The sequence below is a fragment of the Solea senegalensis genome, linkage group LG5 (genome assembly GCF_019176455.1).
Source record: "Solea senegalensis isolate Sse05_10M linkage group LG5, IFAPA_SoseM_1, whole genome shotgun sequence".
In the NCBI taxonomy this organism is placed as follows: domain Eukaryota; kingdom Metazoa; phylum Chordata; class Actinopteri; order Pleuronectiformes; family Soleidae; genus Solea; species Solea senegalensis.
The window spans coordinates 15,298,317-15,370,405 of record NC_058025.1 but is presented as its reverse complement, the minus strand read 5'-3'; the positions used below and the strand labels follow the sequence as shown (position 1 = coordinate 15,370,405).

At 38.6% G+C, this 72,089-nt stretch overlaps 1 protein-coding gene across 2 annotated transcripts; it reads right to left on the bottom strand.

Annotated features, from left to right (window-relative positions):
- Positions 1-21,076: 21,076 nt before the first annotated feature.
- smarca2 (SWI/SNF related, matrix associated, actin dependent regulator of chromatin, subfamily a, member 2) lies at positions 21,077-64,279 on the bottom strand. Of its 2 annotated transcripts, XM_044025923.1 has the most exons (34): positions 64,160-64,279; positions 59,779-60,042; positions 59,090-59,219; positions 58,071-58,463; positions 57,102-57,203; positions 55,910-56,162; positions 54,223-54,349; positions 53,116-53,289; positions 52,690-52,863; positions 52,205-52,375; positions 51,542-51,592; positions 49,413-49,543; positions 48,478-48,535; positions 48,115-48,212; positions 47,118-47,265; positions 45,100-45,263; positions 44,080-44,146; positions 43,773-43,883; positions 41,783-42,025; positions 40,704-40,817; positions 40,284-40,388; positions 39,013-39,099; positions 38,599-38,645; positions 37,866-38,032; positions 35,839-36,002; positions 34,334-34,561; positions 33,951-34,028; positions 32,888-33,106; positions 30,682-30,905; positions 28,791-28,896; positions 28,450-28,551; positions 26,523-26,649; positions 25,171-25,304; positions 21,077-23,390 (listed from the first exon to the last, which is right to left on the bottom strand). In XM_044025923.1, exons 2-34 carry the CDS (start codon positions 60,010-60,012, stop codon positions 23,361-23,363), a joined length of 4,761 nt encoding a protein of 1,586 aa, XP_043881858.1. In that variant the 5' UTR covers positions 60,013-60,042; positions 64,160-64,279; the 3' UTR covers positions 21,077-23,360. The 2 variants fall into 2 exon arrangements, with proteins under 2 accessions (XP_043881858.1, XP_043881859.1); XM_044025924.1 differs by lacking the exon at positions 57,102-57,203.
- Positions 64,280-72,089: the final 7,810 nt, after the last annotated feature.

Here is a 72,089-nt window from a genome sequence, read left to right as displayed (position 1 = left end):
TTAATGATACTGAATTATCTGTTAGATGAATCCCTAAGGAAGGACTGGTTAGGCCGTTACGGAGGTCTATTTAATGTGTCATTGATTATATTTGAATGTCACAAAGGACAATCAAGTCATATCTTATCATAATCTCAAATGTACACAAAGGTCAGTGTGCACATTTTCCCCAAACTTCTCCTGCGAGTGCACTTTGGTGAAGTTTCCAAATAATGTCAGACAGAGTGTGAGAACAGCGCAGGTGAACCTAGAGATAATTAACAGCTTGAGAGTGTGCAGATTGCATAGTGTTAGAGCGTGAAAGTGGCCAAGTGAGTAATAAGCAAAGTCTATTTTTAATATTTAGAGCAGGAAAAATGTACAAGATAAAATGCATAATAATGCAAAAAAAAAAAAAACATATTTCATGAATAAAAATCTGCAAGTATTTTGGAATACAGTCTCTATTTTCTACGATTAAATGAATGAAATTAGACAAATTAAGTCTTATTTATTATTTGAAGAAAACTATACTTGGAAACATAAAATCCCTATTTCAAAGTGCAGCTGTACAGTGTGGAACAATGTAGAGTGGAGACCTTCATCTGTGTCATTTGTTATTTTCATTGATTTGCCTTTTTAAAAAAAAAAAACACCCATTCAGAATTGAACATTTAATTCTTAGTCTATGCTCTAATTCAGTTCCACTTGTGTTCATATTTATCTCAATCAGACGATCATCAGATTAGATGAGACTTTATTGATTCACACACCGGGGGAAATTCATTCTCAGTCACAGCAGCAAAAATGTCAGCGCTAGACAAAAAAAAAGAAGCAATTTTCATGTTTAAATTACTTTTCAGCGTTAAACGCATTTTTCTTGTCGCTGTTACACAACAGCACATCCTGTATACTAATCCCTGTTTGGAGCTGCTTCCTGCTGACAATCCATTTGGTGACATAATATTTATCTCTCGTCTCATAAGGAGGCAGATATTCTCAGGGAGGTGTGTTGTTGATGAGGTTTGTCTACTCAGACAGAATTGAAAAGGCTGTGTATGGTGCTCATTTAGCTGTGGAACACACACACACACACAGCCATCCTGTTAAGGACTCTCAGCGATGTGCATTCATTTGGAGAGCAACAACAATAACCTTAACTGCACCTAAACTTAACCAGTTCCTCTGCCTCATTAGCATGAGATAATACTGTGCTGCCTTTGCATCAAGAAGACCAGTTGGAACAAGGGCACATGCATGGACTTTGCATGTTCTCCCTGTGTGTGTGTGTGTGTGTGTGTGTGTGTGTGTGTGTGTGTGTGTGGGGATTAGTTAAATTGGACACTATAAATTGACCATGGGTGTGAGTGTTATGGAGCTCCAGACACGACAGGGATAAAAAAATACGAAATACTAATATGTTCCCATGAAACTGGTACAATGTCCATCCATATGTTTTACCTATTTTGTGGGGACCAATTAGTATTTCGTGGCGACGTTTGACCTATTTTGAGGGAATGACTTAGTATTTTGTGGCCAAAAATTAGTAATTTGTGTGCATGTTTTACTTATTTTGTGGGAACTAATTAGTATTTCATGACACGTTTTACATATTTTGAGGGAATTAATTAGTATTTCGTGGCCAAAAATTGGTATTTTGTGTACACATTTTACCTATTTTGTGGGAACTAATTAGTATTTTGTGTGCACATTTTACCTATTTTGTAGGAACTAATTAGTTTTTCGGAGCCATGTTTTACCTATTTTGAGGGAATTAATTAGTACTTTGTGGCCAAAAATTTGTATTTTGTGTGCACGTTTTACCTATTTTGTAGGAACTAATTAGTATTTCGTAGCCACGTTTTACCTATTTTGAGGGAATTAATTAGTATTTTGTGGCCAAAAATTAGTATTTTGTGTGCACGTTTTACCTATTTTGTGGGAACAAATTAAGTATATTAGTATTAGTTTCCACGAAATAGGTAAAACGTGCATATAAAATATTAATTAATTCAAACTACTCAACTATTCATAATAATTGAATTTGTTGTGACAAAACCCATGCAGTGATCTGTAGGTGCAGTGGTTCAGATTGGTATAATGTTAGTGTGTAACTAATATTTCCTGTCTTTTCTCTTCACAGGCTACTTTGTTGTTTTGACTGATTAACAGTCTTTAAATTTGGGCAATTTGACGTTATTATCAAAAGCTCCTATTTTGAGATCTTTTCTTTGCTGCAGTTTGCTTATTATACTTCATTATCGGATACGGGCACCATGCCGTAAGCCGTGCAGATCTTTGATTTGTGAGTAATAGGTCTCATTAAACATTTTCTTCCTGCTAGCTGTGATGTTGAGATGTCATTCTCTAGATAATTTGTCTTATTAAAACAAACCACTCCTTCAGTGACTGTTTTTTTTTTCCATTTATCTAACTAACTCAAATAGAAGACTGGATGTGACTTTGCACTAAACGCATTGTAAAACCCATATAGTGTGAATAATATAAATATAAATGGTTCCTATTGGCACTGAGGGAAGAGGAGACTCACAAATACATTGTACTGACTTTGTTTGTTCTATAAAAGCTCAACTCAAAACAATCGCCAATGTAAATGTTGAAGATTCATAAATCCAAGAAGATTCATTTCATTCTCAAATATTTGGTGGAGATAACAAGTGAGATGAAATAATTCATAAATAATATCCAAAGTAAAACTGATACCAAGAGTCTCACCTCATTCTCACCTGAGTTAAGACTTTATTTTGGTAAATGATAAATGGTCTGTATTTATATTGTGCTTTTCTCGTCTTTCACGTCCATTCACTCACAGGACACATCAGCAGGTAGACTAGCGGAGTAAGTAAAGTAAGAGGTTAAACCTCAGCATGCTTTATGGCTTGGGTATGGGTGTTATTGCATTTGTGTTGTCCATTAAATGTCCATTAAATGTGTTTGTTGTGAGAGCTGAGGGGATATAGAATAGTAGCTGATTTTACCTTAGAGATAAAAGGGATTTGTGAGGGGGAATGTTTACAGTAATTCACTGTGATGATAGCATTTACAAACCTTAACTGTGGAGTGGGATGTTTTTTTGATTTTTTTTGTTCTTCCCTTAGGAACAGGTAATCGCTTTGTAGCTACTTCAGTGTGTGTGTGTGTGTGTGTGTATCTGTGTCTGTATTGTCTAGCGAGAGAACGGAGATTGTTGTTGTGCAGACCGTCATGATGTGTGGAAGCATATTTTTCTATTGTGATCATATGGATGCTCTTGCTTGTATGTTAGCGGCTACTTTTGTCACGTTTACTCACAGCTTTGACCGAAATCAGTGTAAAAGTCGTTGCATTGTATGAGTAGGGCCACACAGTTGGTGTAGTGGTTAGCACTCTTGCCTTTGCAGCAAGAAGACTCAGGTTCGCGACCCCATGTGTGTGTAGGTTTTCTCCAGTTTCCTCCCACAGTCCAAAAACATGCGGTAAATTGGACACTCTAAATTGAGTGTAGGTGTGAGTGGATATTTTTTGTCTCTGTGTCCTTGTGATGGACTGGCTGACTGTCCAGTCCAGCTGAGATTGGCATCCCTCATGTGGAGGATAAAGCAGTAGAAGACGGATGGATGGATGGATGGAGTGGTCTCAGAAGACAATCCTTCACTTACTCCACATTTTATTGTGTTAGGTTCAATTCTCACTCACTCACTCACTCATCTTGTACCACTTTATAGTCCACATGAGGGTTACAGGGGGGGCAAAAGGCAGGGACAGGTCACCAGTCTATCACAGGGACACATAGAGACAAACAATCATCCCCTCTCACACTCACACCTACAGATAATCTATAGCGTCCAATTTGCCTAATCTCCAAAACTGCATGTTTTGGACTATGGGAGGAAACTGGAGAAAACCCCCTCCACACACGGGGAGAAGATTACATTTTAAATGGATGAACTAGCGCATGAACAGCTTCCTTTTGTTAGAAGTGAAACTGAAATTCATGCTCTATACGCCTTTCAAAGCAGCCAGAATTACAGTCTGTTGTATAATATGTATTTACATGTAGAATTTCAGGGAGAGAGCTCTCACGTGCCCCACTTCTCTTTCACTCCTCTACTGTGACAGCAGCTTAACTGCGAGGTTATCAGATTCACCTTGACCAAAGGCAAATAATGACAGGTTTCTGCCAAACGTTGCATATGAAAATGTATGAGTCCAGAGAATTTATTCTCGACCGCTCATCCTCCCCTCTGAAAATACTTTGGAAACTGATTGAAGGAGCACTGAACTAAAAGTTCAAGAGTGTCATTCCCTTTGCAGCGTGTCAGTACTTCATGGTGGGACACCTTGTGTATAATAAAATGTTTAGTGCATCGATGCTTTTAAATTTGATCGGGGCGTCTGGATCAGACTGAGCGCATTTCTCTTACAATCCTAGTTTATCGACTCTCTTGAGAGTTCTTTTGTCGTAAGAACATAAAATATTTGTTAAGTTTAAAAAGTTTTAATTTGCAAATTAAACTCAAACTGCATATTTTATGTTTGAAGCGCACACTGTCGTCATAAAGGTGTCACAAAGTTAAAGCCAAAAGAAAAGTGAACCGATAAATGCAATATTTAGATATCTCAAGAGTTACAATAATGTTGACTACCTTCTTAGTATAAAAAATATGTTGTCTTTTAACTATTATTATTATTATTATTATAACAACATATTCATTCATCAGTTATCTGATAATGCAGAAATAATATCGACATGGTATAATATACAGACTTATACAACTGGACAAAATGCTCTTTTATAGAATTAGAACATTTTACGTTCATAATTATATTTATATTTAAAAATATTATTTGCGCCATACTTAGAGAGGGTTGTGCATCACTGAAAATTTACATTTTCAAGATAATTACTGTATATGCCATGTGTGTGTATGTGCCCACAAACATCAGAAATAAGCATTTTACTTTGTAATCCACTAAAAAAAAACTGTGCCAACAAAACCACATAAAACACAGGTGTCAAACTCACGGCCTGTGGGCCAAAACTGGCCCGCCATGCAATTATATTCGGCCCGTGAGATAATATGCTGCGTCATTCCAGGTTTTTCTCCACTGACTCACTGATTGGTACCAAGTTACATTGCCAGTAAAGTAAATACTTTGAAAACACAGAGCCTGAACCAGAGGGGGGGTTATTTGTTTTTGGCTTCCTCTCTTTTAGCTTCATACATCTAATAAATATTGAGTGCAGCAAATGGGATGGTTATTTGACCTCATCTGGCCCTCGACTTGGACACAGTTATTGAGTTTGACACCTCTGACATCAAACATCAACTGTGTATAAACGCCCCGGTATCAGACGTCTGAAACATAAGAGCCCGTGACAGTCTGAATATACAGACGTTTACTTATGTTTTCCTTTGCTGAAGACACTGCTGACGCGCGGCAACTTCCCGTCAAGACAAATATGCTTGACAAGGCAACTGTAACACAACACGGCAGGGAATTATTCATGAAGTTAAAGAAAAAAAATGGCGTAAATGGAGAAGCATTACACCATGTACAGTAGCAACGCCACATATGGTTTAATAACAAGCACAGCAATTTAAAGTGAAGTGAGAAATGTGCGACCACAAAGCTTTACTCTTAAGAGAGTCTGACAGTTTTTAGAAAAATCTCTCTGTTACTCTGTGGAGGACTTATTTGCAGCTGCAGATATAAACTGACGTGAAGCCTCTGGGCTTAAACTTTGGAGTTCCAAAAAAAAAAAAAACCTCTGTGACATGAAAAGACACTGAAAAGCTATTAGAGCGGTGATTTATGTTTACCCTGCATGAGTCTGAGACTGGCTGTCATCCTTCAATTAATCTCTCTGCTCAAAAAAAAAGAAGACAATTTCACTTATTATGTACATATATATATATATATATATATATATATATATATATATAAAAATTTCACTGCTGCATGCCAGGCGTTCGTTCTCCATATTGGACTTATTCATAGCCAGGGTGTTTTTTTCAAAATAAACTTTTTCTGTCCTTCTAATGAAGCAGTTTCTTTGAGAAAGTGTTCTTTCACAGAGTTCATGTGATGAAACTCTTGTTTCTGCAGAGCCTCGAGCACATCAGGAATGCAGATAGATGGTTTGCCTACATGCCTGGTGAATATTTGGTCAGCAGGGTTAGTGTGGGCAGACTGCAAAATGAACTTCTGTCTCCTGTTCAGGCACAGTTCATCCCCTGTGTGCCAGAGTCAATTTAAACAGCGTCTTTGATTACTCTATTTTCAATATTGTGCGAAATATGAGGGAAAATACATCATCACAAGCGGAGGTGGGTTGTGCATACAGTCATGGTGAATCATTGCAAACATTTGCATTCAAAAAATCACAATGACAGCACCGACGTTTCCACTTTTTTCAACAAAAACTCTTCACCACCTGCAGTAAACAAGTACAAATGATTCAAGCATGTCCTCCAGCCTGGAAAGCCAGCCTCCAGCCTGGAATGCCAGCCTCCAGCCTGGAATGCTGACCACATAAATCTCAATGATAAACACGTTGCAGTCCAAACCATAGCATCACAAAACCCCCTTTACTCGTGTCATTTACCAAATCCAAGTCATTGTGGTTTGAATACAAAATATGTCATTTATGTGTCACTTCAGTATTTCCCTCTTGGTTTAGATCAGTGATATGAAAAGTGCAGCCAACAGGCCCTCATCCACATCCTGAACGGCCTCCTCTGAGCTTGAAATGAAATACACGCATCAAGTTTTCATCACCGCATGAATTCAGATTCTTACAAAATCGTTTATCAGACAGGACCAGAGGTGGAGAGTAATCAATTACATTTACTCGCGTTCCTGTAAGTGAGACAGTTTTTTTGTGTGTGTACTTTTACTTGAACTTAAGTATGTTTATTTTGGAAGTACTGTACTTCACTATGTTTGAAATCATATCTGTGATTTGGCTGAATAAAAAAAATGTTAGCCTGAATAAATGAATTAAAAAAATAAATTTCACGCACCAGAAACTTTAGTGAATGATGGTGAATGAATGATGAGGACAGGTGAATGAATGTAGAGGACAGGTGAATGAAGGATGAGGACAGGTGAATGAATGTAGAGGACATGAATGGTGAGGACAGGTGAATGAATGAGGACAGGTGAATGAATGTAGAGGACAGGTGAATGAATGATGAGGACAGGTGAATGAATGTAGAGGACAGGTGAATGAATGATGAGAAAAGGTGAATGAATGATGAGGACAGGTGAATGAAGAATGAGGACAGGTGGATGATGAGGACAGGTGAATGAATGTAGAGGACAGATGAATGAATGATGAGGACAGGTGAATGAATGATGAGAAAAGGTGAATGAATGATGAGGACATGTGAATGGATGATAAGAAAAGAAGAATGAATGAGGACATGTGAATGGATGATAAGAAAAGGTGAATGAATAATAAGGACAGGTGAATGAATGATGAGGACAGGTGAATGAATGAGAGGACAGGTGAATGAATGTAGAGGACAGGTGAGGACAGGTGAATGAATGATGAGGACAGGTGAATGAAGGATGAGGACAGGTGAATGGATGATGAGGGTGAATGAATGTAGAGGACAGATGAATGAATGATGAGGACAGGTGAATGAATGTTGAGAAAAGGTGAATGAATGATGAGGACATGTGAATGGATGATAAGAAAAGAAGAATGAATGATGAGGACATGTGAATGAATGATGAGGACATGTGAATGGATGATAAGAAAAGGTGAATGAATGATGATGGTGAGGACAGGTGAAAGAGTGATGAGCACAGGTGAATAAATGTTGAGGACAGGTGAATGAATGATGAGGACAGGTGAATGATGAGGACTGGTGAATGAATGATCGGACAGGTGAATGAATGATGGGGACAGTTGAATGGATGATGAGGACAGGTGAATGAATGATGGGGACAGGTGAATGAATGATGGGGACAGTTTAATGGATGATGAGGATAGATGAATGATGGGGACAGTTGAATGGATGATGAGGACAGGTGAATGGATGTAGAGGACAGGTGGAATGATGAAGACAGGTGAATAAATGATGAAGACAGGTGAATGAATGTAGAGGACAGGTAAATGAATGTAGAGGACAGGTGAATGAATGTAGAGGACAGGTGAATGAATGATGAGGACAGGTGAATGAATGATGAGGACAGGTGAATTGACTCTCTCCCTGAGTGAGTGAGAAAGTTAAAGCATGTGTGACCTTTGACTCATTACATTATGTGTTTACATATTTATATTTTGTCGGCACTTTAACTTGTAAAGATTTGTCTTTAATTTAAAACATTTAATGTGAGATAATTATGTGTCCCCATGTTCTTTTAGCACTACAGAAGAAATAACTTTTAAACAAGTTAACTTGAGTACATTTTTAGATCAGTACTTTTACTTGAACTTCAGTAAACTTTTATGGAAATTGACTTGAGTAGGATATTTCAGTACACTTTCCACCTCTGGACAGGACAGATGGTAGAGTAGTGGTGAAGCAAAGGACAGTAGCCTATGTGACGCCATCTTCATGTCACTCTCAGTCCTTTCTGTGACCTTTCTCAACCTCAAACAATGCTTATTTGTGTGTGTGGGGGGGGTGTATTTCAATTAATCTCAATCAATTACTGGCTCTGTAAAGAACCTCTGATCTGGACTGTCGTGGACCACTATATTCTAATTTGTCCAGCCTCTGTTTTCTAATGAACCCCTAACATGCGAACAGCTGGACCTCATACATCCGTGTCAGCAGCAGCTGAGTGACATGAAATGCAGTTCTTTCTCTCATTCACTCTCAAGTCTGTGAACCAGTGTTGTGGCTTCTGTTTTGCCTGAGAGCAAAACGCATGCACGTGCATTATCTGCTTCAGCCAGAGACTGAATTAATTCTGTGGCAGTCAATGTAATCAGTCAGCTCTGAGTAAATGTATGTAGTTTTTTTTATTTATTTTTTTTATCACTTTTCCCAGCAGCAGCAGCAGACTGAACTCTTGGTGCAGATAATTTGTCAGCCCCTGCTCTCCTGAACTATGGCGAACTCTAAATGTCCTGAAAGTGCCCACTAAGTAACTCATTAAAACACATAGGAGATAATTCTTCACATTTTGCCCACAGACCTAAGAAAGGTACTGGGTTTATTTTTAATTATTCTGTCAAATAAGTAACTGACTGTAACACTGGGATTTACCTTCACATTGTTTAAATTAAACTTAAACGATGGATTAAAATGAACCAGGTTCATTTTCATTTAACTTGAATCATGAATAACCAACCTATAGTATCTTCAAGCTGCTTCTTGATAAGACATAATCATAGAAAATTAGCTCAACTGCTAACTCTGGTACATTTACATTTTAGGGTTAAATTGAAATGTTGATCAATGCACACTATCCCTCTTAAATAAATAAACTAAAAATAAAAAAAATATTTAGACATGACTTACTACTGGCCTAACCCGAACCTTAACTCTAACCCTTTCTAACTCTAACCTGATCCTAACCACAAAACACAATGATATAAATACAAGACACAACACACACACACACACAGACAGTAACTGTTATTATATACTATCATTTCACATCCAACAAATGTAATGTTTTCAAGTTGATATGGGGAAAAAAAAATCTGTTTACAGATCTTGTGGAGTTAATTTGAGGTTATTAACAGCTTTTGAGGCTCTAAATCAGCGGTTCTCAAACCACCTGAGAAAATACTGAGCTCTTAAGTCGAAGTGCCATCATTAAAATATAATGGTGGAAACAGGTCGAGCAAAGTCAGCAAGGATTTTTCACAGGAGGCAGAGTTTTTTTCCCAGTAAGATCATTTCCTCTCTCGTCATCCTCTTCTTCCTCTCATATACTTCACACACTGGTGTACTGATTGAGATGGAGCAAGAGACACGGTGACTTTAATTATTATCCTTTTAATTTTCTTCAGCTCCACCCCTACCACATTACCCTGGTATATACACTGGAACAGTATTTCCGATTTTCCTCCAAGTACCACCAGAGGAATGTCATGTACCACAGTTTGAGAACCATGGTGGGAAGTAAGCATTGCTTAGTGCCTAATATGAGACTAAAATAAGTCTGGTGTGTAGTGGCTGATAGCTGAAATCCTTTGCAAGAGCTACATTTTCCAGAAGGGTCCATCTAACCCATGATGTTTTAGTGAAACTGACCAGGTAGATTTCAAAGATTCAAGGATTTGTATTTGTCCTGAGAGTAAAACAGAACAGAATATGTATATAGGAAGGAAAATCCATCCATCTATCCTCTACCGCTGTTTCCACCACATGAGGGTCCCGGGGGGGCTGTGCTAATCTCAGCTGACATAGGGCGATAGGCGGGGTACACCCTGGACAGATCGCCAGTCCACTGTGTGGCCACATAGAGACAAACAACAATCCACTCTCACATTCACATCAGTTTAGAGTGTCACATTTACCTAATCCCCATATCTGCATGTTTTTGGACTGTGGGAGGCGCCAGAGAACCTGGAGAAAACCCACGCACACACGGGGAGAACATGCAAACTCCATGCAGAAAGGCCCTTGTTCTGAGTGGAGGCAAGAGTGCTAACCACTACACTGTGTGGCCCAGGAAGGAAAATATATAATGACATTTTTTTTTAAAGAACATAGAAAACCGTATAACACTATAATTTGACTTTCAAAACATAATCAAACAAGAGCCAACTACGGAATTTGCCAAAGAGGCTTTGTGGCAGAAATCCCCGAAGGCAAACTTATCTCAAAAGTGAAGTTACTGAAAGCTTTAAACGAACTGTCTCCTGCCGAGATGCACTGTGGGTAATGTGGCGGCCAGATTTTGACAGGGTGGAGAAAAAAAAAAACTTTCATCCTTTTCAAACTGTCCACTGTACGGCGGGCAGTGTTGATGGAGTTCAAGTGTTCAAATAGCATCAAAGAGCATCTGCTCATACTATTGGGATCTTTGGGGGAAAAAAAACACCATCATTACATCAAAGCCCTGATACTGCAGCTGCAGGAAAAAATGTTATCAGAGCGTTGAAGCACTGAGCCGACAGACTGCGATCGTCTCTATTTACAATCCAGCCACCTGCTCTGGCGGCCTTTTCTAATCCCACTTTTCTTTCAGACATTGAATTCCTCCTGAGCACATCAGGGTCAAACGGTGGAATAAAGAGATGACTTGCCACACCTAGTTCTCATCTTCTTTTTTTTTTTTGTCACCGCAAACAAACCTCTCACAACTCACAACTCACTGCTCTCTGTCAGCTCAGAGCCACAGCTTCTACATACGCAACATCCCGTGTGATTCACAGCGGTTTTATTACTGGTGACATTCTGACCATGATTAAAAATGATGATACTTAAGCATTTATCAAGTTCATGACTTTTCTCTTTAGTGAAGATCTGAAACGATCTGATACATTTACGTCTTTGTGACGATCATTTCCATGCAACTGCATTATCAGTTTTATATTATGGAGCTTTTCTCACTAGAAACTTCCATTAGGGTGTTAGTAGTTTTTAGTGCGTGCTCTGGTGAAGAGGGTGTCGTCACTGGAAGAGTCATGAGCGCGACAATGCCGGACTGTGGAGCAGATAAAAAGACTTACAAATCCTGAAAACATGCGCTAATCTCCAACATTTAGCAAGGACATTTCTTAAATCTCATATTTAACAGAGGAGTCTGGTGTATTTAGCGACAGCACCGCTGCATTTCAGTTCTGTGCTCATGCAGGAAGTACTGCTATTGATGCAGTTACGCTGAAAACAACCGCTTTGCTCGGGCCTCGTTTGTGTTTGTGTCGCGTCTAAAAAAATCCCAAACCGCGTAGTCAAGTGCCGGATAAGTGACACTCTCATTATAGAGAAAAGCAATTTTTTTTTAAAAAAAAAGCAATTTATCAAACGTGAATGTGAACATGTTAAAAAAAATCAATAGGCAAATAAAATTACAGACTACAAACACAACATCGCCCACAACAGCTCATGTTCTGCAGCCGAGCACATAACCTTCCTGTTTTGGTTCACTCACTGCTCACCAAGTGTCACTTTAATCCACAGCAGGCAGCTTTCAGAGGAAAGCTCCACTAATTGCTCAGCGTCACAGAGCAAACACACACAGTTATAGACACTGATTGAACACAAGAGAGCTTTTAGCAACTAAAGAGGAATATTCATTTTTGGAGTTTGGAGCAGATTGAAGGTGAATAATAAAATGAAAGTGACTATGATAAAACCAGAGACAGAATCTCTTGCTGTGGCAACAGTTGTTTTTCTACATCAACTTCAAAGGTGATTATGCGTGCAATGTTTACAGCTTCTTTACTCTGCCTGCGGGTGGCAAAATATAACCATAAAATAAAGACTTTGCCAACAATAAGGCATCTGGGAGCAGCCTTAGGCCAATGTGTTTTAATACTGAGGATTACAGATTTACATGGCCCTGCTTGTGATCTGATAACTGATAATCTGTTGGATTACCGTTTTCACTCACAGATGCTACCAATAAGAAAAGTTTTGATCGACCCATGTATGCAGATTACAAATGTCATGTCAGTTATTCTGCATGTTGTGCACCTGCTGGGCGTAGTTGGGACATCATCTATGTCACTTTCCCACTATGGCACAATTACCCATGATTTTCTATTTTATGTAGATACATTTTATTCAGGACTTCCCTAATTCCATTTCTTTTTAATATATTGAGTAGCTTGCTCCCTATGTTTCTGTCCCTCTGCTCATTTCTCCTGGCCAAATGTCTTCCCTTTCAGAAGCAATCACCACACCCACTCAAACCCACAGTGGCCTTATTCAATCCTTATTCAATCAAGACCTTCATGTGGACACAGCGACTGCGCCGTTACCTCTCATGTGTTAATCACCACACAGGAACAAGATCGATAGAGGCTGGGGTCTACCACAACAGGGAAGACACTAGGTGTCTAGGCTTTGTAATGATGGCCCTGAGACAGTGCAGCGCATCACAACAGGGTGTAAGAGGCTGGCTGGGAAACTGGGTGGTGGGAGAACAACAAGAGCTAAGATCATGTGCGTTACAGAGTGAATATTGTGTCACTGTGTAATTATTACAGCTATATTCCCTGTGTTATCACAATGTGGGTCTTCCACATCCAGACAGACAAACTAGTGATGGCTCATCAACCTGACATGGTGGTTTTTTTTTTTCATTTGATAAACAGCAGAAATGATCGATGTGACAATGCCCAAGGGAGAGCAAGTTCAAGAAGAAGGGACAAGATAAGCTTGAGAAACACTGTAGGTCCAGTAGTGATATGAGCACTAGGGGCTGTAATCCCCCCAAACTGGGAGAGTGGCTCCAATAGATTCCAGGATCAACAGCTGAGATCTCTGTCCAGAAGAGCATGCAGTCCTAAGAACAGCGAAGACACCGCACAGAACCCTCAGGCTCCCAGGCCTGGACCTGAGATTGGAGGAGACACAATGCCGTCCACGAGGACGAGTGGGTTTACATATTTAGGACACATAGGCATGTAGACTATTGAGGAGCTGAGTTTAGAATCTTCAACCAGGTTGGAAGACGACCTGCTTCATCACTGAACACAGCAAATCTGACGGCAAACCAAATGTCCATCTTCTCCAAACCACGATCTCTAACTTTGCCTTTTTCAAACTGCTGCTGCTGCAAAAAAAAAAAGAAAAAGACCTAAAAAACAAGCAAACAAACATTCAATAAAAAAAACAAACTCCAGCTCAAATCAATTAAACTCAAAGTCAATTGCTGGTGAATGTCTTTCTGCTCTGCCTGAATGAAATAATAGAAAGTGGTGGACATAACACAGACCTACATTAAATATGCAGTGGCCCCAGGGCAACAACATCTTTGATAAAAAAAAAAAAAAAAGGTTGTGTTATTGCCTGGTAAAATCTTTATATACTCACAAGGCATGCAACACCGAACTAAAGACGTGACAACAATAATAATAATAAAGAAGCTATATACCACATACCACAAATAGCTAAAGTATAGGCAGCCTGTGTCTCAGAGAGAAGGAGAGGACGAGGCAAACACAAGTAAGACACACATTCACACACACCGACAACACGTTACAGTAAAATATTGTTGTCAGTTCTATTGCTCTCATGATGTTGCTGGATTTTGCAGTTGATCCTGTTGTTATTCCTTCAAATCTCTCTTGTCCCCATCATTTCCACTCTCCATATGTCCCCGTGCAACCCGACAAGTCCTGCTTCATCTCAGCGATGCATAGAATATATATTGTGCCTCCGGAGGAGTGTGCTCATCTGCATCATCCTCCGCAGCGTCTGGCAAAGAGACTCAGAGACTATACTATAGGTGACGGACGCTGCAGAGGACAGGTTTAAAGACAACAACAACAACAAAAACAAAAACAAAACAAAGCACACTGTAGACTTCTTAATGTAAACACTTCAAAATTAAAAATGTCGCTTGGTAGTTGGAACACTTAAAAACTATATATATATATATATATACGCACATATTTTTTATATAAATAATGTTCAAAATCCTAAACCTGCCACATGCCGCACACATCGTTATGGGCGGAAAGAGGGAGAGAGAGAGAGAGAGAGACGCCGTGTTCCACAAATGAGGCCAATGGTCAAACTCTCTTCTATTTAATTAGACCATTTCAGCAAGTATCCACTTGCACACACACATGCGCTGACAAAATGAGCGACGTATAATTGAGAACAGTCCCAGAGAACCAATTTAGGTTAAAGACAAGGGAAAAAAAGAGTCTGCAACAATAAGTGCACCTCAACTCCAGCTGCACTGTTTAAGAGCAGACGTCCAGGAAACAGCCTGGGGATTAAATCAGCAGGATTGTCTCTCTCTAGCAGACGTCAATGCACAATTAAAGAATGATTCTAATTCTGGTTATTGTTGGAAAAAAAAATCGGCCCGTGACATTGCTTTGGGGGTTATAGGGTGTTAAGGGCGTCACTTAAACGTCCAATAAAAAAGAAAGTCGACTAAGTCTTGTTCATTCCTAATTTTGGAACTATGTAATAATTGAAATATGTGACAGAGTGCAGACAGGTCAGATCAATTAATTAGCGATCATTAGCAATAAAATGAAACTAATTTGACTCTGCAGCAAGCTGCTTATCTGCTTTTGGCGCAGTGGGAGAGACAGAGTAGTTGTGACTCAGAGCTAAGCTTCTCCTCACTGACTTTTCTTTTTTTTCCAACACTGCACTCAAAGAATGAGTGCCTCGAACTAATCACTTAAAAACATTTAACCTTTAGCTTTATCTCCACTGTTTCACCGTTCATTTTCTTTGAGGAAAACCCTCACAGCTTCTTAAACGCCTTTACCGTTTGATTACAAGGTCGTCCGAAATCAATACAGGTCAAAATGTGGTGTCAGTCCTCTAATGATTATACATGAGGTGAAGAATACTTGTTCTGTAGGATGTCAAGTACACTCAGATAATAACAGCGGAACATGCAATGCTTATATTATTAAATATGAAGTGGAATCAGGGAAAGCTTTCCAACCTAGTCAGAACTAGTTCATACTGTATGACATAATTATTATCACACCACCGGCATCAGAACGAGAAACTGTCATTAGCTGTTGTAAAGAGTGACTTTACTGAACTAACAAAAAGTTTTCATCAGTGTTTCTGTTCCAGTTTGTCACATTTTGCCTTTAGCAATGCTCCAAACCGCTAAAAAACATGCACATTCTAAGAAGACACTTTCCCCAAGCACCTAGTTAATAGTGAATATGTGTTCCCTAATCTAAAGTGTTACCAGAAAAAAAGATGTAAAACTCATCAAAACACTGTAAAAACACACCACCACTGTTGTTTGCGACTTGGTAACCATCTCACTCAGCTTACAGGCCACCGCTGTCGCCTTCCCATTCTTGCCTCAAGTATTTGTGAAATACACCAATTAAAAGAGAAAGAAAGGAAAGAGATCTGACACATATGCCGCCGTTTGTCAACACATTACATTCAAACACTTTCAGCTCTGAACGTACACCAGAAGGCATTAAATCAGCCACTGGAGAACATTTGGAGACCTTCCAGACATCACACAGTGTGATGTCCACATACAACATTGCCCGTGATTTGCAGACCAGTACATTAGCAGCAAAGTTTCTAGGAGACAAGGCTTTTAGCGTGGGACCAGCTGTAACTCCAGCACTATTGCTCAGTTGTCACATTATTATTATTATAAAAGTTGTCCTGTCATCAGCTGTGCGCTGCTGCTTATGGCGGCTTGAAGGTAACAAAACACAATGCCAACATAGTAGGACAAAGAATGGCGGTGTAAAAGAGGTCATCTGCAGCAAAGTTTTGCCGTCGGGCACCTACAGTACAATGATTTGAATGAACGTGTGTTCTTTATTGTAAAAAAAAGAAAAAGAAAAAGAAAAAAGAACAGAATAAAAAAACAACCTTGCTGTGTGATGGCATATAGGACCCTGAATATTTGCCAGTAGCTATGCTTTCAAGCCTTCATATTCAGATCACACATCTGAGAGCATTGATTTGTTTTCCTTTAAATGTGCATTCATTGCCCACTGTAAGTTCATACACTGGATAGATTTGTCATTCTCGCTGCTTCAAAGACAGAAGACACAGTGTCCCTGATTACCTGTGAGTGTAGATCTAAGGGAAGCGGGCTCAATAGATGAATTCACTGCATACCAGACTGAAACAGCACACACGACACAAGAAAGACAACGTCTATCTGTCCATCCATCCTCGACACTCTCAACTTTCAAAACCCTAATGCCAAATTTCTACCATCTCATAAGATAGACAGAGGTTTTGAAGGCTTCAGGTGGTTTTGTGATCAATACAGTATTGGCAGTCTGCCCTTCAGGGGCCACAGACGTGTACATTGATCCAATGCAGGTGGCAGAAGTTTAAACCCTGGACAGAAATCCAGCCGGTCCTCAGGACAACATATCGATTTAAGACCAGCGCAGACTTGGACAGTTCAGCACCACTTTTGGAACAAAGCCAATTAAAACATGTAAATGTACAGTCAAAGACGCGTGACATAAATCACCCTGCAGCAAAACAACACAAAACACAATCCCTGTTCATTTTATAATCTGTTTTTCTTCTTTTTTCCACTTCGAAAGTTTCACAGCTCCTGAAAATGATTGGATCTCAGGTGACAATTGGTTCCTGCTGTTTTTCCATCACCCCAGGATAAGCCATTTATATTTATATGAGGAACCAGGTCAGCTCTATGGAGACCGACTAATATCTATTGATTTTGGATGATGAGTGAAGGCTACAGCAGTTCTCAAGCACACGTGGAAGGGAAGGCTGAGGTGAGGGATATTCAGCTGCAACATGAAACTTCTCCAACAGATGGTACATTTTCCACCTTGTACCTTACTCTAAGTGTCTGTTTCTACCTAATGAGGTGACGCCGCAAGGGACCAATCTGACTGAATGTGTCTAACAATCTGTCATGCTTTGATGGTGGGAGGAAACCGGAGAGCCCGGAGGAAACCCATGCAGACACGGGGAGAACATGCAAACCCCCACAGAGAAAGGTGCCAGACCGGGAATCGATCCCAACGCCTTCTTGCAGTGAGGCAACAGTGCTCACCTTCTGACACACCACATGCAAACTCCATGTGAGACAGTTTCCAGTTAAATATGAGATCTTCCTGCTTTTTGTTTCACTTGAAGTGCAAATTATTTTAGTGACACAAAACAAGCTGTGTCATCTCGTGAGACGAAGCCTAACCAGCTAACCAGGTGGCAAAGAACAAGCCGCCTTTTTCCTCGATCATGCGTGAAACCGATAGTGAACCTCGGAATCCAAAGGGAAACAAAGCCTTTTCCCGCTCTACCTTTTAAGTTGTGCAAGAGTTAGCGGCATGGGAAGGTCCCGCTTAACCGCTTTGAACGCAGAACACCAGACAAACTCTTTGATAATAGAGGACACCTGGTCCTTTCAGATCACCATCCATGAGTCAGTAGGAATGAAAATTCCCTGAATCAGTTTGGGTTGGTGGGACCTCGGGATCTACATCTGCTGTCCGGAGAATGTGATGATGGTGAAGCCACAGACAAAAGCTACAGAGGAATAGCAGAAATCGCACCAGCACCTGACTTTTTCCAGCTGACGTCTCTGGCACTCAGACAAGGATTAACTTCCAATTTGTTTCTCCCTTCCTGGGCTCAAGTCTATCCCAACAGCTCGGCACTTCAAAGAGGCAGATAAAAAGGGGGCGATGGATGGTCATTCTTCAGGGGGAATTGGCTTAGTGAAGCTCTGTTTAAAATGACAGGAATACAAAAAGGAAAGCTGTTTTGATGTTCTGTGGAGTGTGAGAGTCCAGCCAGCTGTACAGTATGACAGCCTCTCTGTGCCTGAGCGGCTCAGTACAGCCACGCTGCCTTTACAGTAAGAACCAAGCAGCAAGGCAGCGGGCGAGCATGGCTGAGACACGGGGAGAACTGCAGATGACAACAAAAATATTCTTTACATATTAACACTGCAACTTTCCCCAAGCAGGTAATGTGACAGATGGTAGCCGTCGCGAGGCGTCACTCAGACGCCGGACTGTCGAGATCTGCGACGATAGCGTTTGATACGGGATGACACTCTCACTAAAGCGGGGCCTTTTAAAACCAAAGGACATGCAGCGATGCACACGCACGTCTTCAGCGGTTGAGAGGCTTCGACTTATCTTGGATAAATACAGCTGTCAGGGAAATAACATTGGAACAAGGTAAAATCCTAAGCTGTCCTGTGGGAGTCGATGTAAAGACACTTTGAGTCAAACAGTTTGACAGCAGGACAACAAGAAGACTCTTCCAAGTTATGAGACATGGAAGAGGAGCATTTTTTTTTTTTTACTGTATTGCTTAAAATGCTCTTCTCAACCCGATTGTAAACAATTAATGAATGCATTGTCACAAAAATGAAAAATGTCAGTCAGCTGGGGAACGGGCAGGCCTGTAAAAACACCAATTGGATTGTGATGCATCAATCAAAACTGCCATCAAGTTCACGTAACCCTTGTTGTGCGCTAAGCGCACATGCTCAGAAGACAACGCCAGAGCTTATGCTAGCTTGCTAAATCCAACGAGGCAGTTGCAGCGACGTTATGACAGAAAAGGTGCCAACAACAGGTGTCGGTCGAAAATGAAAGCCGTTTTTAGGGAAAGCTACGGGCAAGAAAAAAGGCTGATGCAGAGCGATCCAAGACCGGCGTGAACATCGGTGGCAACAACTAAAAGCCCAGAAAGGGCTGCAAAGTGATGACATGGTGGCGCTGTTTCTCCTGGACCCGGTAGGTTTTGTTGAATTTCATCATCACGTTGTCATTTGAACAAGTATCCAAAAAAAGAATCCGTGTGCGTTGCGCGTTCCTGTGCTGTGGAGGCGGAGCTTCGGAGGGAAGTCTGAAGACAATTCAAAATGTAGCCCGCTCCAACTGTTTTTCCAGGATCTCCAACACTACCTTTAACCCAGGTCACATAATTGTTTTCACTGAATGGCATTTAACAAAAAGTGTTTATTTAAATCAAACTGAAAAATGACAGAGCAAATATAGATATTAAAAATGTTCCGAAATCTTTGTTTCATTACAATGAGATGGTTTGGATGGATGGATTCAGCTGTAAATGACCCTCGACACATCAGAGAGCAAAGACAGTGGGATTTATTTAATTAAATGTTTTTCTCTTATTATTATTATTTGGTAGGGTCAGTAAGTTGAATTTTTGTTGCCCGTATGATGTCAATAAAAAAACATCATGAAAACTCTTTCAACGTTCTTGAAATAGGTCGACTGACTTGAAGGAAAGAGATGATGTAAATTATCTCTGCACTGGATTCATATACTCTCACTGTGTGCGTGTGACAACTGGATTATATTTTGATTTACTTGGGGGAAAGGAGGTTGCAGAGCCTGCAGATCGATCGGAGCTGGAACGGAAAAGTTCCCGAGAGAGCTCAACTCCGCCACCAACAGTCAGTGTGATAAAAATCATTCTGGCCATGCATTCAATATTTACAGATTAGTGAATATGGAGTCCCAAGAGGATTTGAGAATAAAGATTAGATAGATTGAAAAAAGACAATTTCAAAGGTAGAATATAGTTTTTGTTAAAACGTCTTACTTACTTCATCCTAACAGATGGCGATTAGGAATGTCTTCAGTAAGACTTTTGTAGTTGCAGTTATCTGGGACAGACATAAACTTCATGCTTTGGAGATTTGGGGAAAAGACAAAACATTAGTTCCAGAGTGTGGGGGCTGCAACACTTTCAACACAGGTTTTCATATCCGTGCGAGGAATGTTGAGCAGACCCATTTGTGTGGACTGTAAGTTCTGGAACAAAGTGCGTTGGTGGAGGAGGTCAGACGAGCAGAGAAGGGATTTGTTGAGGAGGATTTTGGATGTGATGCTGAACTTGACAGAAAGCCACTGGAGGAGAATGAGTGTGCAGGTGATGTGCTGCCAGGAGCTGGTTTGGGTGAGAGACCTGGCAGGTGAGCTGTTTACATACACTGGAGTGTGTCCAGGTTCTTCAGACGGGACTCGGCTGCAGCAAACGGGGTGAGACTCGGTCGAAACAAAAGACATTTGTAATATTATTCATTTATAATGCACAATAAAATATTACTGTATTATCACAATATATATACACATGTGTATATATATATATATACATACATATGTATATATATATATATATAAATAAAAAATGGACCAAGATTTAGCTTAACTACTCTTCCTTACCTGTAGTCCCTGTGCAGGTCGATGGAACCATACATTGATAATGGTACAAGGTGTGAATGAATGAAAGTGTGGGTGGGTGAGGGTCTCTGACATCAAAATCAAAAATTGTTAGAGGTATTAAAAGTTGGATTTTGTGACAATATTGATGTGAGACAGGAAGGCATTCCTACAATATAATTAGACGCTATACATAGTTTAAGTGAAAATACGACCTTTGTATACTTCATCAAGCAGTTATTTCTATTATTAATCAAAATGCTGAGGCCCGTCTCAGTCCACCAATGAATTGACAATAAATAAAGAAACCAGAAGTTTTATTTTTATTGTGCTGCAAATTGGTTGCGATTTTATTTGCCCCGGGCTACGATATACAACCACAAAGACAGTGTGCAAAGAAAGCAAAAAAAGATTAAGTCACACTTATGGAGAGTCGGCAAGCACATATTACATAAACATAGATGATATATCTGCATGTACACAGTATAGAGTTCATGCTTTAAAAACACATAAAGCCATAAAATGAGGGCTCCGAACCGACACACAAACAACAATAATAACACATCGTTTCAAATGTAGAAATCATTACATGGTTTAAAATACTGTCATAGAATGACAATCTAATCTGATTTATTCCTTTTTTTTAACTTTGTCTATCAATGTGATAACTGCAAAAATCCATCAGAGACTGAGTCCGGTAAAATTCATGTGCTGCAAAATAAGTGCATGGACTAACACATTCATACACTAACAGGAAGGATCAATGTTGTTCAATAATAAACAATGTTACGTGAACCTGCTGCCTATAGTCACACGATGAGACCAGAGAGGCAAATTTCAACATCAGAGCTAACACTAAACGTTACAACAAAGATCGAAACTTCAAAAGAATTCGAAGATAAAAAGATACATGAAACGTGCTGACTTACATAAGCGATGTGCCTCTACAATGTAAGGTTACATTTCTCTACATTAAAAATCCTTTTAAAAAGCATTTGGTGTTTATAGCCACCTCAAAATAATCTGCAATTCATTAAGCAACAACAGACATTTTGTCCAAGTGGCTGAAAGTTTGTCTGAACTCTTTAAATGCCGTCATCTCATGACTGAACACTGCTGAGTTACAGATGCTGCATATTGTTTTTGATCGATCACCACGTGCAGATTAGGGAAAACATTCTGGTTTTGTGGTTGGTTACTGTAGTTAGGCCAATCAAGTTTGGCCAGGCTTTGATTTCTCGCAGGTTAACACTGTGTGGAGAGCAAAAGAGGCAGAACACACTAAAGCAGGGGTGTCAAACGTAGGGCCTGCGCGGCCAGAACTGGCCCACCAATCCGGCCCGGGGGATGAATTTGTGAAAATACTATAATGTTTTGTGCTTTTGTGGATCCACTATGGTCTGTAGGTTGTAATGTACATGTGTAAATGCTAAATTTAGGCATAATATTGTTGAAATTGCTTGTTTTTTAAGTTTTGTAAAAATGTGGGGTCCTTGTTGTTTATAGGTTAATATGCTATTATTTTACTGGTCTGGCCCAATTCAGATCAGATTGCACTGTATGTGGCCCCTGAACTAAAAAGAGTTTGACACCCTTGCACTACAGGAAATGTATCAACTATAAGTTGATAATTATTATTATTATTATTATTTTAAATTTGCATTCATATGCAGATTGCTGTTACTAAAGACTAGCCAGAAACTTCCTGGTTGTAAAAGTTAACACAATAAAAAACTATAAAAAGTATTCACCGTCTACATTAGAATCCCTAATTTATTGGCCACTGATCCCCGGGTTTATTCCAATGGGTTCAGAAACTGATCAGCAAAAAAATTAAATAATAAAAAATAAAATCAAACAAGAAAAAACAATTTTTTTCCACATTTTCCGAGCAAAAAAATGAACTAAACAGCATCGGAGTGTGATCTATTCCGATCGCTCTCTGTAGGTTTTTAAAAAGGCACCATACATTGTTTACCACTTGTTTGTTTACTTGTTTATCAAAGTGACGGCAGCTGAGTCATGATCAGTCAGGGGCAGAGTTTTATCTAACAAATGATTTTGTCTTGTATTTCAACATTTGGCACTGCACAAGGTAAAAGAATAAATCATCACATTTAAAACTTGATTGCCATTTTCAACACCAGTTCTCCAAACTAACTTGGATGTCCTTGGCTATACGTATACAGTATATATTTGTCTTTTAATAGACCTTTTTAAAAAAAAAATGGATGTTAACATTTCATTTTCTTTAAGTGCAAGCAAGCAAGTACAAATAAAGCAAAAGCGCGTGAAACATAACTAAATCTATTTTTCTTTTCATTTTTTTTATACACAATTTCAATCTTAGTCAAAGCTCAGCGTTTAAAAATATACTACAAATTGTCTTAAAAAGAGGAGTATAATAAGCAGATTGGTATTGCTGTAGCTTATTGGTTATGAGTAATACATTTTCAAAATGGGGGAAAGAGGATGACAAAACACTACGGACAGACAAAGAGGAAGTTAATAAAAATGCACAAGAACAACAATGGAAGATACTGTCTGTTGCTTTATAAGTGCTACATGTCTGTGCATCCTCTTCTCATTCGTCATCGCTCTTATCCGACTGATCCTGTAGATAGAAATAGATGAGAATCATTGAGCCTATGGGAGATTTAAACGCAGAGTGGGGAGAGAGATATTGCAGTGTGGCCAAAGTTTACTGTTACTGTTTGAGGAGCGCATCATGTAGAGGACGTATAGGTCAGGAGGAATATATCGACACCCTGAAATGAGAGCTTTACAGCCTCTCCTCCACTTAAGTTTCTGGCTCTCGGAATCTAAAGGTAAGGGCAGTGAAGAAGGATGATGTCCTTTGAAAGACTGAGGTGTTGTCAGTTTGTAATCTGTGGTGAGAACAGAAACTGTTTCCACTAAACACACCGCACATGAGCACCATGACGGACAGAGGGCGGCACGGCACGACACGGCGCGGTTATTTTGCACTTCCACTAGCGACAGTACCTGGTACTTTTTTTAGTACCTGCTCTGGCGAGGTTCCAAGTGAGCTTAGATGATACCATGTGTGACGTCGCCAGACTGCCGCGCACTGATCGGGCAGAGTGCCGTTACAGGAAAAGGCATATGTGCGACGTCCGACACAAGAATCAAAGCGAACAATGCCAAACTGTAGATCAGTTAAAAACACTTTACAATCCTAAAAACGTGGGTTAATCTCCAACAATTACCAAGGGTATGTCTAAAATCTCACCATTTAACAAAGGAGTCTGGTGTATTTAGCGACAGCACTGCTGAAAGCCTGCCGCTGTATTTCAGTTCAGTGACTGTGTCATGGAGGAAGTACTGAACTAATAAAACTGATTCTAATGATGCAGTACACTGAAAACAACTGCTTTACAAGAGATTAGTCACTAGTTTGTGTCCGTCGCGTATAAAACAAAGTCACAGCAGTTTCATACAGCCATGCTCTGATGGCTCTGCCCATGTTGGGGAGGTACTATACGGTAATGGAAAACCAACCAAATCATGTAAAAGGCGAGCCAAGGCGAGGTGAGCTGGGAGCATGTAGTGGAAACACGGGATATGTTTCTGTTCATGTGTTTTGACAAAATAATCACTCTGAATAAAAAAACATTAATGCAAAATTAACTAAATTGCTGCATACACATGTACGTAAAAAGAAACATAGCCTCACTGTAAATACTCTTATGTCAGGGATGAAGCAAAGCCACACAAGCCTTCTTTCTTTTTTTAATTTACTAAAAAAAAAACGTGGTGTATTATCTACTTTGAGTAAAACACTATAAACACGCACAGTATGGCCTGCTGTTGAGTGACACGCCTGTTTAGAAGAGCACCAAGTTAAATTTGACGACAAATTAAGACCTATGTTGCTTCTGCAATATTCCCACTAACCCTGTTAGAGCTTGCGTAACCTGCAATTACCCTTAACACCTGCCTCTGCATTGATTCACAGAGATATTCACGGGTATCTGAGCGGTTATTGTGCAAACGCAATGGCACATGTTAAAGGCAATGGCCCTTTTGCTTTTATAGGGGTTAATAAAAAAAACGAATAAGCAAATTCAGTCCTATTAGTGACCTGACGTTGTGATGTTTTCCCCCTTATTTATTATAATATGATATAAAGGCACACACCTGACATTACAGGTGTGAAACAGCCATTGATTACACCGCTGGGAGGATTACACAATAATCAGCACAGGGTGTTTACGCCAAGCTGTGGTAGGTAATATTATTCTGAATTTTTAGATACTTTTCCTTTTGTCAGCATCGAAACCATTTAAATCCACCGACTTTGAAAGTCACTCGTCATGACAGCGAAGCTTTTGTTACACGCCGCGTGAACGCTGTGATGTGCGATGACTTACATTATCATCCTGGTCGTCGTCACTGTCATCGTCGCTGACCACCGGCTTGGCCTTCCCTCGGCTTTGCCTCTTCTTGCCTTTGTCGTGGCTCCTCGCCTCCTTATTCAGCTTGATCTTAACTCGCACTGACTTGGCTGTATGAAGGACGAGGACAAAGACAAAGCAAGATCATAAAAAAAAAACAAGGTTTTATCTCAGTTTGTTTAATGAAGACACATAAATGACACATCTCACATCTAAGCTCAGAAGACATGTTTGACTACAAATGGAATCACTGATTTATGTTTTGGACTCACAGCCACAAAAACTATAATCTGTGTCTGTTTTTCTTTGTTATCTTATGTCGTTCAAAATTACTTTTGCTGTGAAAACCTCAATATGTTTTGCACATCAGTAGCAAATAGATACAAATAATCAGAATAAAAGCCCAATCAAAAAAAAAATGCTTCCAATCCAAATACTCCGGACCAGTGCAGCCCATTTGGAAATACATTTCGTTCAGACTGAGACGCTGGATTATATTGATCTGTGTTTATGTAAACACTGTTCCGTTGATGACTTCCTGGTTCGTTTTATGAAGTGTGTGCCCTGTGTAAACGTGACATATTTCTGCTTTTGATACTGCAAAAAACTGGTCTGGAGCCGACACAGTTTTCTTCTTAGAAACTTTCAAAGAACTCCGGATTGCAGGATAGTAAATGAATTGTGTCACCTGTCAGAGAGCGACTGTGGGCTTCCCAAATCAAAAATGATGTTGCTTTTCTTCTTCTGTTTGGTAAGCTTCTACTTCAAAATGTGAAAAGGACACTCTGGGTTACTGTAGAAACACGGTCACAGAAGACAGCAGCCTCCGTAAACCAAGACAGTCGGCTTCCGAACACACAAAAGGGTTTTCTCCGGCTACAAATGCAACTGGCTTACAATTGGTAGAAGTCTTTCAACCACAAGGTCGAGGTCTTACACACTGGACCTTAAAAAGTTTTGTCTTATCAGGCCAGAGAACCTTCCTTCCATACCAAAGCTACAGTTGGACTGCTTTGATTTTTATATTATTGTAGAGATTCAATTTTTTTTTATTATGGAGGTCTGTGGACTTTTTTGGTTTTTGCTCTGACATGCAGTAAATATTGTGGGAGCCTAAGCATGTGTATTAGAGAGCAAATTAAAGTTAAGTTTTCTTGAACTAGAACTTGCAACTTAAGTAAACTGTGGTTACTACAATATGCAATTTCCCTGTATACAGTTTAAAAGCAACAGAAATGAGAAAAACTCACATATTTTTACAGTAGAATTAAATTGAAATGACACATGCCGTGTTTTCGCATACATGTAAAACACAGGGAATATCTTACATTCAGCCTCTGACTCGTCCTCATCATCATCGTCCTCGTCGCTGTCATCATCGCTCTCTTCATCTTTGGCTATCTTCTGCCTGGCACTCTTGAAAACAGACTGAAGGACAATGGAGTCTTCATATATCTGCAGGTGAAACAGGGGAGTGGATGATATTGACTTTTCCTCAAACAGCATGAATTTCACAACCTTTGTGTGCAGAATATGGGAAAGAACAGTGAGCAGGTCATGGGGAATGAAGATAAGAGATTGGAGTGGAAACAGTGATGTTAGAAAATTCTTAAAGGCAGAAGTGTTACACTATTTGATACCAATACCTTACATCTAAATAAAACATACAGTATAAGTAAAAGGAACTTGAATAACTGGAGGTTATGTTTCCTGAGGAGGGATATGAAGCACAACACATCAAACATCAAGATCATGCTGAACATAGTCAAGACGTCTGCAGGGGCCAATGAGACTGTTGCAGGCAGGGGAAGACCCACCATCCCCCAGGGGGAATAAATGCACAATCTCATCTTCTCAATCTTAAATACACTTTTACCAAGTTCTAAAACATGGCAAAGGGCTACACTTCTTGAGCCTCATTTTCCTCCCTCAGACAACCTCCAGCTTCCTTTTGGTCAGTACACGCGCTGGAACACATCAGTATGGGGATCTAGCATCATGCCCCGGGACGCCCCTGCAGCTAAACTGAGAAAGAACGGGTTCAGCAATAACTGTAATGTCAGCCACATCACATTGGTGGCAGCACAGGCCAAATAATGTCTTATGCTGTCACATCCAGACAATAAAATTTCATGACTGTACGAAGAGGCCCAGCTTGCTGTATGATAGACATCATTCACTGAACTCTGTTTAAAAGGAGCCCAAGATGCAGCCATGTCTGGTGGAGTGTGCGCACACTCTGCAGGGCATATGCATGTCTTTACAGGCACAAGCATTAGAAATGTCCTCTACAACCAGAAAAAAGCTGGTCCATCAGCCGTACTTCACTTGTGCAGTTGATGTGAAGTAGCTTACTCTTGTTTTATTGATTAAAACTGAGCGGCCAACATTTCTCTACTCAGATCACACAACTTAAAGTTACATTTCTTTTTTCCCCTCTCTGCTCATCTCTTGTTCACACGTGGAGCTGGTGCTATATTTTACTCAGGGTTTGCCTTTGATAATGCCAAAAAATACTGCTCTGTGAATGAATGACTCAGAAGTGAACAGTACAGTGCTTTTAGTTTGAAATAGAAACAGGAAGGGTTAGATTTGTGGCATGTGTGACAAATTGCCACCCATGGGTGACAAATTGCCACATCCAATATTGAAAAGATAATTCAATGGCGAAAGATAATTTTCTCTTTAATTTTCCTGGTAAACATGAGAGGTTTGTGTAGAAACAGCCAAGAGCTCTAATCCTCTGTTACACATGGTTAAACACAAAATTGTAAAATGAAAGAATTAATTTCATTAAGACCTAAGGAGTTTTAAAAATAAGCTGTTCACTCAAACCTTTATTTCTCAGCCTCTGAAGCATGAAACATGCAATGAAAATATTAAAACCTTGGCTTACCCTCCACTTTGAACATTTTTGATTAAAAAAGGTTCATATATGTGCCTGTTTGTATTCTTATACTGATCCAATAAACTACTTAAACCTGTGTCTATGTCACTCACTCCAATAGCCATTGTTTGCAGCTCATTATAGAACTACCAAATCCAAAACAAACTACACTCCCCATAAAGCATTTCAGCTTCCTGGGAGAATGACGTTCATGCTACTTCAAACTGATCAGATCATGCAAAACTCACTCATAAGTGCTTAAGGGGAGAAACACCCAGACAGTGCAAACGGTCTTAATACGTTAAGCAAAGTAAGAGAAGTAAACCTCTGGTCGAAGACATGATCAATAGAAAGGGAGAGACTCATACCTGGGATCCCTCCAAATTGAAAGTCTGAGCGTTGTGACAGAGCAGCATCACATCCTTCTCCAGGTCACCCACACTCCTGTATTTATGATTTCTCACACGTTCCTGTTGACAGAAAACACTGGCATGAAGCGACACCATGATTCACACCTGCCCCATTTGGGTTCTGCAGATGAAAAGATGATACGTAAGGGATTCAAATTCTAAACATTGTCCTTGCATCAGTTAAATAAATAATCTATATATTCTTTCTGTAAAAAATAGTATTTACAACATCATCAGATTGGCAGATGCCTCCTGTTCATCTTGCATAGTAAATGTGGGATTATCCACATCAATCATACTTTGATCTTTTTGAAGTCCACCGGTTTTCTGATCAGCTCATAATATTCTGGGAGCTCCTTTCGGGATGGCAGCTGAACAAAGACCTCACTTAGTTGTCTTCCTGACCTGAAAAGGAACACAAAGTAACTAAGTAAGTTTTCAAATAATATTATCATACAGCTATTTAAAATACAGCATGTCTGAAAAGAAAAGTGTCACTCATAGAGTCACAAATAATGGTTCTTGCCTCTTTGGCTCAATGGCACATTTCTAGTTGAAACAATCAGAGCTTTCCACTAAAGTTTAGCCATTCATATGCACACTCTTGATATGTTGTTATTCGTAATCTAATTATTATCAGCAAATCCAATGAAAATACCAAAACCAACAATAACTGTAAAAGCACATCACTTCACAACACTACTAAACTAGAGAATTCTAATCCTATTCTAATCCTAACACAACTATATTTAGACACAGCTCTATTAACAGTGATTATTTGGAAGAGATGCACTGCAGAGATCAGTGGTTCCTGTGTAGATGATCATGTAAAAACTTGAGTTTATCATATCCAAAGCATGACAAATTGAAACTGACAGTGAGAGGTGAGCGATGCTTTAAGTGATTTGAAGTTGAAACACCTTCTTGGTTATTGTAAATTGGCCTCTGGCTATGTTATAATAGCTGTTTATATACATATAAATAATGCAGCAAACTGAATAATTGACATTGTTTGTCTGGTTTGGGCTGAGCTCAACTCAGGATATCATTCCGGCAAGATAAATAGAAAGGGGAGCTACTTGTTAAATGATGCAAATTGTGAAACTATGTCTGGTTTTTAATGATCAAAATATCAAATCAACAGTTTTATCTGTAAAACAAAATAAATAAATCAAGGCAAAAAAATAGACCTCTGTAGAAGTTACCATTCGACAGTGATAATAGATCACTCGGGTGTTGTTCAATCACCCACTGAGGTCTGAATGTGCTGTGAGCTCAGACCCAAAATTTAAACTCTGCTGAAAGCGCTATAGTGGTGTGTTCAAAATGGGGTTTTATATTGTTTAGGGAACCTCTGGGAATAGACCCAACTGTTGATGTCTGTGAGACACTAGGATTAATGTGATCCTGGAGGCTTTCAACTTGGGAGGGCTTATTATAATGACTTTAAGATACACAGTAATCAACTGTGTGTGTGTGTGTGTGTGTGTGTGTGTGTGCGTGTGCATGTGTGTGACGTATTGTGTTTACTAGGGATGTCTTCACATTTGTCACTTAACATAGTTTATAGAGGCTTGACTGGTGCCTGGCTCCACTTAGGAGATAAGAGATGATCAAATTCATCAAATTAATCATCAAAACGGAGCTGAAAGAATTTGACTTGTGAAAAGAAATGGGTAGTCATTGCCTGGAAAAGCTTTGGCAAAGTCATCAGCCAGAGCATAATGAGTAATGGAACACAAATAAACATGTTGCTCCATGCATAGGTGTAAATGACAAAGACAGACACACAATGTATCGCTACTGATTTCCTGATTAAATTTCAGTTTTCAGTTCGGTTTATAAACATAAAGACATATTCATAGTCATAGTTCTTTAATGGAACAGAGACTGTTTTCATAAATGATTGCCCAGCCATGTATTGACTATAATCATGCCACCAGCACTACACTTTAATCAGCATCTACACAAGATGTTTTCAGCCAGAAAAGCATTCTGACCACCGTCATAGCACATGAGAACAGCATGGTTCTTTCATCTTCCTAAAAGTAAGGGGCGTTTTGCAACCCTAATGTTACTTCAGTGCCAGTTAAAGAATATGCCAGCAAAACAGTAATGTTTTTAAATATGTCAAATACATCAAAGGCAGAAATATAACTGATAATTTAGTCTGAAAACCAGTGTCCTTACCCATCTCTGTAGTTGATTACTGTATCAATGATGGCGTTCATTTGCTTGGTGAGTTTAGGAGGGTTGGGGGAGAGTTTCTCCGCTGGTGGCCTTCCACGTCGCTTCTTAGCCTTGCTGCCTCCATCTTCTCTGCTTGAAGAGTCCTTGTCCTGACGTCTCTTACGTTTGCGCTTTTTGAGCCGGATCTCCTCCTCTATCTCCTCCAGGTTTCCATCCTCGATCGCCTGGAGTTTGAAATGAGCCAGTACAGCAACATGGTTAATCCTACAGATAATATCCCCGTGTAATGAGAAATTGTCAGTGAACAATTCAGATTTACACAGATCATCATAATCATAATCTCCTAATGATCGTTATTGTACACTGAATATGTATAGCTGTTGTTTTTTCATTCTGTTTCCAGTGTACCAAAAACATTAGTTGTTGAAAGTAAATAAATAAAAAAGCCAGACTTTGTTATAACTAAAAGCAGTTGCACAGTTGCTGCTTATTAGTGTTTTAGTCACAAGGGCTGGTGCAGTATATCATAATAATTTTCTTACTTTATTTATTTTTTAAGTTTGGCGTTCACAAAGCTTCAACAACACTGGATCAATTACACACAAAAGAAACAGCCTGTCTCTTCTTCTAGGTTTTTCCAACTGAGCAGGGCGCCATAATTCCTCTGTCACATCAAACTGTGTAATGATGAAATGAACTATGATTGCATTGTCTCTTTTATGTATTTCTGATTATACTGCAATCCCATAAATTACAAGCTGTTTATGTGCAACTTCTGGAAGCCAGTCAAAACAAGCTCCTTATAGGTGAGGAATCATACAGACAAGCTGTGATTTCTCTTCCCCTATAGGAAATAGACGACCTATAAGTTGCTAGGTGTCATCTTTTAATCAAAGCCTCACTGAAATGCAGTTAACACTTCCAACATACTGTAAACTTGGGCTTAAAATGTCTTTGTTCTACTCTTGTATTCTGTGGTATACCTGAGCAACTGACATTGAAATGAATCTGACAGCCTAAACTGGGTCTCTCAGGGAATAAGTCACGGCATATTTGGTGCAGTTGAATTGGAGCCGTCAGCATCACAAAGAAAAGACAAATAAACAAAAACACTGCCACGCAGTAATGGTTAGAGCTGTTTGGCTAACAGTAAATTTAAAAATATGCAGTTGTTCTACACCTTCAACATTTGTCTATGTATCTTCTACACGTTGTTGTTTAGACCATGGTGTTTACAGCAAAAATACAATTTTTTTCTAGGGTAGGACGCTTTACAAAAAATAGTATCAGATGATAATTGCCATACTATAACTTATTCATCATAATATTATTTTATAAATCATTATGAAATGATATATTTCTATATCATTACACATAATACCAGTGTAGGCCAGAACAACAGAAAACCTTATCTTGGCATATTTTGCTCCAGAGCTGCACTGTCCTTATGTTAATGAGCCACACAGATACACTGTGAGACGGTATTGTTTTTTACAACTGTCATAAAATAAACTGTAAAATAAGCAAACCAACGATACCAGTGAACACTGAAGCAGGACTTCTATTGTGCAAACAACTATGGTCTCTTTAGACCAGGAACAGTAGACTATGTTATAACATTCTATACAAAAATCATTACATTGTTTTATTTTTCAATATATTAGAAACAAAGTCTATCCCCGAAAAACATGACAAAAGAATGTTAGCACTGTAGTTTGCGTTTTCAAACTGGCTTCTATAAGCTATTGGTTACCCTCATGGTTTGAATCACTTATTTATGAATGCGATGTACAAGAGGACAGGGTGACTGGAACCTACATTGTGTTGCTTTAAGGCAACTATATGGCATAGAGGGGAATCTAGGTATTTAGGGATGCATTTGACAGAGTAAAAAAATGAACAAGCTACTTGTGTGCAACTTTTAAAAACAGAATAATTCATGTTCCTTTAGAGATCTGAATTCAATTAAGGCAAAGCAAATTAATGAGCATATTACACAATATTTCTGTGATAAACTGCAATGGTAACGTGAGGAAGTGGAATGGGTGTTTTTTTAAAAACATTTTCCATTGCTCTTCAATTATTATATGGATCAATTAATATCAGCAAGACAGACTGCGGCTAATGAGGAAAAGTGTATTTTGATAAATTTTTAAGTTGTTATTTATGTTTTCAGGCATATTCACATTTGACTTTCAGAATTTACCCGTAGCCACTGTTTTTCAGTCAGGGTGTCACTGTAGTCTACATCCCGACGACAGCGAGAGCCTCGGCCAAACATCTTCTCTTCCTCTTCTTCATACGTCAGCCTTTCCACCTCCGCGTCGTCTTTGATGATCCAAGACGGCAACTCGTCCTCCTCCATTAGACGAGGCTTGCGCTTTGGGTTTCTGGCGTCCTCTCTGCGTCTGTCCATGTCCATGCGCTGGAGGAGAAAAGCAGGAGAATGACATCAGTGAAGCAGCAGATGACACAGTTCTTGGTTTCTTTACACACAAATGGAACCTACAAGCTAGATTTGTAGTATAAGGTATTGTATTGTATTGTATACCTTGTATTAAGGTTTTGACATAACAAGACTGATATTGTGTCTCGCTTTACCTTTACCTTTTTGATATAAAGTGACAGTGGGCTATGCAGGAACTAAGATTCTTGAGTAACAGTTAGACAATGTTACCATTGCATAGGTATGTGGTGGGGAAGGTTTTCTCTAATAAATGGAGAGAAGACTATGGGGCCAAACTGACAAGTAAAGGAAACTATTAACTCAAAAGTAACAGTTTTGATTCTAACCATGTCCTTTTTGCTTGTTTACAGATTCTTGTGAAACATAATCACCAATGAGTGAAAACCTTGATGGATTGGTTTGGGTCAGTAGAATCAAGGTTTTTATAAGCAGGGCTTAAGGTTTTGTAGAATCAAGTCAATAAAAAATACAAATGATACACAATTTTAAACTTGCTGGGTGTTGTTTGCAAAATAGCTCGACAAGACATTAAATACACAGTTATGAAGTGCAAGATGGTTATGTAGTGTACTGTTGATGTTAATAATAATAATAATTTTTTAATTTCTTGTAAGAAGTAGCCAAATCTAATAACAAATTTCAACCAGACATGGTGAACAACCTACAATTATTTTGAGGGAAACAGTAAAGACAACAAGCTGTCAGGTACTCCTCTTTGGTCAAATTAATATTTTCATAACGTCCATGTCAATGTTTTATGTGGGAAATTAAATGAGTACATTAAAATATATACTGTTCTTACCATAAAAAGTTCAAATTCATCTTCAATGCGGGCTATCATCTGGTTGAGGGTTTCATCATCTGGTACCTCGTCTTCTTCCTGAAACAACAAAAGGAGAAACATCAAGATTTTCTACAGGAACCATACATAAATACAGTTTCAGAAGTTTGTCACACTCCATTTAAAACAAAACAGTTTTCAAATGAAGGGTAATCCGATCACTGATGATGGAGCTGTCTCTAACCCTGAGATATTTCAACCAAAACTGACATGCATCATTTATTATAAGAGTATTCAAGGTCTCCTACACTCCTTATAAAAATGCAAACTCAAGTACAAACAATTCCACTTGTCTTAAGATGTTTTACAAATACAGTAAAAACCCTATCAACCTTAGATTTTACCTCATTCTGCTCCTCGTGTTCTAAAATGGCTTGCAGGAAGACACGGCGCTCGTGGCCCGAGGACTTCTGGTCAAACATGCCAGCCTGGATGACCTTCTGATCCACGTTCAATTTGTACTTGGCAGCAGCAAGGATTTTCTCTTCCACACTATTGACAGTGCAGAGGCGAAGCACGCGCACTTCATTCTGCTGACCAATGCGGTGAGCCCGGTCCTGAGCCTGAAGGTCCTGGAATTAGCATATGAAGAAGAAATGTGAGTACAATTTCAGTTTATCTCAATGTAAAATAGAAATGTTACCATTTCACTTGTATCCAAAGTCCAAAAATAAAATGACTGATTCTGGAAGAGACTGATTTTGGACTGTTTCTCTTGGTTTAACACTGTATTGCTTCACCACAACCTCTGCTAAAAGCTACAAGTATGTAAACAGGGCTGTACATGTGGCTTTTTCTAATTCAAATATACATTACATAAAACACAACTAAGCACCTTCACACTGTGGTGTATCTGCCCACTTAGAACACACAAAACATATCTGGAAGAAAGGTTGCTGAGGAAAGAATAAAACATAGATTTACTTTTGTTCTTTTTGATAACATACAATTGTAATTACAGAGATTAGCCACTATAATTTGGATCTGTCTTTTTTCAGGGACTACTTTTTAAATTTTGTATTATACATGTTGAGTCTATAGTTAAGTTAGTTATAAGTATAAGTAACAATGGCCCATACTATATTGCAGAAACAAACAGTAACACAGTCAAAGACATTTAACTACTGACCAACTACAAGTCACATTAGGATATACAGTACAAAATAAAACTGTGCATTCCACTTAGTAGTGATTTTAAAACGTTCACTTATTGTAAAAAAAAAACACGTTAAGGCAGATATTCACAAAGCCTGTCAATATGTTTTGTCACTGCAACTTTTCAGTCTCGCAGGTGATTTACTTAGATGCAAATGAGCCCAGCCACAGTTTGTCTGATCTGCATAATGGATAGCTGTTAAGCAAAGGAACAGATAAGTGTTATTGAGCCTGATCATAGAAAAACACTCCTAAAGAGGCCACTTTAGGAAGTGAAAATGTGCATTCATCCCAGCAGAGAAAGAAACATTAAATATGTTGTTTTTGTCATTGTTAGTGGACTGACTAAAACCAGGATGAAAACCACTCAAAGTTCCTTTGACTAAGTTACTTCTGCAATACCGATACAGTGAAACAGCATCCTCAATTACAATCAAGGGCAGCTTCAATCATATCAAATCGTACAACACATCATATCTTCTGGGCAAGTCCACAAACAAACAGTGTTTCACTGTTTAGCCCATGGACTAAGCGACACTAATCCTAACTGGTCGAATTCCTTAAAAATTCTGATCAGACTTTTGGTAAATAAATTCACAACTATAAAAAACCGAATCCTTTATAATTATGCATTCATATTGTAAACAGTATAGTCCTGGCAGTTTAGCATGTTCACATCAAACAGTGGACAGACCTGGTGGGGATTCCAGTCACTGTCAAAGATGATGACAGTGTCAGCAGCCTGCAGGTTGAGGCCAAGGCCACCGGCTCTTGTGCTGAGCAAGAAGATGAAGTACTGAGATCCTTCCTCATTAAATTTCTTCAACAGTAACGCTCGGTCCTCAGCCTTGGTGGTACCTTAAACATTGAAAATAATTACTTTGAGGGAAACAAATTCAAGAAAACGCAAATGCCATGTGTATATTGTGTTTAACTGCTTCAAAAGGTGTCAGAAAAGGGCATGTATTAGCTTTAATTAGGCGGGTTTTAAAATGTGATGGCACCATTTTACAATTAAATGTCAAATGTAATTGATAAAGGCCACATATGCATTTCAGACACACATTCCTTGATTTAATTGGTTTTATGAAAGTGCAGTGTGGATAGTATAGGAATATAGTTGTATATCCATGGGACACATTTTTCAAGGTTCCAAGTCACATCACGTATAGATATTTGCATTTATCTATTGTTAAATAACAGCTGTAGACTATCACTTATCTAAATCGTCAATATGATATGAATCAACCCAGCCACGAGGAGGCCACATCGATTTCACTTCTACTGCAGGTCTCAAGCCCGAATAAAGAGGGAGACCACAGAGAAGGATCGCGGATGTTGTGAGGGAGGACATGAGGGTGGTTGGTGTTGCAGAAGAGAATACAATGTATTGATGTGATTTAAATTAAACTTAAATAGAGATTAGGACTTGTGGAGTTGTTTTAAAACAACACCCTCATGTGTAACCAAGATGAGTGACAGGCACACAAAGAGGTAAAGATAGTCCGTCTGCCTACCAAGGATTATACGTATGCTGTGGATGTTTGGACGCTAATGACACAGCAGGACTTCTCCAAGTGCTGCTGATGGCAAGTCTGACTGTGGGTCAGACAATATGGGTCACTCAGTTTATGTGGGAGAGCAAGAGAGCACAACCAGCTCTAAACAACCAGCAAAAAAAACACTATGGGGCAGGTTTGCAAACATATTTGAGTGTAGTATAAGCATTGACCAAGTCCAAAATACAAAGGCTGCACTGATACTAAGATGCATACTGATATAGTCTGATACTTTTTGCAAATACCTACAGTATCTTCACAAAACTAGTCTGATACAACTAGATCTGATACCTTACTGTTTCCCCACTTAACCTGCTATGGTTCCTGCAGCTCTGCTGAGGTTGAATATCTTAACAATGCTGTAATGCGAACATCCTGATTTATTATACTGAATACATCACTTTGACCGGTCCCAAGCTATCAAATGGAAAATCCACCTCCTGGCTCGGATTTGGTGTAAAAATGTAAACCTGGCTGGGTTTGTACAAATATTTTGAAAATGTTTTCGGGTAGATTACAGCCACACTGACTGGGCCAGCTTAACTATGTGGGTAATACCACATCTGTATGTGTATTGTCATTTGCACTGCATGTAACAGTAAACAACACAATCCGTAACCATGGAGAAATGCTGCATCAAATTCAGTGCTGCATAATGTTTTGTTAAACTAAGTCTGGTTTGGATAGAAAAATATGACCAATGCTGTGCTTTGAGTATAACTCTATCTAGCATAGAGCAATCACCTTCCAGAAATAGAAATCAGAAATTCATGTCAGCTTTTTTGCTAAAAATGACTCTTAACCATTCTCTCCAAATGTTTACCATCTGCTATCAAACACATATTGAGAATACACATGAATGCAAATGTGTGTGAGAAGAAAAAGCGCATTTTACACTCTCCACTTCAAGATCTCATGGTCCACTGTGTCAAACGCAGCAATCTCCAGAATCAGTAGCAGGAGGCAGTCTGCAGTTTTATCCATGTATTATGATTTAGTACAAACCATAATAAGTTTAAGGAGTACATTACAATGCTGCCCCAATTCTGGGTAATTATGAAACTGCATTGGGACAAATTTGACTACTATATCGCAAACATCTTTACATTTTTAATCATTCTATACTATATACTTATGATAATCTGTGTCGGGGTAAGCTCACCATCGAGTCGTAAATACTGAAAGTTGCGGTAGCTGAAGTAGTCTTCCATGATTGTCATGAGAGTGGTCATCTGGCAGAACAGCAGGACTCTGTGTGAGGTGGCATGAAGCTTTGGCAGGATGCGATCTAGAAGCTCAAATTTCCCAGAGGCTCGATAAAGATCTGGCCTGAGTGGAAATGAGGAAACCAAACATTACCTTGGATGATCACTGACTTGATTGTTTGTTATAGCCATTACTAGCTCAACTTGGATGATAATATTTCTGAAGCAAGAGACAATTTATGTGTTTTATAAAATATATATATACATAACATATATATGTAATCACTCATTTTTAATATGTTACCTGTTTTCATAAGTGATATAATACAGTTAAAAACACCATTTCTCATGATTTTAAGCCTTCGGCACTTGCTCTGTCAACACCACCAATAATGTTTCATTGTATCACATTCAAAAGAAACAGAGACATCTAGTAATTACTTAGTACTATAGAGCTATAGTTGTTGCCTGCCTGAAGGAGCATCAGATGAAGAGTAGAAAAAAAACCTTTAAGCTACTTTTCTCTGAATCACCAAAAAGTGTTTGTTTTGTGTTGACTTAACAAATGTAAGGCTGTTGTTTCAGTACTGGTTCTTTTTAATTTGCGGTGAAAGGCATGATGAAATTTAAAAGCAACATTTCAATGAAGGAATAATAATAAAATATCTTGAAAACAGATTTCTGTCTTACCCACTGATTATGCCATTTGGAAAGCCAAGGTGCTCTGCAAAAGATTCCTACAACAGAGAAAATAACTGGTTTAAATGTTTATATTTAAACTTAGCTCTACTGGGCAGAAACTTCAAACCAAGGATCTGTATGTCCTGAATAATAAAAACAATATTTTGTTAAGGTAGGCTGTTAATCAGTATAGTATTATTAAGTTAAATGTACATTATTTTGAAGTTCCAAACCTGTTGATAACATTATCTGTTAATAATTAGTGTTACTGAGCAAATATCAAATTTTAACCAGATGATTCAGGGACTACTACTCTCAAACTGAAATTTAACTTGTACAAGTGCTATAGTAAACAATACAAACAAGTTCTATTAGTGCATTCTTAACAGCCAGTACCACTGGTCTTGGCTATGCAGAGCTCACCTCAATGTGCTGGAACATGTAGGGATGGTTGCAGATCTTCTTGAGCTGCATGATGGTGTTCATCAGGGTCTTCGCTCCTCCTTTGCCCTGGAGGAAATCATTTTATCATTAAAAAGAGATTGAATTTCAGATTAAAACAATGAATCTTGTTACATGTGGCTGTAAATCTGCAATAAAGGATATGCTGTGAACACAAATTAGCAAATTGCTAATTTAAAAATGTTTGCAGTTTCACAGAAACCTATCTTTGGAGTTGTCCACTTGGCTAATTTAAGTACAATAATCACTCTCTTTTTGCGCTCTTTTAGTTTAACATTCACCCCTGAGAGTTAATTTCCAGCTTAATTCTCTTTTTTGTTCACCATTACCCTGCCTGCGTATTGTTGGTGCATACATGATTGTCTCTGGGCTTTTTCACAGCTAGTAAACAATTGCCTGAAAAATCTCTTCAAAGTTCAAAATTCTAATGAACATGCTAAAGCAAAGTCACAGGCCCGACTCTGGTTTCACTAAGACTTTGCCAGTGGCTGTTGGGCCTGATGGCTTCAGCTGTAGTGGTGGGACCAATAGGACGCCTGCACATGAGAAGTCTCACACACTGGAGCCAAGTCACGATGGCTCCCACAGAGTCTCTGTGGCCTGCACAGCAGCACTAATCCCATGAAGAAGAGTCCGTTTCCTGGCTCAAGGGGTACCGATTGTGTTATTCTGTGCAAGAAAGTGGTCACTACAGACGTTTCCCTCTCAGTCTGGGGAGTTGTGTACGAATGGAGAGCAGTAAACTGGACCTGTGATATGCACACAAGCTCAACCCACATAAATTATCTGGAATTATTGGCAGTTCATTTGTCACTGAAACGTTCTGTCATTTATGAGGGCTAATCATCAATTGCTCCAGCCAATCCTGGCTAGTGGAATACAATAGGAGCTTCTTATGAGGTCACGCCGAAGGTGTTCCACAATGTGAGACCCTCACATTGAAGTTTTTAAAATAATCCCTTCTCTGCACTAAGAAAGCAACAATGCAGCTTCAGAAGGTGAATAATATGAATGGTGTGCCTTTTAGCAACTTCTTGTCAATTTCACAGCACTTTCTAAAATTAGAAACACAGGGCAACTGTAACTTCGCAACAAAATTTAGGGAGTTTTTGATCTTAAACAGCAGCCTACTGAATATCACTGAGCTCTGAGGCATGCTGCTCAGCTCACCATTGATAAATCAAAGGGATGAGAGAGGGAAGACAGAGAAGACATGGGAGTGTCATATTTACCTTCTTGTCTTTCTCTGAGCCATCAGTGAGAAGGATTCCTTTCTGCATGTGGCGATACAGAACTTTCTGTATGGCAGACATGTCGCATTTTATGACATACTCCACCTGTGTGAACAACAATGCAAACAAAGCTTCAGTGACACAGTTGTCTCTTTTGAACAGTGCGGTTTGAGCTAAAAACATATTTTTCTTCAAGTGTTGAATTTAAAGAAACTAGCAAGTGAGAAAGGCAACTCCTGATGATGAACATCAGGCTACATAAACATTAACTTTACAAACTTTAAATCTGTGCCACTTTTGCCATAGGAAATATTATTCTTCAAATGAACAACAAAGCAGGATTTCTGCAATGATGACTATACAACATGCATACTGTTGCCCCATCAAATCAAAGAACACAAAAATTGGTTTCCATTTCACCTTCTCTGGCAGCTGAGACTCCACCTCTTTCTTTAGTCTGCGTAGAAGGAAGGGACGGAGCACCTTATGCAAACGCCGAATTATCAGGATGGTTTCCTCCTCATTTAGGTCCACCTGAAGAAATCAGAAAATATGTGTAATGAAACAACACAGAACTCTGCATTCCCCACACTAGGCAGCAAAACAGTGACAAGTGATAAGCAGCAACATTTTCTGTTAAGTCCCTTTTTAAGATTGATTTCTTTAGGGTGGATTTTTTCAGCAAAGCTAATAATGGTTTTACCATGGCCAGTAGGAAACTGTGTTGGCCCATTAAGCTTACCCCTGCATGATTCAGAATTCAGTTTTATGTTGTGTTTTTATGTTTAGGCATTGGACTGTATCTAAGTTTAACAGTATTTAGTGTGTCTCCTGATTCATTGTTATAAGTGTTCATGGCAGAAGGGAAAAAAGCACTTAAAATCTCTGCGTGGTGACAAGGCAAGGACTGGGAGAATTGCTGAATTTCAAAACACAATTCATTTGGCCTTACAATTCAGGCACGATTATTGACTGATTTGGGGTATGTTTTCCCAGTTGGAAATTGCAAAATATTGCCTTGGGCTCAAGCCGACATAAAAGAAAATGAAGAAACAACAGAAAATATTACAGAAGTCTCCAGTGTCTTAACTCATGAGCTACAGGGTTTTGCACCACCATTTTTGTTTCTTTCACATGGGACTTTTAATAGGGCAACAAGAATTAATCATTAAATGATGCACTTTTTAATTAACATTTAGCAAGAATAGGTCCCAGTATAGTGTAAAGTAAACTACAACGCATCTCATTAACATTTAAACTTGTTCTAGGATTATTCTTAAGCATTGGACATTATAGTAGCTTGGGCAGTTTAATGATTCTGAGTCCAGGTGATCCCAGCAGGTCAGAGGACATTTTCAATGGCTGTATTGCAGAACTGATACGTTCGAAGAATATATAGTGCGTGGGATGCAGCAGAAGAGCAAGGCAGCCCCCAAATAATGCAGACATTTATTGTAGCCCAGAGCTTACAAAGACAGGCACATTTGGTCAGTACTCACCCTCTCTCCTGTCATTGCGAATGGTGCATTAAACCACTGCTCGAAGGTGCTGCAGCTCTTGAAGATAGTGGGCAGGAGGAAGTTGAGCAAGGCCCACAGCTCGGGCAGTTTGTTCTGCAGTGGTGTACCAGTGAGGAGGAGACGGCGGGGAGCCACATAGTGGGTGTTCAGCACCTGAGTCAACTTGCAATGGTGGTTCTTCATCCTGTGACCCTCATCCACAATCATATATTTCCAACGAATCTGTATGCAGAAGAAGACTAATTGGGCCTGTTTCTCTACACATTGACATGGTAAAAATCACAGAGGTGCCTTGACCAAATGTACCTTAATTTATTTAATTTAACCTCGATTTAACCAGTATATAAAAAAAACACATTGAGACAGGTACAAGGTTACAGACAAATAAACATGTAAAAAAATAAAGTTTTTAGGATCCCAATCATAACCATTAAAACCCCAGAAACCAGCGATCTACAGACAGAGGTGTCCACCTCCAAGTCGTTCTCCTAAAAACATAAAGTGAGACCAAGCCTTTAAGTATCAAATCTTTCTGTAGTTCATTCCATGCAAAGGGAGCAGTAAACATAATTCAGTTTCAGTTCTGACCCTCGGGACAGACAGTGAAAAAATATCCTTGGAACAAAGACTATAGGATTCAGAGCTACTCTGACGACCGAGAATAGCTTTGTAAATAAATATCCGCCAATGTTTTAGCCTACGTGTAGACAAAGTATTCCAACCAAAATAGCAAACAGTGATGAGTAAGAGATCATAAGTTGGTGATAAACCTCAGGGCCCTGTGATACACAGTACTGGGGGCATGTAGACTGAGATAAGGCGTGCATGTACAGAACATCTCCAAGACCGACATAAAAGTGGCAGCAACCAGCCTATTTGTAGATTGAAGGCAGAATTTAATCCTTAATAAAAACCCAGTTTCAGTTTCAACCTTTTTACCAGCCTGATTGATATGTAGAGTAAAAGAGAGCATCTGCATGATGATGAAGACTTAATCTGTGAACAATGAGAAGTGACAATTGGGGGCAGGTTCAGTGGCTTTCACCTCGGTATTTGAAAAGAGCATGACTTTAATTTGGTCTGCATTCAACACCAGTTTTAAATGAATAAAAGTTCTGCTGAACAGTACGAAAAGGCAGTTGTAATTAAAAGTTTTAAAGTGGCTTGTACGCCATACAGATGACATTTTCTAATTCCTTTCTTTATTTTTTTCACTTAAAATAGTAATTTGTATATTTTTTACATTATTTATAAGTGGTTACATATAAACAAGCTCTTCTTGAGTGGATGCAGCCCTGAGTGTGAGCATAATTATACATAACAGACATCCAAGAAAACAACTTATCTCCATCAAAAACAACTTAATGAGAATGCAATTTATTTAAATCGACCAAAACATTTGCTGTTTAACTGGAGCCTGCTGTCTTAGAAAGTGATCTGAAGTTCGAGACTTTTTAGAAGGCATTTATGCTTCTTGACTCCTCTTGCAATCTCCACATATATCGTTACCATTGCATTTAAATTTACAAATCACAGATTAACTATGCAACTGGTGTACTAATGATGAAAACATCAACTAACAGAAAGAAAATAAAAGTGAGAATTCAAATTTTAGCTAGGACAGCCTCAAACAAGATTTTGACCTAGTCCTAGATTTCTAACTAATTAAAATCTGCAGAACGAGCAACTGAATCATGGCAATTCTATTATGAAAAGTAACTTTTTAAATCTTTCTGGTACTTGTGTGGCATAATGTATTAATAATTTATTTACCTCCAGTAGATGAAGTAACTAAAGCAGTTGTGACAAATTCGCCTATTTGGAGGCAAAGGTCAATATTTTGGAACTTCCTCAAAACTTTGTCCGGAGCCTACAGATTCTGATAAGCATGACCTTAACACTATTGAACAGTCAAAGAATTGGGAAATATATAGTGTTACAGTATACAGTGTGGACTGGTGTCTCTCACCTTGGCCAGTATGTGCTTGTCCTTGATGATGTATTCATAGGTGGTCAGCAAGACATTGAATTTACCGCTGCGGAGCTGAGGTACGAGCCCACGGCGCAATGCAGGGGTGCCCTTCGATGGGGTGAAAGAGAAAAGAAAAGGAAAAGATGATGTTATACGAGAACTATAGACATAGTTTAAATTACATTGTGTTGCCAGAGGCAATCAGTGTCTTTGATATGAAAGAGAGAGAGAGAGGGAGGGAGAGAGAGAGAGAGAGAGAGAGAGAGAGCGAGAGCGAGAGCGAGAGAGAGAGAGAGATTTTTACCTTGTAGGCAATTTTCACAATTGAGGGTGACCACTTGTCTAGTTCATAAACCCAGTTAGACAAAGTCCTGAAAAAAATTACAATGATTTAAACAATTGAATTGTTAATGAGTTTGGCTAAGACATGAAGAGGAGACACAAAAGCAGCTTTAGTAACTGCATTAATAGGTCAATACAACTTGAACTGCTATCTATCATAAAGGCTCAGAAACAAGATGCTGGATAAAAATGAGGAGATATACAATTAATGCTGAGAGAATAGGAATTACAGCTCACAATTAGATGTTAGATGTTAATGTTCTTGGTGTTTTATACAATACTGAGCCCACCGAAGAGGTCAGTCACTCTGCTCATTGACATTTAATTTATTAACACACAACTACAAGTGCATGGAGGCTTCTCTCATTAAAAAAAGACACATCTAACATAGTGAAACTGGAGTACAATATGAGCTTCTGTTGGGAAATTTGACCAAAACAAAAAGCAGCGCACAGAAAAATTTGTTATCTATTCCTTTGACATCGAAAACAGTTTGTGAGTACAAAGACTGCTTTCACCTATTTGGAGAACCCAAAAAGAACCCAGAACTCCTGTAAATAATTGAATGTGTTTGGAAAAAAGAGATAATACATTTACAGTAAATTTGGATGAAGTAATAATTTGTCATCATATGGCATCACTATGAACAAGCATTATTAATATATATTTTAAAATACAGATTCTTTAATATTCACTGACAAGTAATTTAGAAGGTCAGGGTGGGGTTATTATATAAAAAGCAGCGATTAGCTACGAAGAATACATATCTAGTGTGGCAGTTCTCACTTTATACAGATTAGATATCCTCACTTCCTTGTCCACTATTAAAGCCCTATCTTGTGATCCTGGCTGAAAAGATATTTATATTTCAATCTAAATGAATGGCTATTATTGGGGGCATGGGTCCCTTGCCGAGCTAATTTAAGGGTGCCTTGACAGTGAGTTATAAGGCCAGGGTGATTGCCAACTGAATAGTACTGACGAGAGAGGAACGATGATGAGAAAGGGACCATTGATTCTCTTGTGCTCCATCAGGTAGGTGATGAGGGCGATGGTTTGTATAGTTTTGCCGAGGCCCATCTCATCAGCCAGAATGCCATTTAGATTGTTGTTGTACAGGGACACCATCCACTCCAGCCCTTGGATCTATACCACACAGACATAAAATTGGACAGAATCAAATTATGCTTGCAGAGATAATGTCACTGATACTGATAATGTTTCTGTCCAGACCTTTTATATATGTCTACCATTTGCACCAAACATACTGCATAATACAGCATTTTGATTGGCAATGAGCCAATTTTCAAGGAAAATAACATTCTGCATATCGATAAAACATTTAAAGAGACAACAGTTTGCACTGTTTTATACTGCAACCATAACACCAAAAGAGAACATAAACTGAAACTATCCTAATGGCTCAGATAGCATGCACAATACAGTATAACTAAACAAAGCATAATAGATGTCACACCTTGCTAGACTGAGTTGGTGATGTATGTGATATTTCAAATCCTACTGACTCGAGTGCAGCAGGAAAATATAAACTGTTTTACCAAGTAGCTCGCCTGTGGCAAAGACAATCAATGTAGGACACAACTCAGAAAACTGAAAAGGGCAGAGGGGCACAGGCAGTAGAAATGGTGGCTGCCAACCAATTAGTTAACTGCATGGTTAACGTAATGCCTGACAGCCAACAGAGCTGATGCAGGAGGAAAAGGCTGGCTGTGAAACAATGCAATAAGAGACTAAAAATGGAAACCTCTGAAGTGACAAAAACAATTCAAAGCTTCTGTAACTTCTTGTGGACAATTCGGGTTTGACTGCTGTTGTTACTGTAATTGATCCAATTATTGCACAGCTGAAATCTCTACAATTTCCCCAAGGAGCAGCAACCATATCTTATTTAGTGTCTGGCACACCATAAATCAGAGATGTGCTCTGACTGCAATCTGATTGGAAGAACGAAAATGTGAGCAGCACCCAATTGCCAGTCCCCTATCTCTTATAATCTATCTTTCACTACCAACCCCAATTACTGCAGCCCAGACGAGTGACACATTTCATCTGGCCGAGCAAACATGTGTAACTGCACATTCCTGGTGGAGACATTTCTTAAATGAATCTTTGTTTCTCTGGGTGATTTTTTTAATTGAAGATTTAGAAAAAGGCTGCTGTTTTTACAGGGGTGTTTTAAGTTATACTCTAAACCGCTGGGCAGTGTTTTGGTGTCTGATGTGCCTTCAAACACATTTATTTGTTGTGCCACAATGGAGTCTGCCAATTGCTCATCATTATCTCAGCTAGACCTCAAACACAACCCCACCATGTCCACCAACACAGTCTCTATCAGTCTGAATGTCAACACCTAATTACATGTGAGCACATTCCTCAACTTTTGCCATAGAAATTGAAGAAATCACTGCTTATGAATACTGTTTCCTATTTAATCAGCTAATCATTTCAGCTGTAACTCTTTAGACTATGCTATGTATTATACAAGAAGCTGTAAAGAATGTGTATTTATTAAGAAGAAACCTGATTTGCAACAGCAACATGGAACATAGATGACGAAAAAGGTGCACATGTACATGAGTTGTACACAGTTCTGTGTGCTAATCTGCTGTCACGTGTCAAACAGTAGCTTCAAGTTTAAAAACTTGTAAAGAGCATTCCTTACACAAGATTCGATAAAAGAAAACAAAAACAAGATTTGTGTTTGAAAGTCCTGCTCAAGGAAACAAAAAACACAAAAAAGCACACTAATAATAAGAAACAAAAAGTGGTAAATAAAACATGAAGGTGGCTGCAACATGCACTTTAGAAGAAAAAAAAAATTCAAATATAAAACAATTTTAAAAAAACAAAATAGGAGTTATATCTAATTTAAAAACTAAATTTTCAAAGGTGAGCAGTAAAAATACAAAATAGACTGCAACAACATTCTCAGAAAGAATACTGCAGTTAAATTATGTTTGTGTGTGTGTGTGTGTGTACCTGGTAATGTTTAAGCATGCCGTTGATCAGCAGTGACGACTGCTTATCCACCCTTTCAATGACAGCGTGGGCCACACCATAGTAAGACTGGGAGAAGGTTTGTCCAGTGGGAACACTGTATTCATCATCCACATCCTGCTTAGCAGACCTAAATGTGTGTTTGGTGTTAAAAAAAAAAGAAGCGTGGCTTTGAAACCCTTGTCAGGCCCATTACTGTGCTGTGCACTTTAGTATTGATTTTAATGATCAGTTTCATGCCTTAGCTGGGAACACAGCCTAAAGACAACCCAAGCTTCTCACTAATAGTCCCTTTGGGCTCGACAAACAAAAAATAAAACCACACAAACTTCGAAGCTTACCTAGCTTAGCAATGAGTATCACGTTTTCACAGTTCGGTGAGGAGGAATTTAGGAATTGAACAATGATGGCAAATGTTATGTCATGTTATTAATTTCCATATATTTTCTCATTAAAAGAGCTGCATGTAGTGCAGGAGCTGTGTGGTGCCTGGTCTAATACATTTATGAGGTGTTGAGGTGCAGAGTGGCTGGTTTCATTTCGCTGGGTTTGATCACAGTAAAATTTCAGCCTGGAGTCACCGACTGTAGTAGGAAGTACCACAGTGGCAGTTTTGACTACTACGTCAGTGCAATACCATCACGACTGTGCACCTACACAAACTAAGAGCCGAGTAACTGAGATCCAAATTTCAAATCGGTTCATAGATGACTGTGATAGAACCCATAAGCACATCTGATAATGTGATGTAATCACGAAAAGTATGCATGGGTTGAAACCAAGATATTAAAGTCAAGATAACAAAGATTTTCATACACTTGTCAGTTCTTTTGGATAACGTATAAAATAATTTTTAAATCAAGGTGCATTATTTATTTTGTGCAAATAGACACAAAACATAACCCCCCGTATGTAAGTAAAATACTCCATCAAGTAAAGTAAACCTAAGACAGAGAAATAGTGGGAAAGAATTCCATACTCAATGACGTGTTTGACATCATTCGTGGTTTCTTCAGCTTCAGTGGGATCAATTATCTTCTTCTCCTCTGTTTCTGTCTTCGCAGCCTCCTCTTCCTCCTTAAAAAGGGCAAAGTTGAGAAGACATGACTGTGAACATACTGCATGCACCACTAACAGCACAATCATCAGAAGTAGTATTAATGAATTCAATACAGCTACAGCCCCCTGGTGGATTTCGGTGTGTGTGTGCACGTGTGTAGATTTGGACAGAGAATCTAAATTCCATCTTGCACATTTGCAATATATGAGAAATTGCAAGAGGGCGAGAGGATGATTTCAAATCCCCTCGTGTTGAGAGTTATTTGATGAGAAAGTCACTGACCTCCTCCTCAAACTCAGAACCACTCTCCTCGCTGTCTGACCGTGGAGCCACTTCATATCTGGAAATCAAGAGGAAAGTAAAGCAAAGTTAAAATAGAAGAAGCAGTCCATAATACAGCGAGGAAGCGTTTGATTATCTTTGTGGGGATGTACAAAAGCACCCATAACTTTTAGTATATAGGATTCTGCAGGTGAGAACAATTAATTGAACCAAACTTAAAATCTGAAAGTGCTGCTCAATCTAAACCCTCAATAGTCACGAGGGGATGGAATGCAAGGTGGTTTTCAACGCAGCAAACAATAAACTGATATCACATCATTATGCATTTATAAATGTATACTATATTTAGTTTGTTCACTGTCAGAAAGTTAAAATGCAGTGTGCCAGGACAACTTTAAAAAGTATGTGTATTTCAGTCTCGGAGGATAAATTATGGAACACTCTAACAGATGAATTAAAGCAGAGTAAAAACATGAATCAGTTTAAAAGTATATACAAAATACAAATTTTAAATAAATATAAGGATGAAGAAGAGCAGTTTAATCTAGGACGGCAATGGAAATGGTCATGTTTAAAGCCAGTGTTGTACTGAAAAAATTGTGTACTGTAAATATGAAAATATTTGGTGATGGGATACAGTAGTGCTTACATTTAGTTGTGGGTAATAGGGACAGGGTAGGTACAAATAAGTTTATACTTCTGCCTACTCCTTTTCAAACATGTAACGAGTGGTAAATGTATGTTGTCATTGGAAATGTTATACGTGTTTGAAATAAAATAAGTTTTCCCTCCATGGACAAAATTGTTGAAACACTGCTCTTGGTCCCTGTATTGTCACCTGTCAGTGTTGCTTCCTCAATCACATAAAGTATATCAATCAGAAAAACACAAACATGTTTCCAGTAGTAGAAAAATCTAAAGTTTTAGAGCCTCACCCAGGGTTCATCTCAAGCCAGGCCTCCAGCTGACTGGATTTGGGAGCATCCGTTCCCTGCAAAACTTTTCCAGTCTCAGTCTGAATCACTTTGACTGGCAGCTCACTCATCTGGCTGCTCTCATCCATGGGCTGCAATGTAAGCAAAGCACAGCCAGAAATGTGTGCATTAATAAAATTGAACCACAACATCTTATTTCATCAGTGACCACAGATTTGGTTCTCGTCCTTGAGCCTGCACAATATTAAGGTAAAGTCACATTAAATTATGTGGGTACCAGGTTGAGAGTGGGTAACATTTCCATTTGAATGATGTCACCAATACAAACTGTGCATGTCAATTTAGTAGGACATAACAAAATTCTACAAAAGACAAAAAATCAAATGTTAATGAACTTAATATAAATGTTCTCCTTGCTTAAATAATTCATCCAAATGATAAAGTAAAAACTAAATCATATAAAGGATAATAGGATAATAAATACCAGTTCTGAACCAATCACTCCCCTAACAATTGAGACTTTTGAGAGCCTTTTTTAAATATTAACAAATACTATAATAGCGTGTCCTCCACTGGCCTTCCAAGGATATCTAATTTTGACAAGAGAGATCTTAATGAGAACAAACACTGAAAATGTCTGTTTGGTTTTGTAACATTATTTATAACACTTTTGATTTGCTCTGGTTCAACTATTACCCAAAGTCCACTTTGAAAGAATAATTAATGTTTACTCAGTCTGGTATGTTTCTCATTTCTGTCAGAGCACATTCTGAGGCAGCCTCAATACATGTATGAGAGCATACAGAAAAGCAATGAATGTCATCCAAACAAATCTTATTTGAAAGTTTAATATCCTGGTAAAAAAATATTCCAGAATGAGATAAAGCTGTTTATTTATGTAGGCATGTAAAACTTACAAATACCCTTTTAACATGTTATAATTAAATGAATGATTGACAATAGAAACAAGATGGGAACAAGATTTGGTGAAGCCATATTTGGAAGCACTCTATGGACAAAAGTCTGACTCTTTCACTGATTGGTGCCTCACAGAGTAATGCAGTAACCGTTTCTAAAAAAAAGGCTATAAGACGCCAAGGGAAGCTATTGATTCAGGTGATAATCCTGTAAAAATACATCACTACAAGTGTTACCCTTTGACACACTATTATTTAAGCTGCCTAAATGGACCAGTGTTGGTTTGGTCATCCATTTTTTTCCAATACCAGTACCTTTACTTGTACAAGTACAACACAAATGTCAACAATATGAGTGCCTGTTCTATATTTCTAACGTAAAAAAAACCAGCCCATGCAACTTTGGATGAAATACAAATAAGCACAACAAATAAAACCTAACTAAATTACAATACTTTTACCATAAATTGGTATTGAAATATATTTGTGGTAAAAAAAAAAAAAAGTTGCACAATTATATTCATTTAGTCAGTCAGTCCCTCTTTACTCTGCTTTCTCTCTGATTTGTGCCACCACACACATGCACAGTGTCATCAGACTTTGGTAAAATCAGACTGGATTTGGTGGACAGAGGATGTGTCCTTCATCTCAAATGTGACTTTTATCTCTTTTGGGAAGAAAAAAAAGTCTCTTATTTAACAGCCGTGTACATGAAACACACATACATGGGTCTGTATGAGAGGTGATGAAGGCCACAGTAAGTTGTGGGTCTTAAAATATTGGTGCAGTCCATGGTGCTGCAGTTTGCTGAGCAGTGGAAGTGAAAAGCAGACAAGGTAATGCTGATGTAAGAGTTGCTCATGGAAACAGCTGAGGCACAGAAATGAGGCACCAAACTTTGTGTGATCTGGGCTGATAAATACCGACTGTATCGTAACCAGTATCGAAGATTTAGGGGGATTTATTGGCATTAATTGAATATAATATACATTATTGTGTTATATTTTGTATAGTTATCTGAAACTATTATTTCCTTGCTTTTGAAAGCTTACACTGACTGTTTTATATCTATGTAGGAATCAAGTTTTTTTCCACAGGGTCCAACATGTTGCACTGCCATGTTTCAACAGTAGAAATGTTACAAATTCTACACACTTGTCCTTTTAACTGACAAGCCATACAGACTATAGCAAAAAGGAAAATAAAGCTTACCTCTCCATCAGGTCCAATGGCACTAGTACCTTCGCCATCTCCATCCACCTTCTAGATATCAAACACATAAAAACCATCCAGCTGACATTTTATCAAAACAACCTATGTTCAAAGTATAGGTCACAGCAGCATTAAGTCAAATCCAAAGTAAGATGCTTTTAATGAAATAGTTTTGTTTGGTTGTTAAATGGTAAACAGGTGTGTTTCTCTTCCATGTTGCAATTTTGATAATTTTCTCTGATATTGTTCCCAGAATCATCATTGTATATAATCAAGGTAGCGCCACAGAACACAGTATGTGGTAACAGAAAAAGGCTTCTTTTTTTTTTCAATTGGCTGTCAACACTGTCGGGGATTTCAGACTGAGAGAAGAAAAGGTCTGAGAGTCAGCAGGTGTCCATTCCTGATTAGTTCTAGTGTATGAAATGATTTGGTGCTGTGTATCTTAGAACGCCATGCCACTGAGTGTGCAACCTTATGATCCTTACTTAAAAATCACTGTCTTTTTGGAAGATGGTAAAACAAGAATAAGTGATAATAAACCATGACATTAAAACAATAAGTAAGAATAATTCAGGTCACAGTATATCAAAAATACATGCTTATTTTTGACTGACTAGGTAAAACCACTACTTTTCTCTTTGTTTTCTTTTCTCTCCTGACCTTCTTTTTCTTCTTCCTCCTCTTCTTCTCCTTAGCAGCTTGGGCAGCTTTGTGTTCATACACCAGGGTGGTGAGGTTAGCCACGTATTCATCTGTCTGCTGCAGCAAATAGGCCAAACGCTTGTCTTTCTTTTGGTCAATTAGTTTTCGGTAGCCTTCTTCATCTTCTGCCTGCGAGGGGGAGGTTGACAGGAGGTTGAAGGCTGGTTACAGGAAAGCTTGACAATTACAGGAACATGTTCTACAGCCTATTCATTTTCATTCTGAACTTCACATGGTTAGCTCGGGTGTGTTAATGCATCTGTACAATATACCAAATCAATGTTACAACACCAACTTTATTTCATGGATGACTTATCAATACCTAATTGGTCATATTTTAACACTATTCCAAGTTATGATCCACTCCTCTCCTTGCTGGAGTGTCAAACATCTGGAATTAATTAAAAGTGGTGATAACTTTTTTTTAATTTTCTGGTTCTTACCATAAGCCTTCTCATCCTCTCCTTCTCAATCCTCTCAGTCTCCTTCTTCTGTTCACGCTCTGTGTTGGTATGCCAGTTGGCAATAGCCCGTGTGAGTTTCTGCATTTTACCAGACACAGAACGGTGATACTCTTTGAAGTCCTTGGCATGCTGAAGGATACTGTTGAGATATTCCTGAAAAACATATTGCAGAAGTTGTATTAAGATAAAAATTAATGTGAATATATAGTGTACACAGTATGGTATAAAGTATGAAAACTCTCGTTAAGGGGGTGGTTTGATGGCTGAATGGTTAGACCATATAGGTACTACAGGTGCTACTGTTTCTGTAAGAGTACATAGGACAATTTTTTTATTCTCAACCTAAACCCTGCACCGACAGTGCTCTTCTCTAAATTTTAATACAAATGCTCTTGTGTGCCTCACCTGATGTTTTTGTCTGCGCTTCTTTTCCTGCTCCAGCTTTTGCTGCTTCTCCAGCTTCTCAGTCATGCGAGCCTCCCTCAGTGTCTGCCGCTTGCTGCGTCTGTACGCCTTGGAGTTCAGGGCCGTCTCCAGGGTCGTGTCTCGCCTCATACATGCCACCACGTCCTGCCTCAGCTGGAGACACACACACACAGGTTTCACATTGAATTCAGTTAACAGTAAATAGAAATGAAAATAACGTTTCAGACGTCATATGGCCTACCCAAGCACCTACCCAACATTTAAACATTATTTATCGCAGCACGGTATGATTAGATCTGATTTTGGTGACTTCTTCATCTTTTTAACTAATACAGAGTTCAGTATAACTTTTCAACTTCCAGGGCTTGATTCTGGTAGAATCTCCTTCTAGCAAATCATCAACCCATCAAAATGGTTTTGAAAATGTTATTTCCAGGTAGAAAAGTTGCCTAGTGTTGCTTTGAAAATGTTTATACTTAGCTTAGACGCAGTTGACAGCTTACAGAGAATTTCATTAAAAATATATTACTATTTAATAAATCTATATATAATCAAATCTATGATCATAAAAAGTTGGATTTTTTAAAACAAGAATAAATTAGTATAAGTATAAAAGGTGAGCTTAAGTTTTATTTTAGTCCTTGAAATTATTTTGTTCTCTAAACTAGTCCTTGAAATTATTTTGTTCTCTAAACGACTTAATTCATTTTTGTTTTTATTTTTCACGTGACACTAGAAAAGAAATTTCTTAAAACCCATCAACTGCAAATTTTAAAAAAGGAAAGGAATGTAAAAATTGTGGAATGTCGTAATTTTGAAGGAATAAAATAATCTATTCAATCACTCTTTTAACTAATTTGCCTCCAACTGTCTGAAAATAATCAATCAACAATAGTCTGGAATACCTAACGTGTTGATTTAATGAGAATGATTCAATAGTAGCCCTGCACTCATATTGCAGTTGCAGATGTGTTGACACAGTGTCAGGTGATAAAACGCAAACCACTTTCCTTCAAACACAAGTCAACTTAAGTAAAGCATCACATGTACATATCAACATCATGAACATAAACCATGGTCATGTACCTGCCGCTGGAAGTTGAGTAAACGCAATGCCTTGAGTTCCACTGTGGCTTTGGTCCTCAGATCAGGAGGCAGGGAGCCTGGCAGACTCTCCAGTTCCTGGATTCGATGTGCAATCCGAGCCTGCAACCTGAAGAAGATTATGAGGACATTAAATCAAGTGTCAATATTCTATTATGGGTGCAAATAATTATTGTTTTTATTCTTTATTAATAGCCTTTAACTTAAAGGTAAAATGCTTAAACAGACTGAATAGAACAGAAATTAAAACTGTATGTTGTAACTTGTATTGCTACATCTTTATAGACGTCACTTAACTCAGATTTTACATTACACGATTTTTTTTTAGTACATAAATATGTCAAACCATTTGTACTGCTGCAATATAAACAGCCATGCAGTCACTGTTCCCCCTGCTCATTTTTCCAGGCATGTGCAGTATTAATGACCTTTGATGCACAGATATAAAATAAAAAACCCAGCCAACTTTATAGAATGCATTATGTTTTCTTAATGTGGCCTTAATCAGAGAAAACCTAGATGAAACAGTTGAAGATGAGCATAATTACATCATTAAGTTAATAATCATAAGGGCTACAGTGCACAAACACACCCCAGCTAGAGTATCTGATATGAACTGAGCACTCTTGTGGTGCCAAAGGTGCCCATTCAGTGATGGGCTAAAAATGTGACCAACAATTAACACTAAAAGCCAGAAAAGTGGTGCAAAGAAAAGCTACAGTATTTACTGCAGCTGATTCACTGTACTAGAGTACTGCCTTCATGTCCCTTGAGAGACCACATGTTTTCACCTGTTAAGAGTTCATTGTGGTAATGGTTGTGCAAGACCCACAGATTCAGAAACCATTTCAGAAGGACTTCTTTTACCACGGTTATGTATATATCATATACTGCATCTACTGCAAATGGAAGAGTAAAACTTTACAAATGTGTGACCAAGTGCGTGAATAAGTGTGACCAAGTGTGACCAATCTATAGCCACTTTATTTTAGACCGAGGGAGCGGTGCATGAAATTTTATTCAATATTGTTACTTTTGATACACAACTGCACATGTGTCTTTATCAATGACTTATTGCAACTTAAAAGCACTGGCCATAATTCTGTTTTTATTTCAATTTTATATTTCTATTATGCCTGTTAAATGGTCTGGAAGCCTTAACATTTTATGGAGGGAAAAAAAAACAACATACAAAAAAATCTAATAAAAATATCATAACAGTAACAGAGAGCTATGGGAGTGTATGTGCATTCCCTTATATGGCATCTATCACAAAATGTATGTAAATATGTGTATCCTAATGTCACAAATTGAGCCATTATCCTCACAAAGGACAAACATCAGACTTAATGCACTGTTCTAAAAGTATTCATTTCTCTATTTGGTGCACCTCTGAATAATGTGAACTATCCAAAGTTAGATCTCGACATGTCCAACTCACTCTTGGAAAAAGTTGTTTTCTACTGAGCTCACTGAGTGAAGGGTAACATTTAACTGCTTAAACTTTGTGTTTAGAAGAGAAGGACTATTTTCCGTTTGTCATCAAAGGTACGCACCCTTGAAATTAAAAAGGTGTTTAACTGCAAGAAAGCCTGCAAGAAATCATGTGCAGTACGTGTTTCCATGCACAACGGTGTGACCTACTGTATGTTACATGGGTGATGAATACCTGTACTCTCGTTCCTGAAGGATCCTAACTGGGTCCAAGCCTTGAGGTTTCTGAATTGGTGTGACCCGGTTCTGCTTCTGCTGCATCTGAAGCATGGGGGACACCTGCTGTCCGGGAGGCTGAGGGGTCACTGAACTGCCTGGCAAGGGCCCAGCTGGCACAGCAGTGGTCTGAGGTGGCACAGGGGACGGGCGTCCACTGGAAGCAGGAGTGAGGTGCTTCTGAGAATTGGCTTGATTTTCGGCCCCCTGACCTGGAGAACAAAGACTTAGTTTTAGTTACTGTGTCAATTTTCAGTGGGGCCAGTTGACAAAGTACCAGGTGCAAGGGGAGTCACAGATACAAATATTCAAATATATATTGCACTAGTCAGATATTCTGATATTCCAAAACTCTGCTTGAGGACAGTTTCTCTATCTGATGCTTTCTGAAATTTAAGTGAATATTGCTGACATAGACCGCAGTAGGAAACCATGTATATCATCTATGCATACTATGAATACCATGTACAGAAGAGACAGAAATAGCCATTGAAATAGCCAAAGCATAAAGTTGATATGCTTTGTTGTTTATATCTAAAGAATTATATATCAATCTAAGAATATATCATATGACATCATAAATGGGACAATACATACATCATACATTATACTATCATCTTTCTGCTCACGGCCCAGCCTCATCTTTCATGTTGTGACTGATAAAAGAACAGCTATGGACAATTGGGATGTTTCTCATTGAATAAAAATCTTTTAGAGGTGGATCAATACATTAATATTAATGACAGCTCTGATCCTCCCACCAGAGACACCTGGCATAAGGTCTAATGTTTGAAATGAAATGGGGAAAAAAAACCTTGGATATCTAAGAATTTATTTTAATGCCACCAAAAGAACAAAGGAATTGACAGAGCTGCTTCTTTTTTTTTGAAGACTTATTTGACTTTGAAACTCTTTTCCTCTGGCAACTGGAAATGCATTTACTATCTGGGGATGTCTCTGATTCACGGTTCATCAATTAATTGCTGTTAAGAATGTACTAATGAATTAATCACATGCCCAATGTATGTGACTATTCGTTTGTCTTGCCAGAGATCAATGTAATTTAAAAAAAACAAAACAGGAAAACAATAGTTGTAAATGCTGTCTCAGCATTCTCAACTAATTGGTTACAATAGATGTACAGCACTTACCATCAGGCCAAGGCTTAGGTCCTGTGCTTTGATTGTGTCCTTGCATAGCTGGGGTTGGGCAGGGGCTTGACTGGGGTCCACTAATAGGTGCCATTGTCATACCTTCCAACAAAATAATAGTATTTTTTTTTATTCTTCTGTCGCTCTATTTGCACCAAGTGTTGTGTGACCAAAGTGATCAGCAGGCCATTTTAAACTCTATAATTGTGTAGATATTAACAGTTTAAAGTGAATTTTACTGGTGTATCTTGATTGGGAATCAAATAAATGCAAAGAGAGTTACTTTACGAATTAGTTTTAGATGAATTTAAGTATTTAAAATCTAAAACATAAGCCCGATGTAACACATTGTCTACATCAAAAATGTTTCATTCAAAAGCATTTGCACTGTCCTGGAGTTCCAGTCTCGTTACCTTCTCAGTCTCAAACAAGCTACAGTATGTATTAGTATTGGGCAGATGAATAAACCACACTTCAGGATTAAAACATGCAAAAAGTATAAAATGATGCATGATTGTGTGACGCAGAGATGCAGCAGAATTATCTCTCACAATCACTCAGCAGAGCTGCAGCTTCACTTATTTCACTTCCTGAATAAATGTGACAGACTCGACAGACTCCGTCTCTCTGTGTCTCTCTCCAGCTCCGCTCCACACACTCTGAACAATGTGGTGCGCCGATCATTAGCTGTTTCAAAGCATTAAAGTCTGACATTAATTAATCGCGACTGCCGCTTCACTGCTAACAGCTCTACTTATTTGTTTGTTAATTTGTGTCATCATGCGTCAAATCAAGGTTTACTACTCCAGTGTGTTTGTTTGGATTGGCTCCATTTCTGTTTCATATCATTTAAAATGAAATGACATTTAGTCTAAATATGTCAAATTGGCCTCAACTGTTATTTACATGCTCAGGGTGAACAAAAAGCAACCCATATTGTCTCATTAACCAATTAAACTGTCTTCTTACCTGGGGGCCTGTTATAAGGACTACCACCAGGTGTTGGCTGTTGTTGCTGCTGTTGTTGCTGCTGCTGTTGCATTGTGGGTAGGCTCCTCTTGCCCTGAACAGCCAGCTGTAGGTTTTCAGGCAGAGGTTGCCCACGGCCAAGGATCTTGCAGGCCAGAATCTGAGCTCTGAGCTGCTGCAGCTGGACTGGGCTAAAAGCAGAGGGTCCCCGCCCCTGCTGGCCCATGTTGGACATATTGGCCATGCCTCCCTGGGGATCCATGGACATCATCGGACCTGATTGTGAGGGTGGCATGTGGGGAGGTGTGGGCCCCCCACCTCCTGCACCTCCTGACATTGGGCTAGGAGCATGCTCATGCACACCCATGGGGGATGGATGTGGTGACATGTAACCTTTAGCAGACAGAAGGGATTTTTAATTTGACACCAAATTCACTCAAGTAACTAAAACAAATATAATCTTAAAAGATATGAACCAGGTAACAAGAAAGAACAGCAGAAAAGCCTTTTCTTCTTTTGAAACACAGGTGGGTGATTTACTTTAATTTAAACTTTAGTGATTTTCTTTCTTTTTAGTTGCTTAAAAACAATGACTCTGAAATTCATTAAAATAAGACTGCAGGGGTGGAAATAACTGCCATCCTCAACAGACCTATGTGACAGATGAGGGTGGATAACAAATGAGACAAAAGCCTAAAGTAGTGAAAATTCTGATCCTACTGAGCCAAAAACAAACAAATATAACAAAACATAGATTAAACTACTAATTAAATTTCAGATCATAATAGGTAAATATAAGCTTAACAGTGTTTTGCCTAGGTTTATCGTCATTTGTTAACAAGTTGACAGTTAACAAATGACGATGTAATGGTGATATAAAGGAAAATTAATTTGACTTTCAGAGGGGGCGCGGAGTCCCGTTGGGCGTTATAATGATAGGGAAACACTGCTTAAAATAATCATCCACTCTGCTCAGACAGCCCACTGGATTTTAGTTTCAAAAACAAGCAATATGTTACCTTGGCTGTGCTGGTCCATGGGACTCTGTGGAGGGCCCATCCCACTGTGCAGAGATCTCATGCCCACACCTTTCATGTGACCAAAGTGCATCGCATCTGCCATTACCTTGTCATTCATACCGTCCATGGGCTGGAAACAGAAAATTAAATTAGTTAGAAAATATATGCATATGTATATACTGTACATGTGTATGTACAATGCTTCAATTAACCTGGCACAATGGATCTTTTTCACAGCAGATAATTTTTTAACATGAAATATAAGGACAAACAGGTTTTGCCAGTAATATTGATTAGGGTTCCACTCCAGGTTTAAGAGAGCCAGGGTCATGCTATTGTTTGTAAGTGTAAAGGTAGGTTACACTAAACCTGGAGAAGCTGTTTTTGATTGTTTGTTTTTTTATCATTTTAAAGCTGCATGTTCTGAATGTGTTCCAATACAGTGATTGGGAAATATGTATGCAGCATTACTGAAATAAGCTAAAGATGACCTTTGGCTCACTACTATGTCTGGTGTCAATAAAAAAACAAATATACCGTGCTCTTTAAATATTTTAAAACTATTTTGACAAAAGCAGAGAACCACTGTTTCTATATACCTTTAGATATATTTGTTTTTAATTTCTATGATCCAATTACTTGTTGCATATCAAGAAACATATTCAGCCAGGGCAGTAGACACACTGTACCTTGTGCATAGGATACATGCTGTCCTGAGAGTAATCACTTTGCCCCTGGCCCTGCATGCCATGAGGTGCATTGGGTGTTCCAGGGCCTGGACTAGGTCCCATCATACTGTGAACAGAGCCTGGTGAGGGGTCCGGTCCAGGGCTGGGGCCCAAGATTGGCCCTGGGGAGAGACCAGCTCCCGGAGAAGGGCCAGGATGGGACATACCACCTGATGTATCTGAGGGAGTGGACATCTACTGGGCTGCTGGAAGAAACCCAGACAGCTTCAAGAAAGAAAGAAAGAACAATTAGTTTAATATTTGCGCAGTCAATAAAAGGTCATTTTTAATAGACAGATTTTATCTTTAACATCATTCTGGGGGTGGAGTGGCTCAGTGGTTAAGACCGGTACCCTGTTTGCAAAAGACATTATGGACGCAATGGTCGCAAGTTCGACTCCACCCCTGGCTGATTGTACTTGATTCCATTGTAAGTGGCTTTGGATAACGGTGTCTGCTAAATTACATATAATGTAATGTATCATATACATGTCCCCACACCCTACTCCAGATGCATTGCAGTGTTCTTTCTCATTTGTAAAATTCTGAAAATAATTCAAAATTCAGTGATTATGCCCCGACATGTCCAGGGTGTACCCTGCCTTTCGCTCTATGGCAGCTGAGATAGGCACAGTTCCCCCTGCGACTCTCATCAGGAGGATAAAGCAGTAGATGATGGATGGATGATTATGCCCGGTCATATCTCAGGGAGCTGATTATTCCTTATAACCCAATTAGACTCTCCGCTCTCTAAATGGAGGCTTTCAGGTACCAAATTCTTTGGGTCTGGGAGGCAGACACTCTCCCTACATTTATAGTTAAACTTTTCTCTTAAATAAAGCTGATAGTTGTGAACTATGAACCATTGATTAGTTATGCTGCCATAGGCCTAGACTGCTGGGGGAAGAGCTCTTGCCTTCTCTCTGTTTATCCCGTCCGTCTCTCCTTCTCCCTTCTCACCACTAACTTTATCATGACAATAATTTTCCCTCCCTCTCTGTCCCTCTTCCTTTGTTCATATTTTACAGGTATCCCTGATTCTAGAGCTTCAACACCACAGCTCAAATACTACAACTATTATAACTATACAGCTACTTATTACTGCTAAGGTTATTATTATCCTCATCTACTCTTCATCAATGGCTTGTCCTTTTCTGGAACCAATCTCACATAGCGAGGGGGCAAGGGTCATGTCACACCCTGGACAAGATGATGAAGAGGATAGTGATGATGATAATTGTTATTAATGTATTGCTTGTTAAACAACCATTCCTGGTCTCTATCTCTCCATTCTTTTCTTCTTTTTACCTACCTCTCCTTAACTAACCCACTTCCATTCCCACTACTTTGTGCCTTGAGATGATGTATGCTATAATACAATACAAACAAAATAGAATAGAAAATTAAAAATTAATTGAAATGTCTGCCATTATTCCTTAAAAGAAAACTCATGAGGTAAAAACTTGTGGTCAAATCTCAGCTTGTCTTATTTGTAACACAATAGTGTTAAATACAGGGCTGCGACAGCGAATCAATTATTTAAACGACTGCTTCATTGATCTCCATTATTGATCATTGTTAGTTTTAGTAGGATGTTATATAATATAAAAACAGGTTTTGTCATTTCAGCTTGGTTTCGTTGCTCCTCTATGACATTAAACAGAATATCTTCTTGTATATGAAAAACAAGACAAAATAAAACATTTGAGGATAGAGTCATGTTCAAGAAATAGTTTACACAATTCTCTGCATTTCATGGACAACATAACTAATCTATTGGTCAGGAACACAACCATCCAATTAAGTGACAATAATAATAAATACATAACTTAAGTCCCACTCCCTGTAATTTACTCTGACTTTGTCACCCCACAGAAGGCGATAAGTGTTTCAAAATTTGGTTTCAAATCATGTAGAATACAGCAACATACTCTGCTCTGAGACACTGGGTGGTGGTGTGTCCACCGGAGCCAACGAACATACACTTACAAACACATTCTGGCCTATTCACTTAAGTAGGGACCAAAGTTAGCAAACATCGCTGTTTTTCAGTACATGTACAGAATATATCAGTAAATGATTAAACTTCCTGTTCAACAAATATGTAGAAACGTGACATTCACCTGCTTTGGTCGCACCTAAAGCACGGATGTACTGTAAGTCTGTGTCTGCTGGAGGAATTCTGTCCTCTCCTCCTAAAGCTCTATCACACACACATTCTGGCCTACTTCTTTTATTGGGGACCAAAGGCTGCAAATGCTGCTGTTGGTCAGTGTTGGTACAGAATATTAAATTAAACACACTGGTATCAAGCTTCCTGCTCAACAAACTAGTAACTAGAAGGTCACCAGTTCAATCCCAGGAAGGGCCAAGTATTGGGGTGGCCCTGAGCAAGACACCCAACCCCCCATTGCTCCCCGGGTGCAGCTAAGTGCTGCGCACTGTTCCTACATCCAGCTTGTGTGTACACGTATGGTATGTAATAAGGATGGGTTAAATACGGAGTTCAAATTTATGATCACCAATTATTGTATGTGTGAAAAAAAGTTCTAATATTCAACGTTTTGATCTCAGTTTACCCACATGCACAAACACAGAGCTGGTATAGCTACAGTCCTGTCCCCTCTATTAGCAGTACCTGCAGCCTCACAGCAGCAGCACTATCTGTTCTTCTTCTCTACTGGAAACGCTATTATATGTCTTTTTGCATCCAGGGAAGACACATTTTCAAGATAAATCTAAACTAGCTAGCAAACCAATGGCAGTAGTGTATGAGCAGCTGCATTTACCCTTATAAATAAATAAATGGTGAAAAAGTGCACTGATGGTTTTCGTATTTTTTACAGTATTTGAAGAGGAGTTTTTTATCTTATCACCAATTTTCTGATGTATATAATGTGTGGAGAGGATAATCTCTGTATTTGCTTTGGAGTGGCTTCAAATTAAAAAATAAGTTTGAATCCCAAGCATATTTGAATTTCTTCATTAATTCAATTTATGAATCATCCTTGCGGCCTAAGTGGTTAAGAAATGTATCTCCCTTCTTTACTGCCTACTCTCAATGAACGCAAAAATTACCATATAAAATTAAATTGCTTCAATTAGGCAGAGACTGTATGATATATGTTTAAGTTTATTACAAAAAAGTCTTGAGTTGCACAACCATAATTAATGAGATTCTTCAATATGCTTTGAAAAGGATACCAGACAGACACTTTAAAACTACTTTTAAGACTGTGCCAACATGAGATCTTGTCCACTCATTTTAATATCAGCCAGGCTTGCCACTCAGCTTTGAATAACTAGAAATTGCATAGATGTATCTCAACATCCATATTCCTGCACATTTGCACCTGCATGACTGTGCACAATTTAACAAATTCAGCACCATTCATTAAATTTCAATCCATTGTTTTATTTATATTATCATTTGCAGCTATGAATTATGTGACACTTCTATTTATCTATGTTTATATTTTATTTAAATTTTGAATTTCATCTTTTTAAGTGCCTGTCACCGTGCTGCTTTAACTTACAAATTACGTCGCAATTTGTGGTCAATAATTTATATCTATCTATCTGTCTGTCAACCAAACTATCTATCGGTATGTCTTTCTATACTTAATTTATTATAACTTAGCCTGCACAGGACTGGTGACAACATGCAAATAAAGTATATCCTACGTTCTAGTACATATTAAACACATCGATTGACAAACCTGTGATTCGCTATAACCAGGCTGTGCGCTACTGTCAATGATGACAGTCCGTTTGCAACGACTGTTACATTTAAGCAAAACAAAATCCTATTGATAAACTTCCAATGTTAAAACAGAAGCCTGACAACCTGTAATACACGGAATTAACAGTGAGATTTGGGTTGCTTGGATATGCTAGTTTGCACATAGCATCAGTGTTTTCTGCCAGTCTCAGTACAGCACAGTTATGTGCACCTAACTCTGGATCATGGCTTCCCCAAAAACTGGTGGCCATCACGGATATGCTGTGAAAAAAAATAAAACTACGAGTGAAAGTCAAGCGACTGTCATGACCTTGCTGAAATGTCGAAGGACAAAAATATACTTTAGTTTTACATTCACTGGTTCCTGGATGCGCAGAGCAAAGCGAAAGGATATTTAAGACGGTCTGTTGCGCTCGTTTGTCTGAGAACTTGGCTGGTGGCTAGCTGTCGAAAGCTAGCTTAGCAACTAGCCTGCTAGCACTGGTTATAGACACCCCAACTACCGAACTGTGTCCTGTCAAAAAGTTTGGACAGTTAGCAGAACACCGAGTAATTACATGCCATTATTCATCGAATATAAAGCGCCGTTTATTGTTTTACCTTTCGGCTGAACAGAAACTGCTCACAATTAGATGGAATTATTATAATGTTCCTTCAAAATATGACTGGTATCAATAAATTCACTCCCCCTCCGTGTTGTCTTGCTGACACGCTGAGGTTTCTGTGGTCGCCATTGCTGATTTGTCAAAGTTACAGGAAGTCCCGCCTACCTTCGTGGTGATTGGTCAGATTGCACGTTAATCATACTAGTTTGTGTCGGGCGTGTTACTGACAGTTTTTTAACTGAAAACGCTGCAAACACAATGACTAAAGTCATGTCAAAGTCAAATACAAACGTTGATACATTAGAGTTGTAACTGATTGTATAACGTTTAATACTTGACGGGGTCGATCTAGCTGGTTTTACACTAGGAAGCACAACTGATTTTGTTGTACTGTACAATGAAGAAAAAGGCTTTCTGTTATATTATTAGTTTCCACTATTTTCTCTTCAGTATTCTGCAGTGTTCTTGCTTCTGTTTTCAATTCTTGTGAATGTTTTCCTGATTTCAACTACAAGCTCTCACAGTTTATAGAGACATGTATACCCATGATCTCATCAGCTCTGAAAATAAAGGTTTTCTCCTTTGCTTGTACTGGATGCCTCTTCCTGGGTAAATTGAGGCTTTTTTCCTTGTCATGTTATCGGCTTTCCTCTGCAGTTGCTTGGCGAGAGTCATCACATCCAACCTTGATCTTTAATAACATCTCTGAATTATAAACATTGCCATTTCTATAGATTTTTCTTCTCTGATGCAGGGCAGGTTGATTAGGATCTCCCCTACATTGGGAGAGTAGGTTAAGGCCTTCAAGTCCCCCAGGTAATCTCTGTGATCTCAAAACTGAAATGATGGTCCAATGGAATTTTTATATGGGCTACCCTTGAGCTTGTGGTTAAGAATAGAGAGTTGGAATTGTCTGTATAGAAAAACACAAAAACATACAATTATAAAATGGCAATTTAATAAATGCTTGGGTTGCTCCAAAAAATAATCAAAATCAAGACTTTGTATTTACAACAAACTCATATATATACACACATGTACAGTATTCCTTGTGAGGACTCTCATAGTTGTAATACAGCTATGTGAAAAACTACACACATACACACAACAACATTGTTAAAGAGGTCGGCAAATCACCTTTTTAAAAATATGCTTGATGTCTTATCGTGGAACGCTCATTCTATTGCTTTTGAAACCACTGTTCTGGTCAATAAATGAAATCCTCAGCTTCCATGTGTTGCAACAGTTGAGGCAAATCTCAAGAACGACTCACTACCTTAGTCCACATTACTATTTTGTGAAAAAAACGATGAAAATTAGATGCTTAAAACTGCTATTCTCAGACTGCTCTGTAAACTAATAATGCATCTGTACATATTATAGGCTATATTACTTTTAGTTTGGGGGTGGTGTGAGGTTTTGGTCTGGTTTAATGTACATAATGTGCATATATACATTTATGTATATATATACATATATGTATATATAGTATATATGTATATATATAGTATTGTATTAGTATTGTAGTACTAATACAATATGATATTGTTGAAGTGTTAAAACTTTAAAAAATAATAAATGGAGGTTGGTTGCAGTCTTTACACTGAGCACTAGATGGCAGTAGTGACCAGCGGTTACTGCAGTGAACTGGCACAAGGCTCTGCAGCCTTGTGCTGGAGAACTGGAACAACAGCTCATGAAATAACCACAGACATGTGAGCTCTCAACAAACATGTCAAGTCCAAAGTGATTGACTGCTGTGCCTCATTTACATACACTAACTTTGTGTGAGTCTGATCATAGCATTGTGGAGTTTCAAAGGGAGGCCATGCAAATCAGACACAGGTTTTGTCAAGCCCCATTTGCATCTTTCTGATATCAGGGTATTTGTTTTGTTTTCAGTATGAAAAGATAAAGCTGTTTTTACTGGACATTTGTTTGCCTAAACATAATGGGGATAATTATTTTTTCAATCCTGTTTATGTTCTGTTGGGTTCAACTCGTTATTTGTCTGCATTTGCATCTACTGTAGTGTAGCTTATCCTATATAAATAGACCTGTTTTAAGACTGAATTACCTGTGCATGTGTTTCAGAAAACACTATTGTAAATTGAAACTAAAATGTTAGGTGTGCACCAAGTTATGAGGTTATGTTAATGTATCCTACTGAAAAGCAACAAATAAAAAATAAACCTTGACAGATATATTTTTGTTTTAGCTCTTATTAATTTCATTTGATGTATGCTATCTGTCTGCGTGATGGCACTTGGATGACCTTCAAAGACATTCAAAGCACTCCATCCTGACTGTCCAGCATTTGAATACCTCAAAGATCAATTAACAAAGCCACAATATTTAAATTCTCATCTTAACTTCCCCTTTTCAACAAATCTGCCCTTTCTTACATGTCTCCATAAAGGATGTACACAGGGTTCCTGAATGTAAATTTTACCCAAAAGGCAAACCTGATTAACTTTGTGGTGAAAACCGCCGCCCCCTTCAGATTCACCGATCCAGGAAAGGGCTCGGCCGCAGTCATTTGGCAGTGAAAGGACTAGTGGTTGTGGCTTCCATTCACCTTGAAACCCTCTGTTAAAGGCTCAGGGGAATCAGTATCATGACATTTTCTTAAAAGACTGCAGGTTCCTAGATAGCTCGGCCCGAACAATAAGAAACTCATTCATAGATGCAAAGAAGCTCCCCTGAATTCATATTTCCACTGACCTTTTCTTTGATTTGATGAATCCACTTTGCTTTGTGGAGCAAGTTTCAGAAGCAAAATAAAAAACTTAAACTGAATCTGAAACATAATACTCATGTACTGACATAATTTTTTACACCAATTATTTCTATGATAATAATACGAGATGAGCCGAAATAACCTGTCAATTTACATTATTATTAATTTAGCAATACAAGGTAAATGAATTGAAGTCATACAAACTGAATTCAAGCACTAACTGAGGTTAGAGACTCATGTATAGAAACACTATACATGTACATTTTTGCATTTGTGTTGAAGAGTTATTGTGTGTCTGGCTTTTCTTGTTGTGATTGAACTGGACGTCATTTGTTCTCAGGCCAGTGTTAAAAAGAGACATTGATCTCAGTGAAATTTGCTTAATTGATGCTTTATTAATGGTTTGAGTCCCCACCAGGTCAAGGGCTGTGGGGAACCCCTGAGCAATCGCTCACTGTTTATGTGACACTCAAAATTGACCTCTGCCACAGCGGGGGCACTTGTGTCGGTCCCAAGCCCAGACATATGTTTATTTATTGTATTTCTACAATAAATAAACATATAATTTATGAAGAAAGTAACAAGAATGTAACAGAATATAATAAGACTTACTTTGAAACAATTGAATGTCTTCATCAGTGATCAAAAAGTGCTATCAAAATTGTTTTGTGTCTTTGATTAATTAAATATTTGGTGTTATTCATATACCTGTAAAACAAAGATGGGACGATATACCGGACATGTTATACAGCCTTTATTTTTTAAGAATGAAGAAAGAAAGAATGAAAACCTCACACTGATCTAAATGTGCAAAAACCCTTGATTTGTCATTTTAGACAGAGTCTCGAACTGATACATGCGCACACACACACACGCACAGGTTTGCACAGCCATCCTTTTAAGGACTCGGCATTTGACTTCCATTCTTTTTAACAGCCTAAACAAAGCATCATCCCAACCTTAACCATAACCATAACCATTTAACGCCTGACACACACAAACTTAATCTCACCCCAAATGAAAAATCAGCTCTAAATATTAAAACCAGTTCCTCAAAAATGGGATTCTTCCTCATTAGGACCAGGTTTTGGTCTGCATGAGGAGTACTAGTCCTGACAAGGTCAGGTTTTATGGCAGAAAAGGTACTCATAAGGTATAGAGAAATACAAACACACACATACACACACACGTTGTGTTTTTATCCACAGGTGTGAGCAAACAAAAGATGTGTTATAATTAGTTTTACATGAGCCACATTTGGCAGTGAGCTGTTTGTTTTAGCTCTGTGTCATGTGAAAGGCCCATTTGAATAACCAATGCTTAAACTATATTGTGGTGAACTTATTGTTTTTTCTAGGGCAGATGATGGAGTGACTGTTTAAACAGTGAAGCGAGGCGGTGTTAGAATATCACAGGCTATGTCAGGTGTGTTACAGTTTTACAGTAAGCAGCTGAAAGAACATTTTCTTTCTTCCTTGATTTACTTTTTCCCCTCATTTTTTTTCTTTTGCTTTTTTTCTATCTATCTATCTATCTATCTATCTATCTATCTATCTATCTATCTATCTATCTATCTATCAATCTATATATCTATCTATCCATCCATCCATCCATCTATCTATGCTGAAATGCTGCGAGTGAATCTTTGTGTCTTCTAACTCTCCACGTTCTTTTTTGATCGTTAATCATTGGTGTTTATGTTTCACCACTGAAGTGATAATAACAATTAGACTATCTTTCCGGCTGATTCTCCACTTCTTCGTCTTCTCGTCAGCCGCAGATGTTATTAGGTTTTTATAACAAGAACAATTCATACAAAGACTGGAAAAATGTTGGAAAAAACACCAGGGTTCTGACTTAAGTATCACTGAGGTGTCCAGTTTGGCCCCAGCTGTTGTGTCGCCTCAGTAAATAATTTCCTCAACATCCTTCATGACCAGCTGGCTACTCTCTCTCTCTCTCTCTCTCTCTCTGTGCTTTATCCCCTGGCCCTCTGACCAGTGTTTGTTATTTCTCTCTTCAAGTACTTCCCATGAAAGGAAAACTTCAGCAAGATTTATGGGCAGGTGCGGTGAACCCTCCTCCATTACTCCATCCTCAATTTTTGCCTGCCAATGCTCAATTTTGAGAGCGCCGCTTTTGACCGCTCTCGAGGGACCAGTGTCTGGTCCAGAGCAGCGGCGCTGAGATCTTTTTCCAAGATGGTGCCGGGGTCATGTGGGACACTGAGAATAGAGGAAATGCTGTCAGAAGAAGCCTCTTTGTAGTTGCCTTTGTTGCAGGTGTTCTGCCATTCATTGTTAAAGCACGCTACATAATATTACAACCTGCCTGACATCTGTTGGCTGGGACTGGACTAGAGCAGCAGCAGCAGCAGCAGCAGCAGCAGCACGACGATCAGCGATGACTCTGTCTGATGATTGCCGCTGACAGATTAGCACAGATGTTGTTAGTATCCGCAGATAGTGTGTAAGTATTCTGCACCCGTTCTTTAGTAGCTTGACAGACTTAACACTGAGCGACTTCATTACCACAAAATAAAGGTGTTTGAATGCAAATGTGTTGGGTCACAGATTTGTAATGGCCACGCTTACCATGCTGCACCTGAAAACCTGTTCTTGCTTTGTGAACATTTGATGTACGTACGTGTAGGAAGACTGTGAGGCATGCACATCTTTTTATTATTTTATTAAGATTTTCAACTCGAAGAAATTTCTGTTTTTCTGTGCACACAATTATACAAGAATGTGGTCAAACCAAAAAGGCATCGCCATGCCAAATGCAAGAAAGAAAGAGGGGAGAAAAAAAACCTAATAGTCATAGTAAAAAATAAAAATAAAAAGTGTGAACAGTGTTGGTTACAGAAGTGCAATATAAAGAGAGCTCTCTGGCAGTGTTTATCTCTTCAGGTCCTCTGCATATTGTCCTATAGTGTCCATTTCTCCCATTTGCTGACAAAGATGTTTTCCTTTAGTGTAGGTCATTTGTTCAATTTTACATATTTCAATGTTTTTTTTTTTTTTACATGCAATAAATAATATCTTGGTCAAATATAAATCATGCACATCTTAATTAATGACAGTCAGCAGATTCATGCCAAGCAATTTCAAAAGTGATGCTGAACTGAGGTCAGTTAAAACGATTCAGAAGGCATCGAAAATCAGATGTCATCGTGTGCTGCTGCAGCAACAACACGTCCAGCAAAAAAATACTTCTTCTTAACACATTTGGTCATAAAAAATAATTTAAAAAAAGGAAGCAGGAAGCAAACCTTGTTTTCTCATTAAGAAATGAGTGTAAAAAGCCTCAAACTAATAACTGTAAAGCTATTAAAGGACTGTTTCACCCATTTTTATTTTGTATTTCCTCTGTTGTTGTGTGAAGGAGACATGTATCTCAGATCCACTGTCTGATGATCAAATAACACATTTATCCCTAGAAATTATTAAAAAAAACAACTTTAACTGTATATAGGTAAAATGTGTTTTTCAATAAAATGTGGAAGCTGCCAGCATTATCTTACACCCTGAATGTTTCGGATTGACATGTAAAAGAAATATCACTCTCAGTAAAACCTTTAACATTTTTCCTTTGACTACAGAAAAGATCTTAATGATGTATGTAATTGACTTGTGTCCTCTGGCTGGGATTAGATGAAATGGGGCAGCATGGTTAGTTTGGCTCCTTTTACCCAAATGTGTTTCCAGCTCGTTCAACTTGTAGCAGAGGTGAAGCTGAACGTGCAGCGCCAGCATGTGTTTTGAACTTGTCACAGTGAATCGCTGAGGGCCGAGGTTCAGGGTGAGCGTGGGGTGGGAGGGAGGGGTTCGCCCCCGAATACCTGCCCACCATCAGCGCACGGTGAGCATCTGTGAGCTGTTACAGACCACTTCATCTTCACCACATCCACAAGGTGCAAAGATTACTGGTGGCAAGGTGTAAAGAAAGTGTACAATATGTGTGCTGCTGCACGGACACTCAGTGCTGAAGAAGAAGATAACGTGTGAGTGGGTTTTGTTTGGCAGTTCCTCTTTGAATTGGTGCAGACAGATGACACAAGAAGCTGATGAATGGTATACTATGGTATGCTTGGCATGCTGAGGCTGATTACTTGTTTCCACTCGCAATTTTTTTTTTAAACAACGGACAGTTTATTTTCTATATTTTTTTTAATCTCTAACTCTCGCAAACACCAACCTCCTGAGGAATTTCACAACAAAAGTATAGTAGCTATTCAAATGGATGATCTTAGAATTTGGACATGCAGCTGTTTCTGTTCATATATTACTTGTGAGGTCAAAATGTTTTCATGCTCTCTTGACCTAAGTAAGTGGTTTGGAAATGCATGTCAAAAGCCAAAGACCCTTATGGATGTGTTGTTGCCTGCTGACTCACTTTAGCACGACTTCTTCTGCCTCCCATGACATTTCTGCAACAACAATGTGTTTGTTTATCCGCTGTTTTCCTCACAGTGTCACAGACATATAGGCTGTAATTACATATTGATTTAAATATATCAATACTATGTATATATATATATATATATATATATATATATATATATATATATATATATATGACGAAACACAAAACAAAACAATATAACTTTAACCCGTTAACACCTAAGCCTCACAATGTCCGCCTGGACTTTTTTTTTGCTTATTTTAACCATAAAAGTCCCAGAGTAACTGCTTTTGTCAATTTTTTCAGAAAAACTTTCAATATCTATGTTAAAATAGTGCATTAACAATTTTAAATATTTTTTTTATTTAACCCCACCCCCCCCAAAAAAAAATCCCACTGTAGTTGTAAATGAACACCAGATTTTGCGTGTTCAATTTGACATTGTATTTAAAATAACATTTGTTTCAGTTTTTGTCTCAATGTGCAAAAACAGGCCAGAAAAGCCTGTTCCAAATCTCTCCTCTTTGATGACAAAGACGCTGATTCACCGGCCTCCTGCAACAGCAAGTGAACTTACCGTAATAACCACATGTTGGCATTGACGTGCAACTTCTCAACTTTCAGAAACTGATGGAATTTTTCCAATTCTGCACAAATTGTTGCGTATTTACGGTAATGCGTAATAATGTTAAGTGCACTTGCGGGAACGCGTCGTCTGCGATACACTTGATGTTAAAGGGTTTTAATAATCCTAAAGGCAATTTGGTTTAATCAAAATAAA

What these genes read in the sequence shown, in the direction of transcription:
- smarca2 (XM_044025923.1), bottom strand. Translation starts at nt 60,012, where the DNA reads ATGTCCACTCCCTCAGATACATCAGGTGGTATGTCCCATCCTGGCCCT. An exon ending in AGAGGATGAGAAGGCTTATG is followed by an intron (nt 52,376 to 52,689) that starts GTAAGAACCAGA and finishes TCCCCCTCGCAG; the next exon opens with GCAGAAGATGAAGAAGGCTA. An exon ending in GGAGGAAGAAGAAAAAGAAG is followed by an intron (nt 51,593 to 52,204) that starts GTCAGGAGAGAA and finishes TTTGATATCTAG; the next exon opens with AAGGTGGATGGAGATGGCGA.